This window comes from Microchirus variegatus (genome assembly GCF_963457635.1).
Source record: "Microchirus variegatus genome assembly, chromosome: 20".
Taxonomy (NCBI): Eukaryota; Metazoa; Chordata; class Actinopteri; order Pleuronectiformes; family Soleidae; genus Microchirus; species Microchirus variegatus.
In genome coordinates, this window is record NC_139821.1 from 14,417,295 (window position 1) to 14,489,383 (window position 72,089).

At 39.3% G+C, this 72,089-nt stretch overlaps 2 protein-coding genes across 3 annotated transcripts; one reads left to right on the forward strand and one right to left on the reverse strand.

Moving 5' to 3' along the window:
* Positions 1-8,587: 8,587 nt before the first annotated feature.
* LOC310941652 (cAMP-regulated D2 protein) lies at positions 8,588-18,582 on the reverse strand (the record flags this gene model as incomplete). The annotated part of the gene is made up of 8 exons (XM_083906850.1): positions 8,588-9,040; positions 12,487-12,659; positions 13,930-14,070; positions 14,568-14,686; positions 15,136-15,263; positions 17,018-17,151; positions 17,394-17,595; positions 18,097-18,582. 8 exons carry the CDS (start codon positions 18,580-18,582, stop codon positions 8,588-8,590), a joined length of 1,836 nt encoding a protein of 611 aa, XP_083762976.1.
* A 15,013-nt stretch (positions 18,583-33,595) lies between these two features.
* On the forward strand, positions 33,596-40,896 carry pfkfb3 (6-phosphofructo-2-kinase/fructose-2,6-biphosphatase 3; the record flags this gene model as incomplete). Of its 2 annotated transcripts, XM_083906851.1 has the most annotated exons (15): positions 33,596-34,017; positions 36,130-36,258; positions 36,374-36,470; positions 36,567-36,633; positions 36,725-36,799; positions 36,893-36,949; positions 37,066-37,190; positions 37,291-37,498; positions 37,620-37,766; positions 37,852-37,956; positions 38,161-38,290; positions 38,394-38,521; positions 38,678-38,866; positions 39,066-39,088; positions 39,563-39,617. In XM_083906851.1, exons 1-15 carry the CDS (start codon positions 33,936-33,938, stop codon positions 39,615-39,617), a joined length of 1,617 nt encoding a protein of 538 aa, XP_083762977.1. In that variant the 5' UTR covers positions 33,596-33,935. The 2 variants fall into 2 exon arrangements, with proteins under 2 accessions (XP_083762977.1, XP_083762978.1); XM_083906852.1 differs by lacking the exons at positions 39,066-39,088; positions 39,563-39,617 and adding an exon at positions 40,843-40,896.
* Between the last annotated feature and the right edge of the window lie 31,193 nt (positions 40,897-72,089).

The following is a 72,089-nucleotide window of genomic DNA, read 5'->3' on the forward strand; positions in this document are numbered from 1 at the left end:
TTCAAAAAAATGGTCCGATTTTGGACGACATAGTATAGTATGTCGTTTTTGTCAAATTTTGGACCAATTTTTTTTTTCAAAAAATGGTCACATTATGGACGACATAGTATAGTAGGACGTACTACATAGTATAGTGTGACGTTTTTGTCACGTTTTGGACCAAAAAAACGTTTCTCAAAAAAATGGTCAGATTTTGGACGACATAGTATCGTATGTCGTTTGTGTCAAATTTTGGACCAATTTTTTTTTTTCAAAAAATGGTCACATTATGGACGACATAGTATAGTAGGACGTACTACATAGTATAGTGTGACGTTTTTGTCAAGTTTTGGACCAAAAAAACGTTTTTCAAAAAAATGGTCAGATTTTGGACCACATAGTATAGTATGTCGTTTTTGTCAAATTTTGGACCAACTTCTTTTTTTTCAAAAAATTGTCACATTATGGACGACATAGTATAGTAGGACATACTACAAAGTATAGTATGTCGTTTTTGTCAAATTTTGGACCATTGTTTTTTTTCAAAAAATTGGCACATTATGGACGACATAGTATAGTAGGACGTACTACATAGTATAGTGTGACGTTTTTGTCACGTTTTGGACCAAAAAAACGTTTTTCAAAAAAAATGGTCCGATTTTGGACGACATAGTATAGTATGTCCATCCATCCATCCATTATCTACCGCTTTATCCTCCACCAGAGGGTCACGGGGGGTGCTGTGCCGATCTCAGCAGACATTGGGCGACAGGCGGGGTACACCCTGGACAGTTCGCCAGTCCATCACAGGGCCACATAGAGACAAACAACCAATCACTCACACACTCACAACTACGGTCAATTTAGAGTGACCAATTCACCTAATCCCCATATCGCATGTTTTTGGACTGTGGGAGGAAGCCGGAGAACCCGGAGGAAACCCACGCACACACGGGGAGAACATGCAAACTCCTTGCAGAAAGGCCCTTGTTCCGAAGTTGATCCAAACGGGGCTCGAACCCAGGAACCCGGGTCTTCTTGCTGCAAAGGCAAGAGTGCTAACCACTACACCAACCGTGGGCCCCAGTATAGTATGTCGTTTTTGTAAAATTTTGGACCAATTTTTTTTTTCAAAAAATGGTCACATTATGGACGACATAGTATAGTAGGACGTACTACATAGTATAGTATGAGGTTTTTGTCAAGTTTTGGACCAAAAAAACATTTTTCAAAAAAATGGTCAGATTTTGGACGACATAGTATAGTATGTCGTTTTTGTCAAATTTTGGACCCATTGTTTTTTTTCAAAAAATGGTCACATTATGGACGACATAGTATAGTATGACGTACTACATAGTATAGTATGACGTTTCTGTCAAGTTTTGGACCAAAAAAACGTTTTTCAAAAAAATGGTCAGATTTTGGACGACATAGTATAGTATGTCGTTTTTGTCAAATTTTGGACCAATTTTTTTTTCAAAAAATGGTCACATTATGGACGACATAGTATAGTAGGACGTACTACATAGTATAGTGTGACGTTTTTGTCACGTTTTGGACCAAAAAAACGTTTTTCAAGAAAATGGTCCGATTTTGGACGACATAGTATAGTATGTCGTTTTTGTCAAATTTTGGACCCATTGTTTTTTTTCAAAAAATGGTCACATTATGGACGACATAGTATAGTAGGACGTACTACATAGTATAGTATGACGTTTTTGTCACGTTTTAGACCAAAAAAATGTTTTTCAAAAAAATGGTCCGATTTTGGACGACATAGTATAGTATGTCGTTTTTGTCAAATTTTGGACCCATTGTTTTTTTTCAAAAAATGGTCACATTTTGGACGACATAGTATAGTAGGACGTACTACATAGTATAGTATGACGTTTTTGTCAAGTTTTGGACCAAAAAAACGTTTTTCAAAAAAATGGTCAGATTTTGGACGACATAGTATAGTATGTCGTTTTTGTCAAATTTTGGACCAATTTTTTTTTTCAAAAAATGGTCACATTATGGACGACATAGTATAGTAGGACGTACTACATAGTATAGTGTGACGTTTTTGTCACGTTTTGGACCAAAAAAACGTTTTTCAAAAAAATGGTCAGATTTTGGACGACAAAGTATAGTATGTCGTTTTTGTCAAATTTTGGACCAACTTCTTTTTTTTCAAAAAATTGTCACATTATGGACGACATAGTATAGTAGGACATACTACAAAGTATAGTATGTCGTTTTTGTCAAATTTTGGACCATTGTTTTTTTTCAAAAAATTGGCACATTATGGACGACATAGTATAGTAGGACGTACTACATAGTATAGTGTGACGTTTTTGTCACGTTTTGGACCAAAAAAACGTTTTTCAAAAAAAATGGTCCGATTTTGGACGACATAGTATAGTATGTCGTTTTTGTAAAATTTTGGACCAATTTTTTTTTTCAAAAAATGGTCACATTATGGACGACATAGTATAGTAGGACGTACTACATAGTATAGTATGACGTTTTTGTCAAGTTTTGGACCAAAAAAACGTTTTTCAAAAAAATGGTCAGATTTTGGATGACATAGTATAGTATGTCGTTTTTGTCAAATTTTGGACCCATTGTTTTTTTTCAAAAAATGGTCACATTATGGACGACATAGTATAGTATGACGTACTACATAGTATAGTATGACGTTTTTGTCAAGTTTTGGACCAAAAAAACGTTTTTCAAAAAAATGGTCAGATTTTGGACGACATAGTATAGTATGTCGTTTTTGTCAAATTTTGGACCAATTTTTTTTTTCAAAAAATGGTCACATTATGGACGACATAGTATAGTAGGACGTACTACATAGTATAGTGTGACGTTTTTGACACGTTTTGGACCAAAAAAACGTTTTTCAAGAAAATGGTCCGATTTTGGACGACATAGTATAGTATGTCGTTTTTGTCAAATTTTGGACCCATTGTTTTTTTTCAAAAAATGGTCACATTATGGACGACATAGTATAGTAGGACGTACTACATAGTATAGTATGACTTTTTTGTCACGTTTTAGACCAAAAAAATGTTTTTCAAAAAAATGGTCCGATTTTGGACGACATAGTATAGTATGTCGTTTTTGTCAAATTTTGGACCCATTGTTTTTTTTCAAAAAATGGTCACATTTTGGACGACATAGTATAGTAGGACGTACTACATAGTATAGTATGACGTTTTTGTGAAGTTTTGGACCAATTTTTTTTTTCAAAAAATGGTCACATTATGGACGACATAGTATAGTAGGACGTACTACATAGTATAGTGTGACGTTTTTGTCACGTTTTGGACCAAAAAAACGTTTTTCAAAAAAATGGTCAGATTTTGGACGACAAAGTATAGTATGTCGTTTTTGTCAAATTTTGGACCCATTGTTTTTTTCAAAAAATGGTCACATTATGGACGACATAGTATAGTATGACGTACTACATAGTATAGTATGACGTTTTTGTCAAGTTTTGGACCAAAAAAACGTTTTTCAAAAAAATGGTCAGATTTTGGACGACATAGTCCACGACATAGTATGTCGTTTTTGTCAAATTTTGGACCAATTTTTTTTTTTCAAAAAATGGTCACATTATGGACGACATAGTATAGTAGGACGTACTACATAGTATAGTGTGACGTTTTTGTCACGTTTTGGACCAAAAAAACGTTTTTCAAAAAAAATGGTCAGATTTTGGACGACATAGTATAGTATGTCGTTTTTGTCAAATTTTGGACCAATTTCTTTTTTTCAAAAAATTGTCACATTATGGACGACATAGTATAGTAGGACGTACTACATAGTATAGTGTGACGTTTTTGTCACGTTTTGGACCAAAAAAACGTTTTTCAAAAAAATGGTCAGATTTTGGACGACATAGTATAGTATGTCGTTTTTGTCAAATTTTGGACCCATTGTTTTTTTTCAAAAAATGGTCACATTATGGACGACATAGTATAGTATGACGTACTACATAGTATAGTATGACGTTTTTGTCACGTTTTGGACCAAAAAAACGTTTTTCAAAAAAAATGGTCAGATTTTGGACGACATAGTATAGTATGTCGTTTTTGTCAAATTTTGGACCAATCTTTTTTTTCAAAAAATTGTCACATTATGGACGACATAGTATAGTAGGACGTACTACATAGTATAGTGTGACGTTTTTGTCACGTTTTGGACCAAAAAAACGTTTTTCAAAAAAATGGTCAGATTTTGGACGACATAGTATAGTATGTCGTTTTTGTCAAATTTTGGACCCATTGTTTTTTTTCAAAAAATGGTCACATTATGGACGACATAGTATAGTATGACGTACTACATAGTATAGTATGACGTTTTTGTCAAGTTTTGGACCAAAAAAACGTTTTTCAAAAAAATGGTCAGATTTTGGACGACATAGTATAGTATGTCGTTTTTGTCAAATTTTGGACCAATTTTTTTTTTCAAAAAATGGTCACATTATGGACGACATAGTATAGTAGGACGTACTACATAGTATAGTGTGACGTTTTTGACACGTTTTGGACCAAAAAAACGTTTTTCAAGAAATTGGTCCGATTTTGGACGACATAGTATAGTATGTCGTTTTTGTCAAATTTTGGACCCATTGTTTTTTTTCAAAAAATGGTCACATTATGGACGACATAGTATAGTAGGACGTACTACATAGTATAGTATGACGTTTTTGTCACGTTTTAGACCAAAAAAATGTTTTTCAAAAAAATGGTCCGATTTTGGACGACATAGTATAGTATGTCGTTTTTGTCAAATTTTGGACCCATTGTTTTTTTTCAAAAAATGGTCACATTTTGGACGACATAGTATAGTAGGACGTACTACATAGTATAGTATGACGTTTTTGTCAAGTTTTGGACCAAAAAAACGTTTTTCAAAAAAATGGTCAGATTTTGGACGACATAGTATAGTATGTCGTTTTTGTCAAATTTTGGACCAATTTTTTTTTTCAAAAAATGGTCACATTATGGACGACATAGTATAGTAGGACGTACTACATAGTATAGTGTGACGTTTTTGTCACTTTTGGACCAAAAAAACGTTTTTCAAAAAAAATGGTCAGATTTTGGACGACATAGTATAGTATGTCGTTTTTGTCAAATTTTGGACCAATTTTTTTTTTCAAAAAATTGTCACATTATGGACGACATAGTATAGTAGGACGTACTACATAGTATAGTGTGACGTTTTTGTCACTTTTGGACCAAAAAAACGTTTTTCAAAAAAAATGGTCAGATTTTGGACGACATAGTATAGTATGTCGTTTTTGTCAAATTTTGGACCAATCCTTTTTTTTCAAAAAATGGTCACATTATGGACGACATAGTATAGTAGGACGTACTACATAGTATAGTGTGACGTTTTTGTCACGTTTTGGACCAAAAAAACGTTTTTCAAAAAAATGGTCAGATTTTGGACGACATAGTATAGTATGTCGTTTTTGTCAAATTTTGGACCCATTGTTTTTTTTCAAAAAATGGTCACATTATGGACGACATAGTATAGTAGGACGTACTGCATAGTATAGTGTGACGTTTTTGTCACGTTTTGGACCAAAAAAACGTTTTTCAAAAAAATGGTCAGATTTTGGACGACATAGTATAGTATGTCGTTTTTGTCAAATTTGTACCAATTCTTTTTTTTCAAAAAATTGTCACATTATGGACGACATAGTATAGTAGGACGTACTACATAGTATAGTGTGACGTTTTTGTCACTTTTGGACCAAAAAAACTTTTTCAAAAAAAATGGTCAGATTTTGGACGACACAGTATAGTATGTCGTTTTTGTCAAATTTTGTACCAATTTTTTTTTTCAAAAAATTGTCACATTATGGACGACATAGTATAGTAGGACGTACTACATAGTATAGTGTGACGTTTTTGTCACTTTTGGACCAAAAAAACGTTTTTCAAAAAAAATGGTCAGATTTTGGACGACATAGTATAGTATGTCGTTTTTGTCAAATTTTGGACCAATCTTTTTTTTTCAAAAAATGGTCACATTATGGACGACATAGTATAGTAGGACGTACTGCATAGTATAGTGTGACGTTTTTGTCACGTTTTGGACCAAAAAAACGTTTTTCAAAAAAAATGGTCAGATTTTGGACGACATAGTATAGTATGTCGTTTTTGTCAAATTTTGGACCAATCTTTTTTTTTCAAAAAATGGTCACATTATGGACGACATAGTATAGTAGGACGTACTACATAGTATAGTGTGACGTTTTTGTCACGTTTTGGACCAAAAAAACGTTTTTCAAAAAAATGGTCAGATTTTGGACGACATAGTATAGTATGTCGTTTTTGTCAAATTTTGGACCCATTGTTTTTTTTCAAAAAATGGTCACATTATGGACGACATAGTATAGTAGGACGTACTACATAGTATAGTGTGACGTTTTTGTCACGTTTTGGACCAAAAAAACGTTTTTCAAAAAAATGGTCAGATTTTGGACGACATAGTATAGTATGTCGTTTTTGTCAAATTTTGGACCCATTGGTTTTTTTTCAAAAAATGGTCACATTATGGACGACATAGTATAGTATGACGTACTACATAGTATGGTATGTCGTTTTTGTCAAATTTTGGACCAATTATTTTTTCAAAAAATTGTCTATTACACTACCGTTCAAAAGTTTGGGGTCACCTATATGATTTTTGTGTGTTTTCCATTAAAAGTCACACTTTTATTCATCAAAAGAGTTGCAAAATGAATAGAAAATATAGTCAAGACATTGACAAGATTAGAAATAAGGATTTTTATTCAAAATAATAATGTTGCCCTTTCGTCAAAGAACCAGCAAAACTCTTTTCAGCTGTGCTAACATCATTGCACAAGGGTTTTCTAATCATCCAACAGCCTTCTGACGTGATTAGCAAACACGGTGTACCATTAGAACACTGGAAATGGGCCTCTATACACCTATGTACATATTCCATTATAGAATAGTCGTTTACAACATTAACAATGTACAGAGTGTATTTCTGGTTAATTTAATGTTAAACAGAAAACACAGGAACCATCGGCACAGAAGGAAGTGCAGCAATGTCCTCAGCATCTCACAGTCAATCTCATCCACAGCTGGTACTTTGCCTGAGGAGTTTCTGAACTACAGCTCGCAGGCTTCAGCCAGATATTTAAGTGAGTCTTCAGTCCTCGAAGTTTGAGTTTGCTCAGACTGCAGCTTGCCACCTCTCATCTCATGCCTGGGCAGCAAGTTCACAAGGTCAAAATATGAATTTGCGAAAAGAACGTTTATGAGGCTTTTATTGCAATTCGTTTCCAAATATTTCAACTCTCAAAATAATCATTTTTCCCCTCCATAACAAGACATGTATCCAGAGTATCCCCCAACACTGAGTCACAGCCAGGCAGTTCCTCCTCAGTTCAATGTACTGGAGCATTGGCACATACACACACAAGAGAAGCAGCAGTGCCATGAGACAAGAGGTTCCATAGGCGATTATTGATTTATCTTGTAAACTAGAAGCTCGGGGGGTGTGGATTCATTGCGCCAAGCGAGAGGGCACGGGACGAGAGGTTTCAAGCTGCAGCCATACACTCTTGCAAAGTTTTGAGGCTCATACATTGAGAGTTACATCAGTTATTACATTTTATTTTCATGTTTTTGCCCCCAGTTTAAAGTCAGGTAGAAATGACACAAATGATTACCGATTATCTTTTGTCATCTTATTTTCTTTGTCACGTTTACAAATGTGCATCAGTGCCTCTTTCTATTCTACATATATAGACCATTGACAGTGAGAAGTTACACAGATTGAGGAAACAATACCTGATAACATTCTTAATAAAAACCAGTATGACAACGAATGGTGATTTTCCATGTTATACTTTAATGACTTTATCACCAGTACAGTATTGTATATTTCATGTAGTACATGGTTGCTGGAATGCTGAGTAACCATCAAAAACTTCACTAAGCTGCTGCAGCTAAAACTTCACACAATCATTAATATCAATCACACAGGGGTAAACACTGCACTGTCTATTCTATAAATGACCATCTTGGTGTTTTTTTTCTTTCTCTAGACAACCAGGACACTGACATCTGCTTTCACAAAATGTATATTTTATATATATTGCGTAGCTGCTTGTTGAAGTATTTAATAGAGACAATAACCATAAATCACATCATTAGCTGTAGCCTCGCATAACATCTGACAAACAGTACTGAATTACGACTCAATTCTTTCTTGTATTATGTGGTACATACAGTAGAATTGATCTACTTTGTTTTCATTTACCTCACACAGAAAGTACCTTTTTTTTTTACGTCCATTTCCTCAATACCTTCTCTTTTGTTCTCTTGTCTGTGTTTAGGACATATATTCATTAACTTTTGTGAACTACTGATGTTTACCTATCTTAAGTAATAAATGGAAAATGGTGGCACTATTCAACATCTTCTGGTAGCTTTGTATTTATAAGCAGATTTTTTAAAGCATGTGGCACATGGTAAGGTAAGGTTTTCTGATATGAATTTGCACGCTCAAGAACAAAGAGAAGCCTATGTTATTGATGCTATTTCAGTGGCACAGCTGTCTCTCCTCACTAGTAGGTGCCCAATTGGTCCCAAAAGTCGCATATATGGTTCCTGGTTCCCACTTGTGCATGTGAGTGCACTGTCAGGTTCATCACCAGCCAGCCACTGGTGTCAGAATAACGTGGCCAAACAGGTAGACGCTGCTCCCGGCAGAAAGATGTCTGATGGGCACGTGAGGAAGGGTCACCAGTGTGAGCGAAAGCCCCCCAGTAGCAGAGCATGCGATTGGACAGCAGCTTCTCTTGTGGCAACATAGTGAAGTTGGCCACTGTGGCCGAATCGAAGAGGAAGGGCAGCTCGGCACCGTGGCAGGCATGCTGGTAGCAGAAAGTCAGACCTGACCAAACGCGAGGGTCTGATGCTACGTGGTCAAACACGTACATCCACACTTCACTGCCGACTGATATGCCAGCACGTGCCGACCTCCTGGACGGACACAGGAAGACATAGTCGGTGACGATCTGTGGACGGAAAATGAAGAGAAAGTCAGAAAAGGGAACAGTGTTTTTAATGGCTGCAATCCCTCTCAGTCAGTCAGTAACTGGTTGGATTGCCGTGACATTTTGTATTTCTTTTTATGTTCCTTGAATTTAGCGATTGCCCGTACTTTTCCTTTTATGGTCGATTTTGTTTTTTCTGTGAAATAGCTCAACGTATGTTCAATAAAATGCCATATACACTAGTTCATGTTCCACAAAGACAAACACAACTGACTTTGGTGACCCCATGACTTTTCCACTCAAGCAAAAATCATTAATGTCTCTACGTGTCATCACATCCAAGAGGCATGAAATTGCCTCTTTGAAGCTGAATTTCTCAAATATGTTTGCTGACCTTGCCGACGAGCAAAGAAAAGACGTTAACATGCTGTACAAAAATGGCGAGCAGATGAAAAACTTTCAAACATCAGCATATTGCCATCATGCGTATATGTCAACATGCTAATGTCAGCAAATACTGCTCATAATGTCAGCAGATAATGCTCAAAAGCAGTGTTTTGGTGGAGAAGAAAGAAGTAAAACTAAATTGAGTCATCTACTTCGAAAAGGGCTGATAACAAGAACAGCAAATCAAGTCACAACAATGACGCTAATGATAATATTCTTCTCTCTTGTTTAGGAGGAAGCAAATGAGAGGGCAGATAGACTGTTACCTGGAAACCAGTGTGTCTCCTTCAGTAGTACACAACCTGCGCCCACACATCTGACACCTGAGCACAAACAGGCTGATGGAAGGTGATAGACACACACTGCTGCACATTTGCAGGGACATGAGTGTATTAATCCTTTAACAAGCCCACATTATACATGAACAGTGAGGACATTATGTTTGTACCAAGTGAAACACATCTTTGTAAGTTTGCTACTTCACACTTAGTCAGATTTCTCCACAGTTTCCTCAGTTGAGAGGCTTTGGCTACTTACTGACAATAAAAACTTGACTGGCTTTTAAAGGGAATGGAATATGGCTGATTAGTTTACTGTGTGTTAGATTGAAAAAAAGAAAAGAAATACACACCCATGATTAATCAAGCAACGGAATCTTAAAACTACAGCTTTAGATTTCTTGGAGCATGTGTAATCAAAGGTTGCAAATCAGTTAGAATAGAATTATTATGCTTCTATTCTGACAGAAGAATAGTAAGGAGGGAAACGAATGGAAAGAACACATGCTGCTGCCTTCATTCATTGTGTCACCAGCTGCTCCTCGTCACATTTCTGCTCTGAGCTTCACAGAGGGTCGATGCCACTGTCCCCTGCTCCAGGTTTTACTATGTCATCAGCCCAACCAACCAATAAGAGCCGCTTCAGTAGGAACAAGGACAACCCTGTCTGATTTGACAAAAGCCAGCTACTGTAAACTCTATAGCAAATACCAGTTATACTGCTGCCATCAGTGAAACTGTACCTTTCAATGCCAAGGAGGTATGGGTAAGAGTATACTATATACTGCAGATGTTAATATATCACTACAGTAATATTATATTCAAAGCACATTCCAGGTGTTATTCAAGTTATAGTTGAAACGTGAATATGAAACATGGCTCCCACACTGGCAAAAAAGATGAAATCTCATGTCCCACTAGCAGCAAAACACATGTGGCCCACTCAGTAAAAGCAGGTGATCCAGTTCATATGCATGTTCTTACTGTCAAATCTTTCTGAAATTAGGGTTAAAAATATCTATGAAAGGGCTGCAAAGAGCTCATCTTATCATTTGAAATGAATCCTGTGTCCAATTAACTGCTGAAAATCAGTGCACTGGCTTCTCTGGCCGAAACTCTTGATGTGATATATCAATTCAGTCAGCTGCGTACAAGGAGGCTTAGAGGATCCCTGTCATGTGAGCTTGTCCTTGAATCCACATCATTTGTGTTGATGCCCTGGTCCCCAGGAGAAGTGTCCTTTATGAAGACATGTCAGAGGTTGGTGTGAGGGAGGGAGAGTGTGTGAGGCAGGCAGACTTCAGTTGTGACTCTATCATCTATTTACTGCGCTGTGAACTGAGACTGAATGTTAAGCGTGTACCGGAGAGTCACCTCCTGACCCCCCGAGGCTGCCATCATCACATTAAATTGGAAATACAAGAAGGCGTTCTTCTGCCTCAGTGTCATCATGAGTCATTCTCCTCTTCCGCCTCACAGCGAAAAACAAACAAGAAGTCTGGCATTAATACTTCCTCTGCCAGCCTTCTCTGACTTGAACTTCGTTTGTTATTCCTCAGACCATCTCTCCTGTCACTGTAGATAGCGTCTCTTAGTGAGAGCAGTCAGGCTGCATCTCAAACAGACTCACTCCCTGACTCCAGGTGGGCCACATTTTTCACCCATACAAATGATGGAAGAGAAAAAAAGTGGTCTGTCACAGTCAGACTGAGAAAAGCTGGAACCATAGCTCCCTCTGTAGGTAAATCCTAGAAAATATGTTACCAGACAAGTGGCAGACAAGTTGAAAGGGTTTCAAACCAGATAGAATCCATCCATCCATCCATTATCTACCACTTCATCCTCCACCAGAGGGTCGCAGGGGGTGCTGTGCCTATCTCAGCTGACATTGGGCGATAGGCAGGGTACACCCTGGGCTGTTCGCCAGTCCATCGCAGGGCCCCAGATAGAATCATCCACACATAATAATGTGGCCAATAAACAGATGTATTTTATCAGAATGAGGAAAAAGAAAACTGATTAACATATGGGCCAAAAATTGGTATCAATTACCACCCACTGGCTACTGGGATTTTCAAGAATCGTCGTAGAAAACCCCACACTGGCAGCTCGCTCAACAAAATCCATGTGCTATTCTGAATGCTGCTTTTTAAACAAAAGATACTTTACTTTCTTTGAACACAGACAGTGTTTTGTGCCTGAAAATGTGCTTTGCACGTCGCCTACACCGCCTCTCATAAATGACAGGCATATTGTCCGCCAGCTGCAAACTGGCTGACATTTTCCTGACAGTTACTGATGAGGAGACAAAGGAGACAAAGCCACATCAAATGGAGGAATAATCATTTTATATAATTTGCCTCCGTCTGATCTGACTCGATTTGTCTTTTCACACAAACTTTACATACTACATCATCTCTAAGCTGTGAAAGAGTGTCCTGTCACAAGGGAGTTGCGACTTTGAATAACTAACCCTTATATATTTTATCTGTGAGGGTGAACTTCGATAAGGAATTTATAAAAACAATCCTTTTCATAAGTGGAACAGAAGAACACTGATTCATTCTATAGAATAAAGATGTGATGAGCATTACCTCTACATAAGTGTTTATTGGCTCCCCAATCAAATGATTAACTAACCTTGTTAGGGCCTTCTCCCCTCTACTATGACTGAAACATTTGCTTGGTTGTATCTGCAGTCGAGCATCAGCGACACTGGAAATAAAAGAGACTTGGTTTTACCTGAGCGAGCATGTCCCTGCGATCAGCATCCCTGTACAGGTGCAGGTACTTGTGCAGGACCCGCAGAGCGTGTTGTTTAAAGATAGCAGTGATGTACACGGTGGACTCCACTGCAGACACCGGCTTGGTGAAGACACCATACACAAAGAGCACCCCCTCTTCTGAGGTTGTACCTGTAGGAAAGAAAATGGAGTCAGTGCCTTCCTGTTGCCTTCCTGTCACTATTCATTCACACAACCTGTTCTGTTTCTGATTGTCTTAATGTTTTGATCCTTCCACATTGGTGCATTAAGCTGCTTAGTTCTCAAAACATCATACATCAAACATCAACATCATATTCACTGAAGTCCTTTACAAGAAGAGACAGAGCCGCCTCTATTTTCTGAGGAGGCTCCGCTCCTTTAACATCTGCCGGACAATGCTGAGGATGTTCTATGAGTCTGTGGTGGCCAGTGCTGTTCTGTTTGCTGTTGTGTGCTGGAGCAGCAGACTGAGAGGAGCAGATGCCAACAGACTCAACAAGCTGCTCAGGAAGGCCAGTGATGTTGTGGGGATGGAGCTGGACACTTTGACAGCAGTGTCAGACAGAAGGATGCTGTCAAAGGTGAGGGCGATACTACAGCATGACTCTCACCCTCTCCACAACACTCTAGTCAAACAGAGGAGCACCTTCAGTCAGAGACTGATTAATCCTAAATGAACCACAGAGCGCCACAGGAAGTCATTTCTGGCTGTGGCCATAAATCTTTACAACTCCTCCCTCTGATGATTAGAAATACCGCTGTTTGCCATTGCGTATTGAACCGAACAGGGTGTACCGAATACCGTTGCATCCCTAATATATATGTATATGTGTGTGTATATATATATACACATACATATTTATATATACACATATATATATACATATATATGTGTATATATATATACATATTAGGGATGCAACAGTAGTTTTCCCACGGTTCGGTATGCATTGCGGTTTTGGGGCCACACTAACGGTTTTGATATCTTAATATAAAACTACTCAGACTAGCAAAGGCAATATAAAGCACAGATATAATCAAACCACATTTATTTAAACAATACATGTATGTATGTATGTATGTATGTATGTATATACATACAGTATATATATGTAAATTATATTTTATAAACATTGAACCAATTTGGTTTACTTTGTGTGTTGGCAAAAGGTGGAGATTGAAAGTGTGTCTGCTTTTTTGAAGAGAAGGTGACAAGGAGAAAATAACATGCTGTAAAAAATATTGTATACCTTAACTTTCTCCCACCAGAGAGATGGGTTTTGTCCTACCCCTATTTCTTGCATATATCTATAAGTAGGAGACATACTGTATTTCCCACTGAAATGTGGTTAAGTAGAAGAATAAATAAAAAAATAAATAAATTCCAGGCACACAGCCATTTTCTCTCACTGAGTCTTACCCAACAGCATTGGCTTCTCTTTTTGCCAGTGGCCCTTGAGGAATGCGGTGATGGCCTGTTCCTTTATCAACTCTCCATCGATATGTGGACCCCACGTCTCAAAAACCTCCAGGAATCTGAACGGGTTCACGATCTTAGAACCTGAGATCGAAAAGACGATCGAATTAAAAATATTTTCAACACAGAAGTAAGCTTGAGCAGAGATCTAACAGAAAGAATTAAATGGTTTTATATCAGGTAGGAGGATTAATATTAACCTTTTTATGTTTTGTGTTTACTTTCAACATCTCAAATGTTCTTTTCTTCCAGATTTTTCACACTGGCAGAAAACAGCAGCTGATGATGCAATAACAGAGGCCATAATACTGACATATAACCCTGTCAACTCTGCAGATATATTACAGTCATTTTGTGCTGTGAGAGAGTAAAATCCCTCTCAACGCCCTTTTATAGGCTCAGTGTCCCTTTGTTTTCATCATTTTGGTTTCTAGCATGCCGCGGATCAGGATGAAATAACGTCTTTCATTATCTTTTTGCAGATATACATGCTACACTTTTACTCCTTATGTAACTGCGTGGGCAGCCCTGAGAGTTGTTCCAAATTTGGAGAGTGTGAGCTGGTGTTTGCAGCATCCTACTCGTTTTCATCTGGGCAGCGAGGACGGCCTGTGAAGTGAGAGACAGCAGGCAGATGGTGTCGCTCACAGAGCAGTTGGTCTGTTTGGCAAAGTCCTTCCCCAGCTTCAGGGCATCATGTCTGAGAAGGAAGCACCGAGGAACAAATATTATAACTAAAATAGAAGGAAGTGTCCCGTGAAAAATCTGTTGTTTGGTGTGTTTGAGCGCTCATTGTTACTGTTGCACAGTCAAGCACTGCGTTCATCGTCTGGCACATTCTTTTTACCAATATATTTAACGATATCTTGTGCATTACTTATCCAAACAACATCAACTTGGCACTGCACTTACTCGTGCCCATAGCAAGACACAATGTCAAGTTTGAAATCAATCATCGGTTTGAGAGATATGCGAATAACACACACACAGACGTCCCTGGAATTGAGATAGATGTCCGTAAAGAATAAAAGCAGTGAAAACTTGTATCATTGTCTTTGACTTTAGACAAAAAGGTCAGAGTTGTAGAATTTGGCAATGACAATTACTCAATATTTTTTAAGGGATTAGAAAAGCATCAGTGATGTTTACCTGGTCTTCAGAGGGATGGAGAAAGGAAGACTCTGCAGAACAGCTTGGTGAAACAGAGGTTTACTGCTCTGTATCATCAGGTGGAGACTCACTGACTGGGCACCTGCACTTTCTCCAAATATTGTCACCTGCAAACAACATGAGTTCGTTATTCAACAAAACACAAAGGTCTGCCATGAATCAAATCAATCGAACGAAAAATCACCACCTGACCTAGAACAAGTAGTCTACGCTCTCATATTCTCCCGTTTAGATTATTGCAACTCCCTTCTAACCGGCATCAACCACAAATCCCTCTCCCACCTCCAGCTGGTTCAGAACTCAGAATTCTAAACTCCGTTTTAGAATTTATTTTAAGATTTTACTGATCACTTTTAAGGCTCTTAAAGACCCACCTTTTAAGGTGGGTCTCTATTAACTGTTCCGAGGCCAAGGCTCAAAACCAGGGGTGACCATGCCTTCTCCATCAGGGCGCCTCGGCTTTGGAACGGCCCTGCTCCTGCCCACGGAGATAAGGCTTGCTGAATCAGTGTCTTCTTTTAAATCACTTCTTAAAACAATTATTTTAGACTGGTCTTTCTTTGTAAACACTTTAAATTTGTTTTATTCATACTGTATTTATGTGTGTATCTATTGTTATGTAATGTAAAAGCACTTTGTATACTGTAAAGGTGCTATACCAATAAAGGTATTATTACTATTATTATTATGAATTAAATACCACATTAGCGACCTGCGCTTCAGCAATTAAACCTCTATAATTTGAGCAATAGCTTCACAGCACAGGTTTCTAACAAGTCAACTTTTTCTTGATTAAATAGATTCATAGACAATTATAGAAATGTCTCTGAACACTGATAACTTTGTGTCTTGGTTTTTGCTCTACATGTCATACTCACGCGGAGGACACTTTTAAAAAGTTCCAGTAAAGTGGCATAGCACTAACTCATGTCAATGTGTTTTTTTTACAGCTCTGTTTTCCCTTCACCATTACACAGGATTTCTACCTTTTAAGTATGAGGTTGTAACAATGGAAAATGTGAAAAACAATGAAAACGTCTTAATACCTTCTGATGCATTGCATAGTGCATAAAATATATAATTTATAAATTAAGTCTTTACAGAATCTTTTTACGTAATTCAGAGACACGCCAATGTGTTTGGTGTCAGCTGTAATGGATTTCAACTTGTCATTGCAAGTTGAATGCATCATGTAAGTAAAATGTATTTTCTGCTGATCAGCTTGTAGTAATATGGTTATGAATGAGCGTAACTCCTTTTTATTAGCCCAGGCTAAATGTAGCAAAGAAATTAGCAGTTTTATCTGCTATCAAGATATTTATGCCATGCAGCTGCAACTTGTATTATTCACTGATCCTCTCTCTGCTGCTGTTATTGAGCAGCCCCAAGAGTTGCAGCTGGAACTCTGCAAACTTCAGTCAGACACTTTCTTTCAAGCAAAGTGCACTGAGAGGGGAGTTTGGAGAATGCTACCCAAGTCCCATTTTCCATTCCTCTGGGAATTTACGGGAGGGTCTGGCCCTCTGGCAGTGAGGATGAAACTTTTGTGGCCCTCTTTATCATCAAAGTTGCCCATCCCTGGTCTGTAAGATGTCAAAATAAGTTGAGAAACATGTCAATCAAAATTTAACCAGGCTTTGTCTGCTCAACCTAAATATTCTATGATTTGTTCAATTCTCATATATTACATTGAGATGAGGGAAGCAAATCCTTATGGTTGTAGAAAATGGAGCTGGAAAATGTTCAGCATTTTTGCTTGAAAAGAAAGTTAATTACATATAGAGTGTTGAATCACTGTGGTCTTATCTTTATTGTGTGTGTGTGTGTGTGTGTGTGTGTGTGTGTGTGTCTGATTGCTTGCCTTGCTAGGATCACCTCCAAACACAGCAATGTTTCGCTGGACCCAAAGAAAAGCTGCCTGCTGGTCCAAGATCCCATAATTCCCTGTGGCAGAGGTGTGAGGGTCCTTGCCAGACACGAGGAATCCAAAGGCCCCTGAAGGAATCAGCTCACATGATCAGCAACACATAATTAAGTGCAGCAAGACATTGATTTTCCTCCAAGTTCTAAAATTAACGTTCAAATTACCACCAACAGGCTCAGCCATTTAAAACAATGGCAGGCCCATAATGCCTGCTTATCACCTTTACCAAAACAGCTTCAGTGCAAGAACAAAAGAACAAACACTCCATGTATTTCTTGTTAATGTGTTCTAGCTTTAGACCAAACATCCTCACCCAGTCTGTACTCCATGCTCACAACTATAGTCTGGGTGAAGTTACTGATGAAGCGTCCATCATAGAGCGGTTTGGAGGCAGAACCAGCAATAAAATCTCCACCATGGATCCAAACCATGACGGGCAGTGGTCTCAGCAGAGGGGAGCTGAAGTCCACATCCAGAGGGATGAAGATGTTCAGGTAGAGACAATCCTCACTGACCTGTAATGGTTAGTTAACATTAGTATTTTATGAAAGTAGTAGTCAAGTAGGCTGACCAGTTCCAGACACTGCTGCTCATGATTACAGTTTAAATGATCTTGAGTGAATGTAGCTTTATTGACATTGTCCCATGGGTCACCTGTGGAACTGCACCTTTTCTTTGTGATATCTTCGTACGGGATGGTAGACATTGTTTGCAGTAAGAAAATGAGTCCAGATATATTTAAATTAAATACAAAACAGATTTGTTCACAGTCATATCATTGCTTACATGTCAAGAAGCAACACTTACACCCACAAAACTTTAAACAAATATTTTTGGGGTGTATTCGAGTAGCTTCACCTCAGTGTTTCTTAACTACAGTTGTACAGGAAGATACAATAGATGACGTTGTAGATCATCATTTTGACTGGAGAGAGTAAATGCCTCAATCATTTTGACTAAAATTGCAAACACATCCTTGTGTTCTGAAACATAATGTGATTGAAATTGTTCCTTACTTTCCGAGGGCACTCCTCTGTGATAGGTCCTCTGCATGCCTGCATGCATGACGGCCGAGGGAAGGAGGCATCTTTAACCCGTGGCCATGGAGTCACAGGTCTGGGGGGCTTCCAGCGGTAAGCCCCGGTCGGGGGGTCTGCATATGGTATCCCATAGAATATATGGGCCTTATCTACTGTAATCCCCTTGATTTGCCCATCTTTGGTTAACACCACAGGTCCAGGTGTCCCATTTGTGTCCTGACTGACTGGCTTGTCCTTGGTTTCCTCGGTAACTGAGGAGACCCCCAGGAATTCCAGGTCCTTGAGGGAGTTTTTCCTAAATTGTCGGTTGATAACAAACGGCTCGTCTCTCACCAGCACCGCAGGGTGGATATTTCTCAGAAACCTCACAAGGTCAATGTCATCATCATTTTTCGTCTGCTCTCCAGAGATCAGGACTAAACCTAGGGTGCACAGCAGCAGCAAATAGTACCAGCTCTCCATGTCGCTTTAGAAACCTCTCATACTTGGTCAGACCTGACTGCTCAGATCACAATATGACTTGAGTTAAGTTGCTTGCAGTCTGAAAATCTTTCCAGAGAGTGAGCACTTGTGACTCTAATTAAGCCACTTGCTTGTTAAGATTTATCAGACAATAACATCTCTGTCTGTTAGCTGAGCAACGTCCAGAAGACCATGAACAACTGGGCACAGACTGTGATGCAGGATCGCTAATGGACAGCAAGTCGTCTTTCCTTTGCTTAATGTAGTCACAAGGTAAATGGACACAAGTCACGGAACATGTATTGTGCAAGAATAACTGTCAGTATAAAAGACTAAATTAATTATTTGTTGTTAAAATAAAATTAAAAAAAACATCACAAAAACGTTATATTAGTTTTTTCAATTTTGAAAAGGTTTAGCTTTTACCATATTAAATAATGAATACATTCACCTCTTCTAGCTGTAGGTGTCATCCATAGCAAACAATGTTAAAGAATAATGGATCAAATAAATAACACTGTATACAGAAATACAGTAAAAGTGCTTGGACAGCTGGTCCACTGCTGTGTGTGATCTCTACTATTTCATACACAATGTTCATGCATTAAACATAGATACTATAGATGGATCTAGAAAAAATGATGAACATGTGTCTGTTTGTGTTTAAATTAGGTCCCAAGAGACGGACTCAATTCTGTATGCCAACATATTCTGAAATGAAAACACTGAAACTCACCACATGTTCATCTTGAGCTGGTATTTCACCTTCTGAGGATGAAGTTGAGGACAGAGAGCTGCTGTCAATCCCACGCTGGACCAGATAGGTGGAGAGACTAGGAGTGAGAAGCTGAGAGCTGATGTTCAACACTGGAATCATCGTTGATGTCACAGAATCAATCATCTGAGTCTGCCAGAGTAGATACTGAAGGCCGAAAACTCTCCTGAAAACAATAGAGACAAAAATAAATATTTACAAAACCGAATCACAGAATCAGTTTCTACACAAATCCTTCAGAGTGAGCAGAACTCTGGTGCCACCTTCCTGCCAAACAGCTTCTCATAATTTCTCTTCACAGAGTATAAAGGCCTTTGCACAACAGATGCATTTTAACATCACTGAACACCAGCTCAAAATCACTTCCTTTCGTTTCTGATGAGGTGAGTACTTTTTCTGATTATTATAATTGATTTAATTAACTGTGTTGCCCTTGATGTGAAAAGAGAGGCTGTATCAAAATTCGCCTTTAAATTATCTGTGAATTTCGTGCAGTTAATGTGTTGCCGTTTATTTCCAAAGGCCTTAAAGCAGCTCACCTGGTTGCTGTGTAAGGCATAAGGCTACAACTACAGATTATCTGCCAATTATGTTCTTGTAAAGCGAGTACTTGTTTAGTCTGCAAAATGTCAAACAAAAGCTTGAAAAATATTGATCAGTGTTTACCAAACCTGGAAATGATGATGTTCTAAAATGTCTTGTTTTGTCCACAAACCAAAATCATTCAGTTTTACTGATTTCTTTGTTACACTGACCAAAGAAAGCAGAAAATATTTAAGCTTTAAGATGCTGAAAAATCACAATCACAAACCAATTTTGATTAATCAATTATGAAAACCATTGAAAATTCATTTATAATTCATAATTCATTCAGTTGATTCATTTAGTAGTCTATTAATAATCAATCTATTAAATAATCATTGCAGCCATAGTAAGGCACAGAGCAGCAGCATCACGATCCTGGATACATCCATGAAGATTGACACACAAGCTCATCTGAGTCTGACAATAGGAATCATGAAAATGACTGGACTACATTTTCTAATGGGGAAAAATAAACATCAACAGATATATTATGGATTATGGAAACATGTTTTACTTGCAGTACTTCCAAACACACACACACACACATTTACAACAACAGGCAACAAGCAACACAGTCCAACAGTTAATAACATGGTAGCAGACAGTCATGGGCAATTATCTCATTCTCTCAAGTAAATGGAGAAATCAGATGGCCTTAAAAAACATCTATGTAGCATCAACAGTATCATTATGACAAAACATGTAAAAAGTTCTGTTAAATATACAAATATAAATGATTTCATATAGAAAATAAATGGCAGATATAGATACATAAATACAGCAGGTTAACGATATTATGCATAGAAGGTTATGCAGTGAGATTAGGAAGGAGCCCTCGGTGTGGCACTCTTCCTCCTGATCCTCTTCTGTCTTTTCCCGTAGTTGTCTGAATGTGACCACTCAGGATAAAGCTGTGCATGGCAGCGCCTCTGCCTGTCTGCCTCCTCATAATATTGATCTTTTTCTTGCTCAGGCAGAGCCGTCCACCTCCTCCCAAGTTCCCTGTTCACGACAGCACAGTCTCTGGTGTTTAGCTCCGTGATGACCTTGCACCTCTGCTCCTGTCTGTAGACCATGAATGCATTAGGCGGCTTCTTAATGTACGACTGCCCACTGTCGTCGTTCCGATTGGACATTCTTCTTTTCCGAGATGTGGATGTGTTCAGAGGAGGTGCAGTGGGAAAGAAAGCTGGGGAAAAGGCCTGCGGTGGCAGAGCATAAACCACCTCGCCGTTGAACATTCCAATGGGAACCAAGTTCTCTTGTGCAAACGGAGGATACGCTACAAGAGGCACATCCTTGTACAGCTGAGGGTCAAACACTGGCTCTGCATGGACAGTGCAAAGAGTTGGAGGAGGAGGGAAAGAGTGGGGATCAAATTGTGGATCTTGAGCTACAGGTGTTGGCTCTGCCGTCTCTCCCAGCAAAAACTCCACAATCTCCCGTAAAGATTCTGTTCTGCTGTGGTCACAAAAGTCATCAATGGCAACAATGTGGCCAGTTGTCTCTGTTAGCAGAGCATCCAGATTTTCCAGGAGAGAGTCTGGTGTAATGGCGTCCAAATCCTCCTCACTGACGGACAGCAAGTTGTCAGTATCTCCCAGCATTGTCAGGAAAGAGTCTGCAATGTTGGCACCAAACTCCACAGCAGCAGGAACAGGTCCCTGTGTCTCTCCACTCAGGTCCTCAGGAACAATATCCTGGAGAAAGTCAGGGGAGTTGGAATCACAGTCCACAGCAGAGACAGGTGCAGGATCAGTGTTATCACTCAGCATTGCCTCCATCATCAGCTGCAGAGGGTCTTCTCCTTGGTCCAGAGCCTTCTCAAACTGCTCTAATTCAGCAAGCAAGTCCATGGTGAAGGTCTCCCTTCTCTCGTCTCTTCGATGTTACAGCTCAGAAGTGAGGACTGAAGTCCAAATGAGCTCACCTGCTGCTTATATAGTCTCCCGTCCATAATACGTGACTTTGTTTTGCCTTTGATGTGCGCAAACGACCGTTAATCACCATAGCAACCAAAATTAAATAGCTCAATGCGTCAAATGCAGTTATCAAAAAACAACAACAACAACGCGAGAGTCTCCGTTTTCTGTGGGTTTCTGACGTCTTCTTAAGTTGAATGTTGGGGGAAATATTGAGACGAGCTTGAATTACAACTTGGAGTCAACTTCGTGTTACGTGCGCAACGAAACACTTCGTAAAGTTAGCTTCGCTAGCTAGCTAGCTAGCTAGCTAGCATGCTAATATGTGACACCACAGTCAGTTTTGTCTGCCAAAAGCGCTCTTCTCCTCAGAGAACTCATTTCATCTGCTTTTACACGAGTCTTACACCAATACACCATTTGAATACTGATTGTAATTAGAAACAGGCTTCTGTGATGAATGAATGAACGAATGGCGAGTAAAAGTCGTGTCTCCACGTACCTGTGAGCTGTGAGAGCTGCCTCGGTTCTTCACTCTCTACTTCTCGTGGCGTCGCAGCGCAAACTAGTGCAAATAACTATTCGTGTACTTATGACAAGGGTTATTGAGTTACTGTTGTCTTTCTGTCATCTCAAAGTCTGGCATCAACCAACACTTTTGTCCAGAAAACTGCAGCTCACTGGACCGTTCTCCATAAACCACACACACACGCACGCACACACACACACACACACACACACACACACACACACACACACACACACACACACACACACACACACACACACACACACACACACACACACACACACACACACACACACACACACACACACACACACACACACACACACACACACACACACACACACACACACACACACACACCCATCTGCCGATAATTCCTCCTAAATGTGAAAACTTAAGTGAAACTTATGAACTCCCCGCGACTTTCACTTCACACCAGAGAACATTCTCTCTCTTTGAACAGTTGACTAAAGACATCGGCTCATCTGATGCATCTTTTATTCCCTTAATTGCAGAGTTGTAGGGGTAATATTGCGTGTAGAGAAATGATCCAGACGGATACGGAGAAGCGCACGGCGCAGGAGAGGGAGAACAGTACAGCGCAGGGGCGGTGCGCGTAAATCAGTTCGGACCTGAATTCCGGGCTGGAAGAATAACATTATTCTCTATGCGCAGCGACAGCGAGACGAGTGTGAGGCGAGTGCCCAGGGACCGTCTACAAATTGCAACACAAGAGCAAGATGCTGCAAACAAAAATCAATAACTCTGCTGTTATACATTGCAGAGACTCCAAAATAACTACACACACCAAGGGTCTCCTCATGGTCATACTACAACAGCTTTTTTGTCAAAATGTGCATTTTTAAAATTTTAGTGATTTTTTATTGGTATAAATCAGTAATATCTAACAATATTAATCAATAGCTCCACTGTTATACAGTACAGATACTCCAAAATCACTACACAAACCAAGGGTCTTCCCATAGTCATACTACAACAGCTGTTTTGTCAAAATGTGCCTTTTTAGAATTTTAGTGATTTTTTATTGTTATATATTGTTAATATCTACCAATATTAATCAATAACGCCACGGTTATACAGTACAGAGACTCCAAAATCACTACACAAGCCAAGGGTCTTCCCATGGTCATACTACAACAGCTGTTTTGTCAAAATGTGCCTTTTTTAAATTTAAGTGATTTTTTATTTGTATAAATCATTAATATATCCTAATATTAATCAATAACTCCACTGTTATACAGTACAGAGACTCCAAAATCACTACACACACCAAGGGTCTCCTCATGGTCATACTACAACAGTTGTTTTGTCAAAATGTGCCTTTTTTGAATATTGATGATTTTTTATTTGATATAAATCAGTAATATCTTCCTATAATAATCAATAACTCCACTGTTATACAGACTCCAAAATCACTACACACATCTATGGCCTCCCTATCAACATACTACACCTGCTAATTATGGAAATGATGACTTGACCTATTTACAATATATATTTTATTGGGGGAAAAAATCAATAGGTTAACTCCTCTTAATCGTAGTGTTTTAAAAATCAGCACAGACAAAATATGTACTCACCATGCACTACACCTCTTATCTTGGACAAAATTGTTTTTAAACAATTTTGCTGAATTTTTCTGTGAAATAATTTTCAATAACTTTGCCACTGTACATTGTAGAGTCATCAAACTCACCTCGGTCAAAGATGACCTTCCCATGGTCACACTACACCTCTTATTTTGGACAAAATTAATTCAAAACAATTTAGGTGAATTTTTATGTATGAACTAATATAACCAAATTACATTGAACGAGCAGTCATCATATCACATCAAAAAACTGTAAATGGCTTTTTAGGGATGGGGTGGTCAATATTCAGGTTGTTAAAAGAGGACCATTACAAATTACCAGTGGAGTGGCAACATGTTATCATTACAGGGTTGACAGTCAGCTTAACCAGCTTTGTAATTAACAGTTTATGACTGTACTAAGTTAAATGCATATACAAATATAGTTCTGTGCTTATAGATACAAAATGACCCATGGTGGCAACTACATTATATGTACTTACAGTATATTACACCAACAACCACACTGAACTTGGATAGAGACAAAAACACTTTTATAGACTAATAATGGTTTTGGCAATGCATTTCATGATTTTTAATGCATGGGAATGCAAGTCCAAAAGGCTGTAATAGTTTGGGGCACAACCTCTGCCATCTCTTCACTGCATTATTTACGCAGGACCCATGCATGCTGCCCAGACCACAGGCCAAATTTTAAACAAAATTGTTTTGAATTAATTTTGTCCAAAATAAGAGGTGTAGTGTGACCATGGGAAGGTCATCTTTGACCGAGGTGAGTTTGGTGACTCTACAATGTACAGTGGAAAAGTTATTGAAAATTATTTCACAGAAAAATTCAGCAAAATTGTTTAAAAACAATTTTGTGCAAGATAAGAGATGTAGTGAGACCATGGTGAGGACATATTTTGTCTGTGCTGATTTTTAAAACACTACGATTAAGAGGAGTTAACCTATTGATTTTTTCCCCCAAATAAAATATATATTGTAAATAGGCCAAGTCATCATTTCCATAATTAGCAGGTGTAGTATGTTGATAGGGAGGCCATAGATGTGTGTAGTGATTTTGGAGTCTGTATAAGAGTGGAGTTATTGATTATTATTGGTAGATATTACTGATTTATACCAATAAAAAATCACCAATATTCAAAAAAGGCACATTTTGACAAAACAGCTCTTGGAGTATGACCAGGAAGAGACCCTTGGTGTGTGTAGTGATTTTGGAGTCCCTGTACTGTATAACAGTGGAGTTATTGATTAATATTGGTAGATATTACTGATTCATACCAATAAAAAATCACCAATATTCAAAAAAGGCACATTTTTACAAACCAACTGTTGTAGTATGACCATGGGGAGACCCTTGGTGTGTGCAGTGACTTTGGAGTCCCTGTAATGTATGACAATGGAGTTATTGATTAATATTGGTAGATATTACTGATTAATACCAATAAAAAATCACTCAAATTTTAAAAAGGCACATTTTGACAAAACAGCTCTTGTAGTATGACCATGGGGAGACCCTTGGTGTGTGTAGTGATTTTGGAGTCTCTGTACTGTATAACAGTAGAGGTATTGATTTTTGTTTGCAGCTCTTGTGTTGCAATTTGTAGACGGTCCCTGGGCACTCGCCTCACACCCGTCTCGCTGTCGTTGCGCATAGAGAATAATGTTATTCTTCCAGCCCGGAATTCAGGTCTGTTGGATGAAAATGTTACTGTAGCTCATTAAGTACACAATTCTGATTGAGAAGAGACTACGCTTGTGTTTATAGAACGTTTCGTTTACAAGCTATTGAAGCCGAAAGTCTGAATCTGTGAATATCTTTCCAACTTTACCGAAGTAGTTGTTGATTGTTACAATGTCTGATTTTAGTGAATTCAGCTTTTAAAATATTTACTATAGACTTAACTCAGTGACACAAAGTGACCAAACGAGGCAGCAGAGGACCAGCAGCTCCTGTGTCCCTGTGAGCTAAAATCACTGGTTTTCTCTATGGACTTTGGTGTGGGAGAGTGAGTGGTTTACAGACTCTGACCTGTAGAAATAATGAAGCATGAAGGTGCAGAGCAGCAGCGTCCTCCCGGTCCCGGTCCCGGTCCTGGTCCTGATCTGGTCCTGATCCTGGTCTGATCCAGATCCTCCTCCTCCTGCAGGAGCAGCAGCGGCAGCAGCAGAGACGGAACCTCCTGCAGGAACCAGCCCAGTTTGGCTGAACAGCAGCGAACACCTTCACACGTGTAACGACCTTACGCCGTGTGTTCACGCCGCTGATGACACAGGTAGGCCACGCCCCCAACCACCAGAGACCAGCTGAGGTAAAAGACGGGAGACTGACATCATCCATCTGAGAGAGGAGGAGAGAAGGACAGAGGAGGAGAGAGGAGGAGAGGAGGACAGAGGAGGAGAGAGGAGAGGAGGAGAGAGGAGGAGAGAGGGAGGAGGAGGAGGAGAGGAGGAGAGAGAGGACAGAGGAGGAGAGAGGAGAGGAGGAGAGAGGAGAAGAGAGGAGAGGAGGAGAGAGGAGAAGAGGAGAGAGGGAGGAGAGAGAGGAGGAGAGAGGGAGGAGAGAGGAGGAGGAGGAGAGGAGGAGAGAGGGAGGAGAGAGGAGGAGAGTGGAGGAGGAGAGGAGAGAGGGAGGAGAGAGAGGAGAGAGAGAGGAGAAAGGGAGGAGAGAGGAGAGGAGGAGGAGAGGTGGAGAGAGGAGGGGAGAGGGAGGAGAGAGAGGAGGAGAGAGGGAGGAGAGAGGAGGAGAGGAGAGAGAGGGGAGAGGGAGGAGAGAGGAGGAGAGAGGGAGGAGAGAAAGTTGACTGTTTATCGACTTTATTTTCTAGTGGTGCAAAGGATCATCATTGATCCGTGATCCGTTCGGATCAATTATTTCGGTTCGGCACGCGTATGATCTGCGGATTGATTTATGAAAAAACAAACTTGTGCGCATGTGGGTTAGGGTTAGGGTTTCTAACCCTAACCCTAACCCTAACCCTAACCATTCCAACATACTTGGAATGTCCAAGTGCATGGATCGCTTTCTGGATTTTCAAAAATTCATTAAAAATATTCTTCAAGAGATATGCAAATATATTCAACGGATTCTTGTTCAGGGCATGCTTGACTATGACTGTGTACAATTTCAAGACATTCCAAGATACTTTTGGGGTCTTTTTTGAATAAAACGTTAAGTCACTGCCTGAGTGCACAGACTTTCCTCATTTTCAAAAATTCATTAAAAATATTCTTCAAGAGATATGCAAATATATCCAACGGATTCTTGTTCAGGGCATGCTTGACTATGACTGTGTACAATTTCAAGACATTCCAAGATACTTTTGGGGTCTTTTTTGACGAAAAAGTTAAGTCACTGCCTAAGTGCATGGATCGCTTTCCTGATTTTCAAAAATTCATTAAAAATATACTTCAAGAGATATGCAAATATATTCAACGGATTCTTGTTCAGGGCATGCTTGACTATGACTGTGTACAATTTCAAGGCATTCCAAGATATTTTGGGGTCTTTTTTGAATAAAACGTTAAGTCACTGCCCAAGTGCATGGATCGCTTTCCTGATTTTCAAAAATTCATTCAAAATATTCCTTAAGAGATATGGAAATATTTTCAATGGATTCTTGTTCAGGGCGTCGTTGACTATGACTGAGTACAATTTCAAGACATTCCAACATACTTGGAATGTCCAAGTGCATGGATCGCTTTCCGGATTTTCAAAAATTCATTAAAAATATTTTTCAAGAGATATGCAAATATATTCAACGGATTCTTGTTCAGGGCATGCTTGACTATGACTGTGTACAATTTCAAGACATTCCAAGATACTTTTGGGGTCTTTTTTGAATAAAAAGTTAAGTCACTGCCTAAGTGCACAGACTTTCCTATAGTATGTCTTCCTTAAAGGTACAATATGTAGTATTTATGGGTTTATATAACCCAAAATCCACTTTTTTATACATATTATGTGCTCCTGCATTGTCTAGTCGCTGTATAATAGTTTTTGTTTCATTTTCGTAGTGTTTCAAAAAGTCATGTAAAATAACATGACCGCGGACCGCGGTTGCATAGCCAATGTTAGCAGCGAGACACCATGTTTCTACCGGAGCCTTTAAGGACAAACGCGAGAGAACAAAACAAGCGTCTCTTTACTTGTAGCGGAAGTCCCGCCTCCTCTCTCTCCGCTTCGTCTGCTACGGCCGCGGTAGCTCGCCCTCTCCCTCACCTCACGAACCTCATCTGCTGACACGGAGAAAGACAACGAGGACGACATTTGACCAGCTGCGGATACCGTAGCGCTCAGGGAAGGGAGGGGGTGAGCAGAGCAGCAGGTCTTTGTTGTAAATTTCAGCCTCTCCTCTAGATGGCACTATAAACTACTTATTTCCCCTTTAAATTGTCAAAATTGGTCAAAAACGTCATAGTATAGTATGTTGTCCAAAAATGGTCAAAAACACCATAGTATAGTATGTCGTCCTAAAAATGTCAAAATTGGTCAAAAACGTCATAGTATATTATGTCGTCCAAAAATGGTCAAAAACGTCATAATATAGTATGTCGTCCAAAAATGGTCAAAAACATTATAGTATGTCGTCCTAAAAAGGTTAAAATTGGTGGAAAACGTCATAGTATAGTATGTCGTCAAAAATGGTCAAGAACGTCATAGTATAGTATGTCGTCCAAAAATTGTAAAAAACATCATAGTATAGTATGTCGTCCAAAAATGGCCAAAAACGTCATAGTATAGTATGGCATCCAAAAATGGTCAAAAGCGTCATACTATAGTATGTCGTCCAAAAATGGTCAAAAACGTCATAGTATAGTATGTCATCCTAAAATGGTCAAAATTGTTAAAAAACCTCATAGTATAGTATGTTGTCCTAAAATGGTCAAAATTGGTCAAAAACGTCATAGTATAGTATGTCGTCCAAAAATGGTCAAAAACGTCATAGTATAGTATGTCGTCCAAAAATGGTCAAAAACATCATAGTATAGTATGTCGTCCAAAAATGGTCAACATTGGTAAAAAACATCATAGTATAGTATGTCGTCCAAAAATGGTCAAAAACGTCATAGTACATTATGTTGTCCAAAATTGGTCAAAAACGTCATAGTATAGTATGTCGTCCAAACATGGTAAAAAACGTCATAGTATAGTATGTCATCCAAAAATGGTCAAAAGCATCATAGTATAGTATGATGTCCAAAAATGGTCAAAAACACCATAGTATAGTATGTCGTCCTAAAAATGTCAAAATTGGTCAAAAACGTCATAGTATATTATGTCGTCCAAAAATGGTCAAAAACGTCATAATATAGTATGTCGTCCAAAAATGGTCAAAAACATTATAGTATGTCGTCCTAAAAAGGTTAAAATTGGTGGAAAACGTCATAGTATAGTATGTCGTCCAAAAATGGTCAAGAACGTCATAGTATAGTATGTCGTCCAAAAATTGTAAAAAACATCATAGTATAGTATGTCGTCCAAAAATGGCCAAAAACGTCATAGTATAGTATGGCATCCAAAAATGGTCAAAAGCGTCATACTATAGTATGTCGTCCAAAAATGGTCAAAAACGTCATAGTATAGTATGTCATCCTAAAATGGTCAAAATTGTTAAAAAACCTCATAGTATAGTATGTTGTCCAAAAATGGTCAAAAATGGTAAATAACGTCATAGTATAGTATGTTGTCCAAAAATGGTGAAAAACGTCATAGTATAATATGTTGTTAAAAAATGGTCAAAAACGTCATTATAGTATGTCGTCCTAAAATGGTCAAAATTGGTCAAAAACGTCATAGTATAGTATGTCGTCCAAAAATGGTCAAAAACGTCATAGTATAGTATGTCGTCCAAAAATGGTCAAAATTGGTAAAAAACATCATAGTATAGTATGTCGTCCAAAAATGGTCAAAAACGTCATAGTACATTATGTTGTCCAAAATTGGTCAAAAACGTCATAGTATAGTATGTCGTCCAAACATGGTAAAAAACGTCATAGTATAGTATGTCATCCAAAAATGGTTAAAAACGTCATACTATAGTATGCCGTTCCAAAAATGGTCAAAAACATCATAGTATAGTATGTCGTCCTAAAAAGGTCAAAATTGGACAAAATCTTCATAGTATAGTATGTCGTCCAAAAATGGTCAAAAACGTCATAGTATAGTGTCATCCAAAAATGGTAAAAAATGGTCAATAACGTCATAGTATAGTATGTCGTCCAAAAATGGTCAAAAACGTCATAGTATAGTATGTTGTCCAAAAATGGTCAAAAACGTCATTATAGTGTCATCCTAAAATGGTCAAAATTGGTCAAAAACATCATAGTATAGTATGTTGTCCAAAAATTGTAAAAATTGTTCAAAAACCTCATAGTATAGTATGTCGTCCAAAAATGGTCAAAAACGTCATAGTATAGTGTCATCCAAAAATGGTAAAAAATGGTCAATAACGTCATAGTATAGTATGTCGTCCAAAAATGGTCAAAAACGTCATTATAGTATGTCATCCTAAAATGGTCAAAATTGGTCAAAAACGTCATAGTATAGTATGTTGTCCAAAAATGGTCAAAAAAACCATAGTATAGTATGTGTTCCTAAAAAGGTCAAAATTTGTCAAAAACATCATAGTATAGTATGTCGTCCAAGAATGCAGACAGTGTCTGGTCTGAATCATTTCACTGTATAGAACATGTATTCTGACGGAGCGAGGTGAAAAGACGATGTGTGTGAATCCACACACTCATTCCATTTAATGAGTATCATCACTGAGTTCCATAAACATAAAAAGTGAGTGAAGTAATGAAGAGGAAATGCCTGCTAACTTCTACACGGACTTATATTGTGTATGCAAATGTCTGTCTGTGACTTCTGTTTCACTACCTCCTCTGTGTATTCTATCCCTCACTTGTAAACCAGACGCCCATCTGCGTCCAAAAATAAGTAAATAACAGTGCATTTCACACAGTGTTACGACTTAATCCACTGTTCTCTCACAGATATTGTTTTTATTCCCTTACACCTGGCAAGGCGAGATATAACAGCCTGACTGCGAAGTGCAAGGGAGATAACCTTATCCTCCAAAGACCTAGAAACTGCATCCATGTTCCCAAACTTTATCTTCTCACTGTCTCACTATCAGAACAAATAAGGCACACAAACCCAGTTTACTTTTTCAAAAACCAATGTGTTATTATAATGAGAGAAAGGGTCACAACCTGACCTTGTCCAAATTCAAGTTTCTCCTCAGTTCAGTTGCACTCATGGAGGAGATTGCAAGAACAAAAGGACGCGTGACACAGCTGCTCTCCTTTGTCTCACAGCAGCTCCTTGTCCTGTTGGGTTTGTCACTCTGATTAATTAACTCCATTAGGTAAACAGAGAGAGGTGAACTTAGAGAGAGTTCAGTGTGTTTTCACAGTGTAAATCCAGACTGAGGCAACACAGGAATCTCAGTCCACTGTAAAAAAAAAAGAAGAAGGTTGAAAGAACAACCGTGGTAATTGGTAATTGGTAATTGGTAAGTGGTTGTCAAGACTGCATCGATACATGTAATCCTTACAAATGTAATATTAGAGACAAGAAAAGTCATCGTTTTTCACATCGTGCCAAAAAAAGGAGGTAATTAAAGGCAGACTTTTAAAAGACATTATAAAAAATAATAAAACAAATGATCTCCATTATAATCTCCAAATAATAATAATCTCCAAAATAAAATGCTGAACTTAGATTTAAATGTATTTTGTATTTCCGAAAACCGGAAGTCTGCGAAAAAGTTCTATTCTTGGCTCCACAGTGCAGCACAGAGTCCTACACAAACTTCCCGCCTCAGAGGATTTATCTGTCCATTGGATACATGTTATATATGACAGCAATGTGCCTGCTAGAGCCTGCAAATGATCACTTTTCCAAATGCTAACTGCTGTTAGCTCCCAGTAGCCTATGTGGCTGATGTCATTTCCTGTCCCTAAAGTTTTGTTTTACTTTTTTTTTTTTAAGGTTGACCTAAAAAGATACTACTAAACAGAGTGTTCTGAACAGGGCTGTTTTGGCAGGGTGATTGAACTGCTGTGGTGCTTCGTCTGTATGGTATTTTGACCAAAGCATGTCACAGACATGTTCATTAGGACACTAGGGAACTAGGTTAACTTGGATAAATAGGGTATAATATGAGTCCTTTAAAGCAGTACTTTGTAACTTTTGGTGATTGTTGTTGCTGTTTAATCTGCCTCTATTTTGGTGTTTGTGTACATCGTCTGCAGCTGATTGTCTTAACCAGCACAATTTATACTCATTTGACTAAGGTTGGAATGTAACGCGACCTTTGCACATAATTATAAGTTGCGTACTGCGACTTTATTTGAAAATTAGGTACAATTGAAAGCATTAGTGACAAGGGAGTCTTTGGTAACTAAGGACATGTTTGGCCTTTCATCAACCACATCACAGCATTGTTGTGTATAATTTTACCCACTGTGACTCAATGGGACAGCCCAGAGAGAGAGAGGGGATGTGAGGATCTGCACGTTCCAACTCTGTCTGAAGAAACCACAGCTGATCCTCCTTTGATGTTGCAACAAGAACATGCCACTACTGCTAATGAAGCTGAAACTACACCACACAGCACTCTCTCTCTCTCTCTATGTTTAAACACCACATTTCTGCAAGATTACTTTTTATTACTGTTTATTTAGCAGGTATTTATTTCATAGTAAACATGGCAATAACATAAACAGTCCGTTCATCTTGTATGTTTTATAAGAGGGAAAAAAAGAGCACAAATGGGTGTAAAACGAGCTCAGACATATTTCTTTCACTTTTCACTTTCAGAACGTGCACATTTCTCTATTTTAAAAAACATGCAATTGGGAATGGTGGATGTCCTCGCGCCATGTGCATTCATTGTGCAATCAATGACGCCTTCTTCTAGATCACATGTGTCAAACTCAAGGTCCGGGGGCCAGATGTGGCCCGCCACTTCATTTTATGTGGCCCGCGAGTGACGGCACCGGCCACTAGATCGCAGTATATTATTGTATATGCATCATGCGACGAGTGAAATTGAATAAGTAATAAATACAGAAAGTTATTTAGCAATATGTTACAGAGTAGTTACCTTTATTTTACATTATATTCGGTTACATTTAGTTACATTTATTCTGTATGACAGTTGCATCTGGCCCTTTGAGTGTAACCGTTATGCTGATGTTTGACTCCCCTGTTTTAGATCAAAGATATGTCCGTTGTTTTCCGATGAGAGAAGAAAAAAAAATGCTGAGAAAAGTTTCACTTTCCAATAAATAAAAAAATTAAAATCCAAACATTTGGAAATGTGCCCTAAACGAGCCAAACTTTTTGATGTATGAATACTTAATATAACAATAATAATAATAATAATGATAATGATAATAATTATGATAATGATAATAATAATAATAATAATAAAATAAAAGCGGGGACATTTTTATGAGTTGGAACTTTCCAACTCGTAAAAGACAAAGATCCCCTAAAACTCACGTGATGCCTAATTCCTGTAATAATAATAATCACAAAATGAAACTGTACAACTGTAAATGATTAACTGAGCTTGCCACAGAGCGGCGCTGTCTCCGCTTCAGCGTGACTGTGAGTACTGAGCGTGTGTTCTGTCACTGCAGTCACGTGGGTTCCAGGCCGGGCGGTGTGCTGTGGTTAAATAGCGGATGTGTGTGCTTCAGACCCGGTAGATTATCAGCTCAACGTGCTCTACGGACGCCCCTGAACGGACAGACTATTTGCCCTTGAACGAACGAGACTCTCATACTTCCACCTGCGACAGAACAGACTCCTCGTCAAACGTCTCTTTTCTTTTTTTTTTTTTTTTAAAAACCTTTATTCACTTCATTTTAATAAAAGCGTGTTCTGCGCAGCTCTCGAGTCCCCGAGGAATGCCCAGAGAGCTGACACAGAACAGGATCCAAAAGATCTGGATTCCCACCAAGGATGACAGGCCGGCGGCGCCCCGGAGAGGTACGCACCATTATTTCATTCATTTTCCTTTAATTATTTCTCTGCAGACTCACTTTTAACACGTCGTTATTTTTGACAAAGACAAAGAATGTGGGTCGTTCCTATGGCTAACATGACCGGTGCAACTGTTTTAAGCTAGCATTTCAACACGTCGCTCGTAATAACGGTTAAACAGGAGATGTTGCTTTTATCATTTATATATTTCCTGTATCGCAGTGTTCGCCGCACATGTTCTACACCGGTCTTTTTTTTTTGGACTCACTGGTGGTGTTCATTAGCATGTACGACACGTTCCGACTCTCCTCCGAGGGAGCGTGACGACACCCGGCTCACCATGGTAACCACGATTCCCCGCAACCTGCGCGAGATGCTATTGTACCGGCGCCCGTTTCTTATTGGTCAGCCGGCAGCGCGTGGGCATGGGGCGACTCGTGACAGGGGAGAGAGAGATATGACATATTCAACACTAAAATAACAGATTTTGTACTGAATCATAGTACAAAATCTGTTATATATTATATAAAAAGGTGGTTTCAGTTCAATGATCGAAATATTTTTTTTCACCACTCACATTGGTCATTTTATTCTGAGCTGCTGCTCATCTATTATTGATGGAATACTGATCAATGAGGAAGAAAAAGCACAAGTTCCATGATGCTTTAACATCACTCAGGCTTTTTGTAGCATTCATTTCTGATTCAGTAGTTTGAGTTTGTTGAATGTAAATTAAATTAAATATTTGCAGATGTACCCTTCATTCTTATTTTCCTGATGAGAATATGAATGAATGAATGAATGAATGAATGAATGTTTTTCTTATTTCGCACTAATATACATTGAGACATTTACATAATACACAAATAATGGTAAATAAAAATGTCAGAAAAAGGAGTAGGCTGAAGCCAAGGGCTTATTATAGCATATCCTTTGCTGTATCCTGAATTTTATTCAAACAATATGGCATCCGGTGGATGATAATACACAAATAAGAAAATAAATATATAAAAAGGAAACAAAGATAAATGTATTGCATTATATTATATAACAATAATAATACTATATTATATACTAATATGGGGTCTATTGTGGTCCTATTTTAATGTTAATATAGGCTACCAACATAATTACTAAATATCTTTATAACTGTTTATCATTTTATATGTAAACATTTTTTTGAAAACGTAGATTGAGCTACACATTCTTAAATCCTTATCACAGCAATTCCACAGTTTGACACCTTTCACAGAAACAGTTTTCTTTACTTTTGGTTGTTCCCCATGTCTTTTTAAACATGCCTGTGTTCCTTAGTTCATATTTACTCTCATGAATTTCGAACAGCCTCTGAAAACATCTTGGGAGGAGATTATGATGTGCTTTGTTTATAATCACTAAGGTTTGAAGGTTGACTATATCCCAGAATTTTAATGTATTTAAATTTATAAATAAAGCATTGGTTGGCTCCAGGTACTCTGCTCCCATAATTATATGTATTATTCTTTTTTGTAGTAGGAAAATATGAATGCTACGAGGTATGAATTTTAACGGCACATATGTGAAAGAAAGGTGGATGATAGGAGAGCAAAGATGTTGGGGAAATGTATGAGCATCGACTTACAGTTTGATCTGTTTTTGTGTTATGGAAACGAGTAGCAATTGTGAGGGAAAAGGCAACATTAGGTCCAGTAAACGAACACTGACGGCTGTGAAGTGTAAAAAAAAAACAACCTCGGTACAGTTTGTATTTACTGCTCCAGCCACAAACCCAGTGACCTACAACACGTGCCATGATTCATGCATATTCAACAGCCGGCATTTCCCTGCCCACTGTAGCAGCCTCATGCAGTGACGTAGTGTGTGATGGGAAAACCTCCATGGGCCTCAGGGCTACTACAGTTTATCTGGTGAGCTGAATACAACAATGCAGAGAAGTGGGTCAGACGTGCAGTGTAGTGAAAGGAAAGTCTGCCAGTTTGTGCCAGGTTAGTGGTTCAGGAGGGTTACTTCTCTGTGTGGCCAGTTAGTAGTAGAGTTACAAATTGTAGGATGGTAAATCTCCATTTGCTCTTTAACATACAAATTTGCTTAGAAACAATATATTTTCCCTCTCCACAGCAACGGGTGCCCCCCATTTTGCCAACCCCCAGACCGTCATTGTGATGGTTGGCCTGCCAGCTCGGGGTAAGACGTACATCTCCAAGAAGCTCACTCGCTACCTCAACTGGATTGGCTTACCCACCAAAGGTACATACAAACACACACATTTTGCTCATAGCTTATCAAAATGTTCTTCCTGAAAACGGCAGCTCGTTTTTCGTTCTCCAGGAGATCAGGTTTCATGTTTGTCTTCCTTTTGCAGTATTCAACGTGGGAGAGTATCGCAGGGAGGCAGTCAGGAACTACAGTTCCTTTGACTTCTTTAAGCCTGATAATGAATGTGCCGTGAAAATCAGGCAGTAAGTCCCACACTCACTTATATCACTTATATCTGTAATGTCATTTTTTAAAATAATTGAGAGATTAAGATCCCAACACCTTTTTGTTTTTTTCAGGCAATGTGCCTTAGCAGCCCTGAGGGATGTCAAGTCCTATTTGAAGGACGAGGGAGGTCATGTAGCGGTGAGTTTTCCTTCACTCATCATGTTTTCTAACATCCGCAGTGATAATGACAAACCCTTTGTCTTACAAATGCCTGTCTGATGCACTTTAGGTCTTTGATGCTACAAACACAACAAGAGAAAGGCGAGACATGATCCTCACGTTTGGCAGTGAGAATGGCTTCAAGGTAAGCGTCGCCGCGGTGACACAAAGAGTCGAGTTCTATACGGCATCAGAGCTAAGACGGTGAATTCAAACTGCTTTCCCTTTTTGTGCCCAGATCTTTTTCATCGAGTCTGTGTGCGATGATCCCAGCGTCATTGCGTCAAACATTATGGTGAGTCACCACATGACATGACTATGAAACACCGTTGCACTCTATGTTAAACAACTTTAAACTGCTCACAACACTCTGGTCTCATGCTGCCTGTCAATCCTCATCTTTGTGTGCAGGAAGTGAAGGTGTCGTGTCCGGACTACCGGGACTGCAACAAGACAGAAGCCATGCTGGATTTCCAGAGGAGAATTGAATGCTACAAAACCAGCTACCAGCCTCTGGACCCTGATCGGCACGACAAGTAAATCCTCCACGTTAGCTCTGACAGTACATCCCCGCTGTCACATGCAACCTTTTACGTGAATCACTGAGCGTGTCCTGTTGCATGTCTTTTCCTTCAGGGATCTCTCCTTCATCAAGGTGATTGACGTAGGTCGACGGTTCCTTGTGAACCGAATCCAGGATCACATCCAGAGTAAGATCGTCTACTACCTGATGAACATCCACATCCAGCCTCGGACCATTTATCTGTGCCGGCACGGCGAGAGCACCGACAACCTGGAGGGACGTCTCGGTGGTGACTCCGGCCTCTCACCGCGGGGAAAACAGGTATGAACAACAGGACAGGGGCCGTGAAAGAGATTTACAAAAATGTGTGGTTAACAAGGTCAGAAACATTGTAATCTGTAAGAGTATTTAAGGGTTTAATACATTCTCCTCCCTGCTGCAGTTTTCTGTTGCGCTGGCTCGGTTTGTGGAGGAGCAACAGCAGCAGGATCTGAAGGTCTGGACCAGTCAGCTGTGTCGCAGCATCCAGACCGCCGAGCACCTGGGAGTTCCGTATGAACAGTGGAAGGCGCTCAATGAGATCGATGCTGTGAGTGTCACACAAACACACTATTGAAACCTTGTCATGCAGCAACAATCATTGTTCACAAAACAAAATATTGTCTTCCTTTTAGGGGATCTGTGAGGAGATGACGTACGATGAAATGAAGGAGAAGTTCCCAGAAGAGTTTGCTTTGAGAGATGAAGATAAATACTACTATCGCTATCCTGCTGGAGAGGTACACGTACAAACCAAACACCTACACTTACCTTCTGCATTCCCAAAACACAAAGCATTTCGTTAACAATCATTGTCACATTACTTTTTTTTAATCTCCACAAGGAACTCATATCCAGATTCTGGTTATAAGCATTAATCAGCATCCAGAGCTATTTTCAAATTAACAAACATTAACAAACAAAAACCTCTTTCCTGACTGCAGTCCTACCAGGACCTGGTCCAGCGAGTGGAGCCCGTCATTATGGAGCTTGAGAGGCAGGCTAATGTTCTGGTTATTTGCCACCAGGCCGTCATGCGCTGCCTGCTCGCCTACTTCCTGGACAAGAGCGCAGGTGCTTACCACAAATCCCAGTAAATCCCATGGTTTAAATCAAAAATGATCTTCATGACTATTTATATTCACAAGTACGTTTTCCTGCCTTTTCATTGCACCAGATGAGATGGCGTACCTGAAGTGTCCACTCCACACCGTGCTGAAGCTCACCCCTGTTGCTTATGGCTGCAAAGTGGAGTCCATCTCTTTGAATGTGGACGCAGTGAACACCCACAGAGACAGACCCGAGGTAACGTGATGACCGGGCTTTCTGGTTTACTTTCACTTCCCATAGAAAGTTTGTGGTTGACAGATCCAGTTCATGACAGGCCATTACACCAGGGTTTTGCTGTAAATTGAAAAAAAAACAAAAAACTGAATGTTTAACCATTGTGCCATCCTGCAGGAGGTCAAAAGAGGTCCTGGCACTTTGATCAGGAGGAACAGCGTGACTCCTCTGACCAGCCCCGAGTCAATCATCAAGAAACCTCGCATCGATGACCTGGACGAACCTCCTATCCAGGAGATGCCACCGTCTGTTTCCTCTCTGGCCCTCTGCAGCCCCTCACACCTCCCTCTCACCCTGACTGGAAAGGTGGGTTTATACAAACTCTTAATTCATTTCAAGTCACGAGAAGCTCATGCTTCAAGCCTGACATTTTCTACAGGAGAATCCTCCCATGGCTTCTTTCCGACTGACTTTCTGTGTATTCTCACTCGCTTGTGTCACATCTTTTTTTTTTTTTATCTTTCTTTGCTGCCTCTTCCTCTTCCTCCTCCTCATCATCTCACAGCACTGGCTGGGCAAAGTTTGCCTGTAAGTATCTGCTCAGTGTCTGTCTTCACTTTGTCTATCTCTATCATCCTTCCTGTTGCTGTATCTTTTGTTTACATCGTGTTTAATTTCCCCTTATTTCTACAGTATGTAACTGAACTCCATTCATCAGAAAAATTTAACAGGAAACATGTAATCGTAAGCCATAGAAACAACATAAATGATGTTTTCAATAACACAGCTTACAGTAAGTCTGCACTTCCCCAGACTTGTTACATGGGAAATTACATCTTGCATAGCGCAGCACTGTTTCCTGGCTGTGAGGGGAAAAAAAAGAAACACATCCCCGCTCCATATTTGTACACGGGGAAGTCGCCGCCCAATTTACATTCCTGTGATTCCTGTGTGCTGACGTCACCACTGTCTGCTTGTTACTTTACTCCGCTGATTCATGCTTGACTTGTTTTTGTCCCTGTGTTTGATCTATTTTTGGCCCCCGTCATGTGCTGCTTAAAGACGAACCACACTCCACTATCTGAGATTGGTTTTGCTCTTAGTCTTCCAAAGGTAAACAAGCTGTAGCTGAGGATATGCCGCGGCTTCATAGTAGCTTCATAGCAGCTTCATAGTAGCTATGTCTCTTACAAATAAATAATCTGCCAACGCAGAACCAGGCTGGTGACTCAAAAGTTAACCAGACTGTGGTCAGCAGGCTCATTTTGGCCAAAACACAATGTAACAAGCTGCATTTCTTTTCCACTACTACTGCTCTTGTTTTGTGTTGGCTGGGCAATATGGTCAAAAACGTAATCACAATAAAAGTTATTGAATCAGTTGGTATGAAGCTGTCAGAGGAGCTGATGACAACAAAACCACTGAATATTATATGAAATATGAAAGTAATTTTAAAAGCTACCATTTTATCTTCTACTTAATCCATTATATAATCTTTTAAATCACTTTAAACTACTTGATTTACCAGATTATTGGTAAATTTAATTACAGTATTTTTGAATTTAGTATTCATACAGGATATGAATAATGTCTGATTGATTGTTAGACACATGAGATAATTAACAGCTGTTGAACAATTTCCAAAATGGCCTCCAACCTTTGACTTGTGTCTGCAGTGATGCAGAAATGACTTAAGACGTGACTTTTCCCATTTCTATGTTGTTTTTAGTGCTGCATCTAACGATTGTTTTCATAGTTGATTCATTTGTCTGATTAATCTAGTACTTGTTTGGTCTACAAAATGTTGAAAAATGTTGATCAGTGTTTCCCAAACCTCAAAAATTGTTAAATTATAACTATTTCTCATGCTTGGAGCAAAGAATCCAGAAAAAAAAAGCTGAACAGTCAACAGTTCTTAAGTTTAACATCATACAAAAACGAAGCTCTCAGCTGTGCAGTTAATAAGATGACGAGCAACAGTTTTCCTGCTGTCACAGTGGAAAGGTGTGTAATGTACAGAAGCTTGTCAGCTTCATTTATAATCTCCTGAGGATTAACTTGTGCACAGAAACACGCAGGCAGAAGAAAGTCCCTGCGACCTGCTCACACACTCATGATGCCACTGCTAGTCTTCTAAAAATGTCATGGAGGTCACGTAACCTGTGGTTTAGAGATTACCTTACATGATGCATGGGGAAAAAAAACATGATTTGAGGAAGTTTACAAGAGCACTGCTGTAGTTGTGTAGTTGCTGGTTGGTGTACGTGCGCTACGTCTTAGTTAGCCTCAGTACAGAAGGCGTCGCAAGTCTTTTAAAAAAAAAATTATTTCTGTGTTTGCAGAACTTGAGGAGGAGCTCGTCTGGTCGCCATGACGTCCTGCAGCTCTGCCAATGAAATTGCACCGGTCTGTCACGAGGCTCCAGAGGCCAGCGAGAGTATCACTAATGAACACAACAAAAACAGCATCTCAGTCATGGACATCACCTATTATTGTTTATGGTTTTCCCGCCATGTTACTTCCTGGTAATGTTTTATAATCTGGGGTGTGTACACTTAATTCAGTTTGAAGGAAGTAAACAAGCACTTGAAATGGCTTTCAGGGAAACCGGTTAAAAACCTGACCCTTGCACCCAGATCAAATTGTCTTTTCTTTTCTTTATTCTAACCAGGTATTCATGTTTGTATTGTTAATGAGCAGAGGGAAATCAGATTATGTTTCCTCTGTAAACTTTCTGTCCATGTTTTTTCCAAAATATGTCAGATTATGAATTAATTGACACTACAAAATAAGATAATTTTGCACAGATCTCTATTTTAAACCATTTGTTTGGTTTATGCGTCACTGTCTTTTTTTTTCATGATGAAGGGGCTGATTTGTCTTTTTCTTTTTTTTGCCATAGAGTGCCTGTAGTGCATGTTTTTCCAAGCCTGTCACTGCTTCTCTTGCTGTTTCTCTTGACTTGATTGCTTGAGGAGAGGCACCACATTTCACCTAATATTATTTATTTTTTATCCAGTGTAGTTTCAGTGCTAAATTACGTGTCAATTATTTAACAAAGTTCTCTCTGAGTTTCTTTTGCTGTCGTTGTCCACAGTGCTCACTTATTTTTCGTCGACAACAATGCGTGCTGTTAATAATATCCTTGTAAATGTTAGTGTACATACAGGAAAGGACTCTGAAGTGTCTTTTAATGACTGAAGTGTTAGTTTTTGTACTAATGTGTTGCGACTGAACTCAGAACGTCTGCAGAGGTCAAAGCTTCTGTAAACTCTTTTGCTCGAGATACTTGAATTTTTTTTTTTTTGTAAAAACTATTTTATTATTCTCTTAATTTATTTGTATGTAGTTTTTGAGTCTGAGTACTATGCATGAAAGAGAGAGAGAGAGAGAGAGAGAGGATGAGATGTTGTTCACTTGACTTTGCTGGACCAATAAATTCACTCCAGAAAAAACAAACAAGTTTTTTGTTTTGCTTATTGGCACAAATCCAACACCAATATCCTGTTTTCCTCATATAGAGCTAATCTGCAGCGAACACAGCGTGCTCTGGCACTCCTGCCTTTATTATCTTACCGTTTACAATAGTCATGAGTCACACTGTGCACTTGCACATGCGGCTTATCAGGATAAGTGACAGTATGTGTCTGGGAGTTTGCATCAGTACAGTAAAAAAAAAAAAAAAACCCCAGCCCTTTACAACATGACTGAAGTGGACAGGTCACAAGACAGGTTGTTATAGCAACACATATCAGGACTAGGACTATACTATACACAGACACCCAGTTGTATGGTTGAAAATGTATTTAACATACATTACATTGATACCAAGATTCATATTTTACTAGCACAGTGATTCCAAAGGTGTAGGCAGTGATCCCCTAGTGGGACAATAAGGTACTGCATTATATATTTCTTTTTTTTACATTCGCAGCTGCAGATGTTGGAGCGCACACAAAAATAAAGGGATGAAATGCTCTTTGCCCATTAAACTTCAGTCAAACTGGAATATAATTAGTTTTGTGGTCATTCGATGGAGCAGCACCTCATGATGTGAAAAATGTGCGAGTTGATTAGAGTTGTAATACATTTTGTTTTGGATTTCCCTCTTCAATATAATAATATCAGTGCTTAGCTGACTTTTATTTTGATAATTATGGATTTTTAATTGATTATTTGTTCTTTTGCTCCAAATACACACTACTTTTCCAAGGATTTTTGGGTGTTTTTCTGTGTTGTAATCTTAACTCATTTCTAACATGAACTGGTCTTTTTAGTGCCAGATGGTGCGTTCTGTGGCATGCCATGTATTTCTCTCACTCACTTATTTGCTGATTTGCTAATAACATAATTATGCTGTGCAGTCCGGATTTGCCAGGCAAATGTGGTATTTCCTCCGGTCTGAATCGAGCAGACAGAGCATCTTGGCTCAGCCTGTGGCTATGTGACTACTGTCAGCACCGCCACTTACTGCTCCATCTAACGCACGCACACACACAAACACACAAACACACACACACACACATACACACACACACACACAGACTTGCCTATGTGACTCCAGACAGGTTTGCCTGCCCTGAATTGTACGCCGTCACACAAATCCTGACACCTTTGCGAAAGCTTTTAGCTCACACTGACTCACTTCCTCCATGTGCAGTAAGTGTTTGATGGCATCACATATTCTATCAGGGTGTCACGATGGAGACATTTACAACATCTACGCAACTCTCCTTCAAAGAAATGTGTCGTCATCGCCAGGTGAGCAGTGACCATGCGCTATCTTCCTTCCTCTTCCTCTCTAATCATGACTCAGCGTGTTGCTCCCATTCGACCCGATTAGCTCATCCTGTTCCTGTCCCGTGTCAGCTTAACATAATCTTGTTTACATGCACCAATCACAAACACACAGTCGCGTAAAGCATGGGGCACACGCATGCAGACAACAACACAACAAACTCTTTGACCCATGATGTGATTCACAAATATACACATACACACAGCAGCCGGATGCTCAGGAAGTGAATCCTAGGCAAACAACTATGACCATAAAGAGTTAAAATGATGGCTTTTTTAAAATACATTTGTAAAATAATAAAATGTTCAATGGCAGTTGCACAAAAAGTGATTGCGACAGTAATATGTCATAAAATGTATTGTTTAATTATTAATTCAAGGTCAGTGTGGCACTACAAAAGACCTGGAACCACTGACATAAATACCGTAGATATCAGCCGACTTGCATTGCATCAGTGAGGTCAATAAAGTGGTGTTTATGCCTTTATGACTGCCCCGCATCAGTAATCACATGGTTGTAGGTAAACGTTCCCGTTTCCTGTAAAAACACCCGTTCAGGTCAGGCGTGCGTGTGTGGAAGTTTACTGGTTTACACCATAGACGCCACATCCACCACTGGAGAACGAGTCAGCGTCGCCACCGTCGCCACCGTCTTATGAGTGTAATTAAGCGGTAGAGAGAGGGCAGCATGTATTACTCCTGTGCTGCACACACATCATTGCACTTTTCAAAACAACATCCCTTTACCATAAACTTTTAGTGGAATCATTGTTTTCTGTCCTAAAATGCATCACAATCTTTTTTTTTATTTATTTAACTTTTTCAGATCTTTTACTCATTAAACTTGTTATAATTGACAGATACACAGTGAAGAGCAGTGCAGGGCTTTTACTTTCTTTGAAGGAAGTGACTTTGACGTCGACTTTTTGTCAATTTTATCAATCTCAGCATCCTCCGTTATATATAATAATAAGACGTGTATCTCAGATCCACGGTCTGATGATCAAACAACACATTTATCTCTGGGAATTTAGATAAAGAAGTGGCCCTTTGATGCAAGTAATGCAATCTACTTCCCCTGGTTTACAGGGTTATCTTGCATATAGTGTCCTAATCCTAATCCTAATGAACCAAAGCATGGAGTGTTTGTGCCTCTGATGCTGTTCCTTTGGGTTTGTTGAAATGTTGTCAAATACCTCTGATGCAAACCAAGGAACTGGACTCTGAACTGTATGAAAGACATGCTCTTGGACCACTTTCAATCAACTCTGGAGCGGTTCCTAAATGGTATAAACTCTATACACGTGCCTACAGCCATCACTGGTGCAGACCACTGAAGCAGACAAGTTTAAACACATCACAAAAACTGAATTAATCAAGTGATCCTAGAACTCATTGGAGTTACCTGTCCTGTAATGGGAGGAACTGACCAATCACAGGACAGTTCAGAGAGTGAAATTGCGCCTGTGTATTCATGTCACACTGTAAACTTCCCCATTGCGGGACAAATAAGGTACTATCTTATCTGAGTGGAAATATCACAAGTAAGCATTGAAAACAACTGCCAATGTGCTGCAAAGCAAGAATCTAAAAGAAATTCCAACAGCAAACACAAAGCACGTCACATCCGATGGAAGGAGCTCTTAACAGAGAGACTCCATCGCTCATTCGAGACTCAGCAATCAAGGTTTGTTTTTTGTCTACTGGAGTGGAAACTGTGATCATACTGTGAACGTTCCTCTTTTCCATTAAAGACACATCAACATGATACAGTTCGTTTCTGTCCAGCTCATACATGGAAGTTTGCTGGTTCAAACCCCCTGGAAACTAAAAGCCAGCAGCAGACACAGCAGTCTTTACTAACTATCACTAACACGAACACTATTATCCTCAGAGGAGGAAAGTAACGAAATACATTTACTCAAGTTACTGTATTGAATAGTTTTTTTTGTTTATTTTGTATTTTTTAAGTACAATATAAAATGAGGATTTTGTATTTTTACTTCAGTACGTATTGACTCAAGTATTGTACTCAGTTACTTTATAAATCATATCCGTTACTGAGTAAAAATAAAAATTCAGCACAATGAAGACCTACAGGGGGAAAATATACACCAGAACCAGACGAATGATGATGTGATTAGCACCAGCACTGGCGCGTGAACATAGAGGGCGTGGCCAAAAGTGACGTAATATCCTGTGTCGCGCCGGGCGTGAGCTCCAAAATAGTTTTGGATTTCTGACCCCTTGTCATATTTCTACTACCCTCACACCCCACGTAAAGTAACTAAGTAAATTTAACTTAAAGTACATTTCAAATGAACTACTTTTTACTTCTACTTGAGTAATATTTCATCAAAGTATCGGTACTTTTACTTGAGTACAATGTTTTAGTACTTTTATTACTTTTAGTAATACCTTCACATGAAAATGTGCCAAAATGTATAATTACATATTTTAAAGTAAATGATTCATCCTCTTATGTCCCACACACATTTGTCCATTGTTATTACCGCGAAGTGATTTGGTGACTTCCATACAAATAAGCTGTGTGTGTATTACTACAATACTACTTACCTTTAACAAAAGTATTGCTATACTACATCATCACATTGTTACTATGAAATGCAAGAGATTTAATTATTGTTTCCTCACCATCATTAGTATTTATACTTAAATACAGTATATCCCTACTTTTTCGACAGCTTTTTTATTTACTAATTGCTAATTTGCACCTCTTTTACCACGTCTAATCTTCTTAAGCATTTAAGTTTAGTTTAAGTTATTATTTGTTAATAATTTGTTATTGGATTGTAATTTTTTTGCCATTCATTTCTCACATTTTTAAACATGTTGTTTCTGAATGTTCCCGTGCAGCACCTTGCACATCTGTTTGTGCGTGAAAAGTGCTCTATAAATAAAACTGCCGCGCCTTTGAGCGAAGCAAACACACCGTCGCTCAGCTGACGACAGGTGACAGATATGAAGGTGTCGGCTGAACGTCAACCGGCTACTCATCACTCGAAAATGAAGCAGTGCTTGGCGACGAAAGAGTTTATGTACACACATACACGCTCAAGTTGACCGAATGGATTTAGTTTCTGTTGTGTGAGGAATGCTTTATGTGTGACGTGGAGTGGACTGAAAACTAACCCCTTTCTCTTTGTGCAAAAGTCATTGATGGGGAGATTTTGCACTCAATGGACAGGATAAGTCATCGAGCAGTGGGCCTTGAATGGAGTGGAGCAGATTAAAGAGACTGTGTTTTATCCCTGATTAAACTGGCACTAACAGTAAAGCTCTTCTACGTGATGCTGTGCACATGCTCCATCACCGTATCTTCAACTAGTGTTCTTGTGTGTGCTACTTCTATTACCAGAATGCACTGGGGGAAGAAAATAAAAAGACTTAAGCTGAGTTGGCAAAATCGAAATAAGTAAATTGAAAGTTAACAAGTCATACCTAGACAATTTCATATAACTTACTCATTTAATTTTGGCTGAACTTAACTCATATGGATGTTACCAACAAGTCTCATATCATACCCTATTTCTCCAAGTTAACCTAGTTCCCTGGTGTCCTAATGAACATGCTTTGGTCAAAATACCATAAGAATGAAGCACCACAGCAGTTCAATCACCCTGACAAAACATCCCTGTTCAGAACGCTCTGTTTAGTAGAATGTCTTTAAAAAAAAATAAAAAAAATTGAAAAATTAAAAGTAAAACAAAACTTAAGGGACAGGAAATGACATCAGCCACAGAGGCTACTAGGAGCTAACAGCAGTTAGCATTTAGAGGCCCTAGCAGGCACATTGTCGCCATATATAACATGAATCCATTGGACAGATAAATCCTCTGAGGCTGGAAGTTTGTGTAGGACTGTGGAGCCAAGAATAGAACTTTTCACGGACTTCCAGTTTTCGGATACCGTCGCCCTCCCCAGCACTCTCGCGTGTTTTACGAACAAAGCGGAGCTCCAGGAGACAACAATTCCAGGAATTTAGCGCATTGTGACGTCCCAGTGAACGCGGAAGTCAACATTGCGTATTTTATCTCCTGTACTTAGACTGAGGAGGACCACAAAAACATGAGTGAGTCATCTTTTTTCACACTTTGCATACTGATAGGACCTCCAGAGTCCCAAATACAAGGATATACATGATTAAAGTTGATTTTGCATAATATGGGACCTTTAAAAAACTAAAAAACAACTTTTGTTGCATTAGTAGAGAAGAGATGTAAGAAAAAGCAAAACTAATTGTTGAAATAAACATAAACTGAACACTCTTCAGTAAAGGACATGAGAACTAGAACAGTCTACGCCAGTGAATGTGTTATGATGCGAAAGAAGGCAATGAAGAAGTATGAGGAGGAACTATAGCATCAAAAGTAAAGGGCTGTCTGAAAATATTGTAAATATTAGATACAGTTAGACAAGTTATTGAGCTTTTTTTTTTTTTAGTCTTGCCTTTGTTTACTACTATTTATTGGTACTGTGGTGATCACAGATGATCACAGGACACTAGGATGAGGAGATGTTTATGCTTGGGCTAAAAACCAGGATGTTGCGGTCACATGGATTGTCCCCGACTCAGCAGGGCGCCAAGGACATGCGAGGGGAACAAACTGAAGCAAAAAGAATGCTGATTTAATAAAAAAAAACAAAGAAGAGGACTGAAAGTTCAGATGAATGAAAGTTCCCACAGATAAACGTTAGAGGTTGGAGCTGGGCCAGGAAACTTACTTTTGGTGTTATTGATCAAGAATTCCATAAGAACCTTTCAGGATTGTGTAAATCAAGTGATCTGAGACGGGACTTCTGTCTCAGATCACTTCTGTTTCCAGTCTTGGAGAAATCTGGTATCTGCGTATATTGCAAAGCAACAAAAGAGAAAATAATATAAAAGAGATGGAGATATTGCCTCGTGTTATCTTTTGGGAAGGAAACATGTGCATGTCCATGCTCATGTGGTGGGAAGGTTTCAGTACAGTGTGACTTCTTTTTTTTTTTGTCTTGGAGAAACCCTCCTTCCTATAATCAAGACCATCTGGTTTCAAACTGACGGAAAAACAGAACGCTTAAACTTGTGACTTAAACTGCATCTCGTGTATTCTCAGTAGTCGTAATTGAATAATGAAAACATGAGAAACATGAGATGATTTCTTCAAAGCAAGTTTGTCTATTATACGTATTTATGTGAGCAGACAAATTAATGAGAAAACAGGTCCTTTTTTTTGTTGATAATGTCTTATTTGTGATTGGTTTCAATCAGAAAAATAGACAAATTTTACATTTCTGGAAGATACAAAAGAATCAGTAATTGCTCAATGATCCTTTAAAAAAAAAATCAAATAAAAACAATCTCTTTTATAGTGTATTTGTTTTGGATGGTAAGCCCAGAGGAAGAAAAAGTACTAAAATATTGTACTCAAGTAAAAGTACCAATACTTTGATGAAATATTACTCAAGTAGACGTAAAAGTAGTCATCTGAAAATGTTCTCAAGTAGAAGTAAAAAGCAGTTCATTTGAAATGTACTTTAAGTAAAAGTTACTTAGTTACTTTGCGTGGAGTGTGAGGGTAGTAGAAATACAACAAGGGGTCAGAAATCCAAAACTATTTTGGAGCTCACGCGCCCGGCGCGACACAGGATATTACGTCACTTTTGGCGTGTTTGTTCACGCGCCAGTGCTGGTGCTAATCACATGATCGTTCGTCTGGTTCTGGTGTATATTTTCCCCGTATAGGTCTTCATTGTGCTGAATTTTTATTTTTACTCAGTAACGGATAGGATTAATTAAGTACAATACTTGAGTCAATACGGACTCAAGTAAAATACAAAATCCTGATTTTAAATTGTACTTAAATAATACAAAATACACACAAAAAAGTATTCAATACAGTAATTGAGTAAATGTATTTTGTTACTTTCCACCTCTAGGTAAGCTAAAGTGTATGTAAACAGTGTTTAATTTCAGAGTCTGTCAGAGTTGTATAAATAAGAGATCATGATGCACAATCATCACATAGGTGTGGATTTCGTCTGTGGAGCTCTGTTGTGCTTTCCACCCCTTCAGCACCTATATGTGTTTACTTCATTTGGCAACACCTAAAATAACCAAGTTCATTCAAAGTAAAGTTAACAAGTTAACTAAAGCCAACCACCTTGGCAGACACCAGATTAGTCCTAAATCTGTAAGCACTCATGACATCAGGAAACCGCAGCTTACTCCAAGTTATATCAGTGTCCTGACTCTTGGTAAAGCCTCGTCGAGTTAATGGGTTACAGAGGGCTGACTAACAGGATCACTGGGTACAACAGACATGACAACATTAGGAGGATGAGAGGGAGAGAAGAGGAAGACGTGAGACACGAGATGGAAAGGGGAAGGAAAGGAGTCAAGAAGGAAAACACAGAGGGCGCGGTACAATCACCATATGAGTACGTAAAGAGAAGAAGTTAGGAGAGATCACATGCTGAGGCTGAAGAGGAAAGGAAAGAAGGTTTAGAGTGATAAGTGATGAAGAGAAGCCTGAAGAATGAAGTTAAAAATGGTCAGTGTGAGCAGAGTCACGTCTACCTGAACACAACCCACTCTAATGCCTCCTCCTCTGCCAACTTCTCTCCCCATCTTTCTCCTCCTCCTCCTCCTCCTCATTTGCCTGTGCATAAATAATGCATGAATAATAGAATCAGGGGAGTGATGTGTGGAGACTCATGTAGACTCAGCGAGAGACAGTGGGGGAAAAAACTTGTCTGTGATGGCATTGCAGTGTACCACAAGTTACCAGTGATGTGTGAGTGTATGAAGGCAGCGCTTACAGTATAGGATGAAAGAGGCGTTGACCTACGCTACATGGTGATGCATCTGTTTCATCTTATAGTCAGGGACATTGAGGCAACATGATGTAAACAACCCCCCCCCCACCCCTCCCACACACGTACCCAGATATCAAAGTTCAAAGTCGTTTATAATCACACTGTCGCTCTTCTTCCCTGCCCACTAATATATTCCTATTCAAAGTAGTTCACAAATTACTTTCCATAGTAGATGGAAATTCACTGGGAAATGTTGCAGGTAAAGCTGCAGTGCATAGCCTTCAGTGAGTTGTTCTTGTTGTTCATCTATTTTGTATTTTGATCTATAACACTTTTTTTTTTTTATATGAAGGAACAAATATTATTCACCATTAAATAGGTGCTTACTAACATGCATTTAAGTTGCATACTAGCCCTTTATTAGTAAATATTAAGCAAGTTTTAACACCTTATTTAGGAAAACTTAATTCATGTCGCAATAGAGGTAGAATAAGGTGTTAATACGTGCTTGACAATTACTAATAAAGGGCTAGTATGCTACTTATATAGCATACGTATACAAAAACTTGATATTATAAAGTGTTACATATACACTGTCAAATAGTGAAAAAGAAAAAGTGGATGGAAATAAGTACTTAAATAAATCAAAACCATGGCTTTCACCTTTTCATACAGGGCTGATTTATGTGATTTAAAGTCAGACTTTGACAGTGGTGCTAAAGAGGAATTGAACATTTCCTGTCTCGGTTGCTGCCAAACCTCTAACCCGACATGTACATCCAGGAGAGGTTGAGTGGGGTGACACACACATAATTAGCAGTCAGCTGCGTATGACAGCGTTCCAATGCACACATGCAGCCAAATGTGCCAGTTTGGACAAACAAGTGCCCTCTGTGAACACTTTGAATAAATATGATTTTAATTAAGGCTCGTAGTTAATATTTTTATGTAACTTTGGTGAGACGGGGGTTCGGGGGTTCACGCCGTAGGTGTCTCAATCGAGTAAGGGTCACTAAATCAGCCGTTAATGTGACATGCGCACAAACTGGCTACTGTACATGAAGTACATGAAACAATAGTGCGTGTTGTGTGTTCATAGATGTTCGTCTTCATACCTTGGTTGTAATGAGTGAGTATCAGAGTTACTGTATGTTTGTCTGGCATCAGCAAAGCATTAGTGGAAATAGCTGTAGATCAGCAGTTTCAGCTCAGCTCAACAACAGCCATGTTGTCATATATAAAGTTAGGGATAGACCAATTATTGGCCGACCCGATTATCGGCACCCATATTTTTTAATCAATCAATTTATTTAAAATTGTATTTAAATTTTTTATGAGATGCTGCTGAGCCTGGGAGTATGTGTATTGTCTAAGATAAAAAAAAAAACTTTAACATGTTGCAAATCTGAAAAGCTGTTGAGTAAACATATGCTTTTAAGACATTTAAACATTAAAGTTAAGCGTTGGTGTTTGTATTATTCAAAATTTTGATGCCAATATTTTCACTTTTACTGCAAAATGAATATCGGCTCCAAATATCGGTTATCGGCCTCCTTGACTACTAATTATGAGTATCGGCCCTGAAAAAAACCCATATCGGCCTATCTCTAATTAAAGTGACTTCAATCACCTTTCTTCCTCATTCCGATGATCACTTTGAACATCAGCAGGTTGTCTCGACCATGTCTGAATGTCTAAATGCAGTGAGTTGCTGCCATGTGATTGGCTGAGTAGATATTTGCATTAACAAACAGCAGTAAGTATATTGGACAGACAAATGACTATTCCTCTAGTACTGCTTTTAATTATATGGAATTAACCATATGCATATAGCTATAAAAGGTCTAATGACAATAAGATTACTTCCTTACTTATGACCTGGAGGTCATTTGTTGGTCAAAGTATGACTTGAGACAATCAGGAAGTTTCGGATGAACTTCTTGATTTCAAAAATGCTGTAATTAGATTTTGAAACACCAATTACTACATGTGTTTTCCACAAAAGATGGTGGGAGTTGAAGACCTCCCTGACAGGTCATTCCGCCAGGCGTTCCCAGCAGACCCTCACAACACGCTTGGGCCTGCCATGTCTGTCCAGCTTCCTCCCCCGCCAGCGGATCCAACTCACCACCAGGTGGTGATCGGTTGACAGCCTAGCCCCTCTCTTCACCCGAGTGTCCAAGACATGCGGTCGGAGGCCAGATGACACGACCACAAAGTCGATCATTGACCTCCGGCCTAGGGTGTCCTGGTGCCACGTGCACTGATGGACACCCTTATGCTTGAACCACCACTCGGGTTCAGATCGGGGAGGCCATTCCTCCCAATCACGCCCCTCCAGGTCACACTGTCATTACCCACGTGAGCATTGAAGTCTCCCAACAGAACTACGGAGTCCCCGGTTGGAGCACTTTCCAGTACGCCTTCCAGGGACTCCAAAAAGGCCGGGTACTCCGCACTGCCGTTCGGCCCGTAAGCCGAAACAACAGTGAGAGACCTACCCCCCTCCCGAAGGCGGAGGGACGCGACCCTTTCGCTCTGCGGGGAGAACTCCAACACATGGCGGCTGAGCTGGGGAGCTATAAGCAAGCCCACACCAGCCCGCCGCCTCTCACCTTGGGCAACTCCAGAGTAGAAGAGAGTCCAGCCTCTCTCAAGGAGTTGGGTTCCAGAGCCCAGACTGTGCGTGGAGGTGAGCCCGACTATTTCTAGTTGGTATCGCTCCACCTCCTGCACAAGTTCAGGCTCCTTCCCCCCCAGCGAGGTGACATTCCATGTCCCCATAGCTAGGGTTGTTGTCCCGCGATTGGGCCGTCGGGGCCCCCACCCACGACTGCCACCCAAAATCACATTGCACCGGCCCCTTATGGCCCTTCATGTGGGTGGTGGGCCCACTTGAAAGGGCGCCCACGTCGCTCTTTCGGGCTGAGCCCGGCCGGGTCTCATAGGCAAAGACCCGGCCACCAGGCGCTCGCCTGCGAGCCCCACTCCCGGGCCTGGCTCCAGGATGGGGGTCCGGGCGACATACTCGTCTTGTTGTGTTTTCTTCTCATAAGGGGTTAAGTGAACTGCTCTTCGTCTGATCTGTCACCTAGGACCTGTTTGCCTTGGGAGACCCTACCAGGGGCATTAAGCCCCGGACAACCTAGCTCCTAGGATCATACGGATGCTCAAACCCCTCCACCACGATAAGGTGCCAGTTCAAGGAGGGGAAGGTTGTAATAGTTTGGGATTTTTCATTAGTTTTGGTTTTTATTTCATTTTGACTCTTTGTTAGAGTCAAAACGAAAATATATTCGTTAACTGAAATGAGTTCCTTAAACAATAAAACAAACAATAATTAACTTGAAACTTAATTGTGAGTTGATAAAACTAACTACAAGTGTGCTTAGTTTTTTTTGTCTTTGTAAATTAATTTCATACATAATCCTTTTGGGTTCATATGAAGTGTATTTTTTTTTTCCTCTGTCTGCAATTTTGAAAGGTTGTATTTGAGACACAATACTTGCACCTGGACTAAAACTACCACTAAAACTAATAAAAACTAAACTAAAACTAAGCATTTACAAAAATAAAAACAAATAAAAACGAGCAAACCTGCTCTAAAAACGAATTAAAACAAACCAATTTTAGAAACAAAGAGTCAAAACGAAATAAAAACCAAAACTAATGAAAAATCCCAAACTATTACAACCTTGGGCTGTTGTCACATGAAGAATGCACCGCACAAAGCTTAAATAATTACCTAAACTTTTGCACTGCAGCTCTAAATTATGTTCTCTTCATATTCCAACAATTTATGCCTCACTTATGTATAACTGTTTATCCATCAGCTGCTCATCTGTTAAAAGTTCTTTCAAACAATTTTAGTTATGTATTACATATATATTGTACATTTCACGGGTTGAATCGTGGTTGGACCAGGACCTTCCTGTTTGCATAGCTGCTTGTGTCTGTGTATGTTTTGTTCTGGTGATCTATCAAGCGGAATTAGCTCCAGATTCCCTCGTGATCCTCATCTTAAGTGGTACAGAAGATGGATGATAGAAGGAAGGCAAACTAATGTTTATGAAATTAATTAAATGTTTGTATTACTTCTGCTATAAAACAAGAAACAGAGGAGGATGTCTAGACTGGAAATGAAGTACAGCTCTGCTGATCCACGATGACACTGCACTGCCAGTCGTTCAAGACTTGCTTGGGAAGTGAGTGGATAGAAGAGTTCTCCATTAGGAACCACTCACACACACACTGGACCCTTTAAAGGGCAAAGACAGAATGAGGTCGCTGTGTGAAAACACTGAATTTAAACTGAATTTTTTGAATAGTCAGAGATATAATTATGATTTCTGTGAAGTTCTCAGTCATCCAGGTCATAGTCATCTTCTGTGGTTAGCTGCAGCCGCCTGGTTTCAAATGAACTCAAGGAAAATCCAGTCGCCTACAGACATTTTTATATTACAAATTAGAGCAGCACCATATTGGACTCTTTGCTGATATCTCATAAGCCGATATATCAGTAGTGCTTGAGCCAATAACTGACACCAATATATCAATATATCAGTGCTGGGCACGATAACGCCGTTAATGCCATGACGACTGACCGGAAAAAGACGTGTGTGACGTCATGTTTACGTGACTCACGATCGTTAAAATTAGTCTCTTTTAACGCTAAGTAACGCTAAACTTTAAAAACAGAGGCACACATACGCAGTACACAGGTACGCTGGTTATTTGTAGCGCTGCTCTTTTCATTTAATAAACAGACCGCTCCAGTTCGACTCTAGGTGCGCTAACGGCACTAAAGGAGCTAACGCAGCTAACAGAGCTAACTGGTGAATGTAGCCTAGACTCCGGTGACGCGGCACGAATAACTGCATAACTTTAGAGACTCATTTTAACAATCGGGCGTCACAAAAACTTGCTATCACGCACGTCTTTTTCTGGTCAGTCGTCTTGGAAACGCACAATGCACTAACATTGACGCCGGAGTTACCATGCTCAGCACTACAATATATATACGTTTTACTGCTCTTGTGTGTATATGTTTGTTGATATTCAATACTCCATTTTAAAGCCAGCAGATACTGATATCATGTCGAAAATGTATGTTTAAAATCTCACCTTTGTCCTTCATGATTATTCCGGGATGTGGGGACGTGTAACATAACATCATGTCCCTGGAAGAACTGTTTATCCTGATCCTACTGTAATTTGTAAAACAAATTACCGATTGTATGACATCACAATGCCTGACACCCAAGATGCCCCCTTGCCTGCGTCAGAGGTTCAAGTCCCAGAATCAGGCTGATTTATTAGAAAAGCGTATGATTGTTTCAACTTAATTCAAGCAAGTCCAGTCGCCTAAAGCTGACCAGAGACATTTTTATAAATATTACAAATTAGGGAGGCACAATATTGGACTCTTTGCCGATATCCGATAAACTGATATATCAGGTGTTTAAGCCTATAACTGATACGGAGACCAACTGCAGAGGTGATTATTCTGGGATTTGGGGACGTGTAACATAAGATCAAAGAAAATGTCCGTGGAAGAAATATTTATCCTGATCCTACTGTCATTTGTAAAACAAATTTCCCAAAGCATGACATCACAATGCCCGACACCCAAGATGACCCCGTGTTCATTGATGCCGCTTGCGTCAGAGATTCAAGTCCCAGAATGAGGCTGGTTCATTACAAAAGAGTACGATTGTTCCTCATTACAATGCCACAGTACTTTATCAGGAAGTGCAACAAGAGGTGATTTCAGGGAACACGAGTTCCCGGTGTTGCAGCTCAGTCACTTCTGCAAATTCAAGTCATTGAGAAAGACCCCAGCTTTGCAGGGCAGGATGCATTCTGAATTTATACATGATACAAAACCTAATTTTTTTCAATCATTCAAATTTGGCAAGGTGGTTACTACCACATTTTCCTGTGGGGGTGACAAATTCAAAGGAAATATATATACTGTATATGTTTTCACACACACACACACACACACACACACACACACACACACACACACACACATATATATATACAGTATATATACACACACAAGCTTTTCATTACATCCTGTTATTAGTCATGTACAGTGTATCAGATTTGTTGCTGACACTGTGTCCTGATATGATGCCTTCGTCTTTTTCTCCACAGCGTTGAGAAGACGCACATGTGCGGGCGATTTTATGATCTTACTATTTAGAGTTGATCGAATCCATCTGTCAGCTGAGATTGACACAGCGCCCCCGCTGTGACTCTCACGTGGAGGATAAAGTGGTCGAAGATGGATGGATGTTGCCAAATCAAATATGCGCATCACTGTAAACAATGACTAGGGCAAGGATGGAGGCACATGATCTGCTGTGGCGACCCCTAAAGGGAGTTAGCCAGAAGAAGAAGATGCTATGTAGGATCTATTGAATAATATAAATAATTAGATGCTCCTCATTTGAAAACGTAATGTTTAGTATATGTTCCCAATCAATTATTTTACATTATTATATTATCATATAATCATCCTCTGGACATGTGAAGATAACATCTTTAACTATAAAAGAAATACCCATAGTAAAAAATCACATAGATATATTTTAAACATACACTATGTCATCTCATTTGATCAATTTTATATTTGCATATGCGTAAAGCCCCCATAATGTCAATGTTTTTTGTTACTTGATATTGTGGATGCTCAAAACAGAAAATCCACCCCAGTGTGAGTCTAAACAATATTAATAGTGGGAAAAATTACAGGAAAAAGTGTTTGCCCTTGAAATGTCATTGTAATTATGGAAAGAGAACATGGCGATGAAGGGGACCATGAGATGCATGACTGATACCAGAAGAATGCAATGATGCAACATTACAGCTTTGTAGTAAACTAACCTGTCTCACACTGTCACAGTGCTCAAGTATCAGACGAGAGACTTTATTTTATGGCACTTCATATTGCAGAGTGAGCACAGTGTATATAAAATAAAACGACGTTATGCCATTGCATTCTTCAATCTTGTCCAATAAAATAAACCGCTGCTGTTGGAGGTCTGTACTGATTTGTAATGATATTACGTTGTATGATAATGTTTGTGTTGTGCAGTTGCCACACAGCTGGATGTTCTGTGACACATCGCACTACGGCTGGATAGACATATGAGGAGGAGGAGGAGGAGGAGGAGGAGTGTACCAGCAGATTAAAACCACGCTGGAGGTCATGGCGCACATGTTGCCAACCAGACCTCTCTCTGTTTGTGTTTGGGTGTGTGTGTGTTTGGGTGTGTGAGTGTGTGTGTGTGTGGGTAGGACCTGTAATCTGTCTGTCTGACCATGTTGTGGGCTGCCTGTGTTCAGACCAGTGTGTTCTGTTATGTTTATGTATCGCCTAATCTGAGCATTACACACTTACACACACACATCAGGCCATGTTTCCACAGCTATTCTCCATAGCACTGACTTCCATTCATGTGGACAGCCTTAGCACATTTTTATCCATAACCTTAACCATGACTAATAAATGCCCAGCCTTAACCCAACTACTATTCAAATCTTAGCCCCTAACTTAACTTCAGAAATGAGATTAGATTCTGCCTCATTAGGACCAGGCTTTGGTCCTGGTCCAGTTGTGGACAAGGTCTGGTCTGCTTATGCCAGAAAAGGTGCCTAAGAGGTAACACACACACACACACGCACGCGCACGCACACACACACACTCTCCTTTTGGAGAAATTCCACAGAATGACTGACACTTTCACTGACCGCACAGATGAGTGAGTGAGTCAGTGTCATGTGACAGTTGGAAATACAGGCCTACTCTGCTCTATTGTGGCTGTGATATGGAGTGAGAGTGTGCCCTCTGCAGGACAGAGAGTGGAACAGTTACTGTTATGAAAAAGAGACAGTGGAGACTTGAAAATTTAAGCCAAATGTGACAGTGACTGAGCTGACACTTTGGTAGAATTCAGCTTGTTGTTGATTATTGATGTTTGTGATGTAAATGGATGTTATCCAATTTTTTTTTCTGATGCTGTGAGAATGGAGTGTAGCTCAAAGTGGTCGATTGAACTGAGAAACGAAAGTGTATCTGCTGCCTTACACAACCATGAATAAACTCCACTTGACAACACATATTGTTTCTTAAACGGAGAAGATTACGTTGTTTTACTTGATAATAATGTGGCTGATATCGACTACCATTTCAAGTCAAGGTGAACATTAAGGTTTTTTCAATTGATTCTACTAAGATATTTCCTTATCGGCACTATTAATTGCAAATTAGCCAGATTTTCACATCACACTGCATGATTTCAATGACTGCGGATAACTGTAACTTAAAGGTGCATTATGTAATAAATCTAAAGCAACTGGCCATAAAATCCTCCTAATATGTTATATAGGAATAATGTTCATATAACAAACTGAACTCACCAACAACAACAGTACAGCCACAATATTTGCATCAAAAAAAATATTTTGCAGACTGCAAATCATGTTTTGGCATGTGGCGCCACTACCAATCATTACAGTCATTTTAGTCTCAGCTGCCGAGCAACCACGGGTTGCCAGTTACATCAGAAAACGAAACCTAAAAGACCTCTGTATTTTGAATTTTAATGTAGTAACTGTTTTTGGCCACATTCTTACATATGGCGCCTTTAAAGGGACACTGTGTAGTATTTACTGGTTTATATAACCCAAAATCCACTTTTTTATACATATTATGTGCTCCTGCATTGTCTAGTCACTGTATAATAGTTTTTGAATCATTTTCGTAGTGTTTCAAAAAGTCATGTAAAATAACATGGTCGCAGGCCGCGGTTGCATTGCCACTGTTAGCAGCGAGACGCCATGTTTCTACCGGAGCCTGTAAGGACAAACGCGAGAGAACAAATCAAGCGTTGCTTTACTTGTAGCGGAAGTCCCGCCTCCTCTCTCTCCGCTTCGTCTGCTACGGCCGCAGTAGCTCCACCCTCTCCCTCGCCTCACGAACCTCATCTGCTGACACGGAGAAAGACGACGAGGACGACATTTGACCAGCTGCGGACACCGTTGTGCTCAGGGAAGGGAGGGGGTGAGCAGAGGAGCAGTTCTTTGTTGTTAATTTCAGCCTCTCCTCTAGATGGCACTATAAACTACTTATTTCACCTTTAAGTTTAAGTGTTAAATGTTGCGAAATTGTCAAAATATGTGTTGTTAAAGATATGAAACTATTCATATATCTCAGTGTGGTAAACATTTAGACATATCTGCATAATCTTTCGAGGAATGTGCAGCAATGTGTTTATATTGGCTGTAAAAGAGAAGCTGCTTCTTCTTAAAAGGAAAGAAGTTTCTGATGAATGTTGCAGCTGCTCTGGTTTCTCAATAATTGAAACGCGCGTGACTCTGTGTTTGTACCTTGGCTGCAGACAGGAACATTCAAAGGTAGACAGGAAGTTTGAGGACTAATAAGATTATGGGTTGGCTATGTGAAGGACTGCAGAGTGGTGCAATGCAATGCAATGTGTGTGTGTGTGTGTGTGTTGTCCTCACGTTATCAATGTGGGTTTTTCCACTTTCAGTATGTTGGCTTTTAGCAAATCATTTCCTCAACAGGTGGATATATTCACCTTGTGCATACATTCATTTTGTTTCCTTGCTTTTGTCGTTTTCACTTCTCCAAGAACCTTCTTCAATTCTGAATAACTGGTGGAAAAATCCAGGTATTAACCTCCGCAGTGCTGGATGACCTGTCTAGAGAGTCATTATGTGAAACAGCAGTGCGGGTCGTTGACCCCCTGACCCACTTCAGTCACCTGAGTCGAGGTGTGTGAATTAATCATCAAAACACTCAAAAGAAGCAGAGCAGAGAAGGGAGAAAATAAACACTGTTGTTCCATATATCACTGGAGTCTCTGAGAGAGACGATTTTCAGCAAACGCATCCCTGTACACGATAAAATCTGAAACACTTTCATTCAAACGACAAAACTTTGAGCCACTTATCATTAACTTTACACTGAAGAAACCAAACAAACACGGAATAAACTCATGGCACAACACAGAGGAAGGCTCAGCTGTCCTCCTACATCTGAAGGACAGAGGACACTCTGAAGGAGTCTGATGACAATGTTTGCATTCTGGACAGGAAAGAAAGATGGTTTGAAAAGGGGAGTTTTCGCCCACCCCCTCTGCAATAGAATTGAAAAAGCCTCTTAGCTGAGCGGTGAAATGTGATCCACCAAACATAAGCAGGTCCAGTTACCTCCTGAAGAAAACAGTACAGCACACACTGTCACCTTTATATTGTTTATATTGTATAATTTTCAACTTGTTTATCGTTTAATTTGAGTTTTTTCTCATTGGGAGATTAAGTTAATCTTACCTTTTTTATTTTCTCTCTAGTAATTTGACGATATAATCACAGTGGCTGGCTTAAAGCCCTTAAAGCTCTCATGATGACTCTCTTGCTCAGGATTTGAAAGCACAAAGTTGAACTTTGCAGCTATGTTGCTATCTGCTGGACACAATACGTTACTACAAGTAATACAATAAACCGAGGTTGTAAGAGAAATACAGACTGCTTTGCTACATTTTAGTTTATACCCAAAGATATGGAAAATGAATCATATGATGCAAACCATGAGTTGGCCACTATTTGAAGCAACTTGCTCCTCACTCGTCTCCTTTAGGCTCAAAGTTGTGGTTAAAAAATTAAAGGTGCATTACGTAATAAATCTAAAGCAACTGGCCATAAAATCCTCCTAATATGAGACTCATGAATAATGTTCACATAACTCACCAACAACAACAGTACAGCCAAAATATTTGCATTAAAAAAAATATTTTGCAGACTGCAAATCATGTCTATGTTTTGAAATCATGTTTTGGCATCAGTGATGCCACTAACGCGCTACTTAGTAACGCGTTACTGTAGTCGGACTACTTTTTTTCAGTAACGAGTAGTCTAACGCGTTACTATTTCCAATCCAGTAATCAGATTAAAGTTACTTTTCCATGTCACTGTGAGTTGATTTCCCTTCGAAAAAACCCCAAAACATTTGCAGCTGGAAATACAGCCATTATTTTTAGTACGTGTCAGCAAAAGATGGCAACATAAAGGTTTGTTGTACACTGTGTTGGCGACAAAGTCTTATCTACATTCAAAAATACAACTTAGAATTTAAAAAAGCATTTAGAGTCTCAGCATGGCACAGCCACTCTGAAAGAGCAAGTACCTCCCGATGCGAAGCAGAGAGCTGCTAATGCAGAAGGTCTCCCACCCTCTAAACAATGAAAACTGGACTTCGGTTCAAAACCAATAAGTGTGGGAGAGTTGAATAAGTTGGTCGGGCAGTATGTTGTAGAAGAAATGCTGCCCTTAAACACCGTTGACTCGCCCTCGTTTCATGCCATTATAAACAAGATTCCGACTATCAATGCCGCCGAGCTGCCTCACAGAACATTGTTTTCTTCTTACCTGGATAAGGAGTATGCAGAGATGGAGAGAAATCTGAAGTCCGCGCTAAATGAAGTTAACTTTGTGTCAATTACCGCAGATATTTGGACAGCTAACAATAGAAGCTATATGAGTAACCCTCCACTGGATCAGTAGATCCACATTGGAGCGCAATTAGCATGTAGAAGGCACATGTATGATGTTATTGGTGTGGAAATCGAAAACATTCACTCTTCGTATGGAATACTCAACAAAGTAGTTGCAACAGTGACTGATAATGGATCCAACTTTGTCAAGGTGTTTAAAGTTTATCAGCCTGTCACAGACTCCGATGATGAGATGGAGGAGGAAGAGTCCACACCCTCACAGCAGATGATGTCACTTTTTTAGGTTAGGGTGTGTCAGCAGCTGCTGAATGTAACTAAAAAAGTAACTTGTAATCTAACTTAGTTACTTTTAAAATCAAGTAGTCAGTAACGTAACTAAGTTACTTTTTAAAGGAGTAGTCAGTAGTCACTAATCAGATTACTTTTTCAAAGTAACTGCGGCAACACTGTTTGGCATGTGGCGCCACCTACCACCATCTACCAATGGCGTGTTGTGTTACCCCCCCCCCCACCCCATATCTTTGGCTAGAAGAGGAGAAAGTTGTTCATAATCGCATAGGTTATAGAGTACATTTAGTACGTGAAGTATACATAAAATAATTAATTTGATGGTCAGGTTTCATCTGTCCAAAATACAATACAAATTATGGCAGACAGGTAAACAGTCTGAAATAATGTGTTTCCCCCCATATCTTTGGCTAGAAGATATGGGGGGATACCTACATTGGCACTACACCTGTCTCGAGACATACAACTCTACTGTACAGTGGCGATAATTATAGGTTCAGCACTTGCAGATGCAGCAGCTTGACATATAAATACTTTAATTTTAAAAACCACATTGCTTCCATTATGTTGTTATAAATTGAAGGTGACAAATAATAGAACAATAACAATTATTTGCTTCATTAGCTTCACAATTATTGAAACTATTGCAGTGTTATTATTCACATTTTCATTCACTCTCAAAATAATAATTCATTTGATATAATTAGCTTTTACATATGAATCGTATGTATGCATTACCACCTGCATGCACTAGATGGTGCTATAGGATTTACATTTAAATGCACACTTTACTCCATTCAAAATGCAAGTCAACGATCACATGACCAAAACACACATTAAACAGAGACAAACTGCCACCAAAGTATTATTAAGTTGACATATACTAACGTAATGCTCATATTAGCCAATACTAAATAATCCAAGGGCACCAATAATTTAGATTCTTATCACAAAAATGATTCAAGCACTTGCTGAATGAAAAAGCTTGCTTGCTTGCTTCGTCATGAGTTGTAATGTGTGCTTAACTCTGGCTCTGGTCCCAAATGAGCACAGTGAATTGTCCTGTCAGCTTGATGCAGTGTCACCAGAAAACTGTCCCCTTTAAGATGCTGTACTGTGTCCAGGGCCACTTCATTCCATGTAAGCAAACTTTATATCAACATGACATGATCAAGAGGTTCGTTTCCAGAGGGACAATTAATGGGGAACATTACGAGCTGCAAGTGAGAGGGTCAAGAGTCTGACTGTCACAAGAAGAAATGTGTTTTTGTCTCATAAGTGATGCGTTTTGTGTTCATATAGTCTCCAGGTGCAGGCTGGTCATTTCCCAGGGCTATACTGTATGAGGGCGCTGCAGGCTCTTTGCCCTGAAGTTACTTACTGTGTGTAAGTATGACTTACTTACAGGGTCCTCAACCCTGTCACCATGATCACAATGTGGCATTTTAGGGTTCCTCAAAACAGATAGTTGGGAGTTCATGTTTCTGAGCATAATTAACAATATATAGACCTGAATATCAACAGATAGTGTCTTAGTGTCGTGGCGCTTTAATTGTTATGAATGTGGTTAGGTTTAGGCACAAAAACACCTGATTAGGGCAAGGGTTAAGATCATGATTGTACCTCATAGTGTCAACATCCTTCCCATGCAAAACACAATGCACTGTATAGGGTTGAAACACAGAGGGACAGTGTCCTTACAACACTGTAAAATCCACAAAAACACACCCACACTTGTTGATTATAGTTGTCATTGACCACTGGCCCTCTGCCACCAGATTTGTTTGGAACACTTTAGAACTATGTCACTTTAAAAATGTTAAAGCATCACATAAAACTATTTACTTTTTGTTAAAGAATGTACAAATGTATAATTTCCCATGATTTGGAAAACAAAATCAACAAAAATATCTAACCCCGCCCCCCCAAAAAGCCCTTAGCTGTATTGTGGTAACACTCATGTAACTAGTATCTTGGTTCCACCAATTTCAAAAGTACTTTTGCAGCCTTGGAATCCATTAATAATCGATTACTAAATGAATCGTCAACTATTTTGAAAATCGAGTAATTGGTTTGAAGCTTTTTTTCATGATTAAAACAAGACTTTGCTGGTGATAACAAAGAAATCACTCAAAGTGAATCCTTTGGGTTTATGGACAAAACAAGACATTTGAGAACATCATCATTTACAGGTTTGACAAACACTGATCAACATTTTTTTTTTTTTCTGACATTTTATGGACCAAACGATTACTTGATGAATCGAGAAAATCGATTATGAAAATAATCGTTAGTTGTAGCTCTACTTAAAAACGTAAAACTGTACCAAACACCAGCTACGGTAGTAGAACATGGTCAGTATATCACCTCATTAGTGCTGAGATGCCTGCACACAGGCCACGTGGACAACTAAGGTAAACTGTAGAGGAGTAAAAAGTGCAAAATTAGATTGGGCACATAAAAATATGAGAGTTGGACTGTAATATCGATGAAACCTGACACACAAATCGTCACTTGACTGCTGCTCCAGTGGTTCTGACCCTTCACCTGTCATTCACTTCCCCTCAGCCGCAGCAGGAGCCTAAGACGATAAAGTATTTAACGTCACTGTTACAATGGAATTTTCACATCATGATAAATTTTGGGTTTGAACTTTATGGCCGATTATAAAACTGCCACTGCTCACTGCTCAGTGAGTATCGTGTTCAGGTCTGCACAGCTGATGGAACGCTGGGGATTTGTGGAGTCTGTCTCGGATCACCTCACACTGTAAAGCTGTGGTGGTTCAGCTGAATCACACAGCTAAAAGTCAGTGTTTTAAATCACCATATGCTGGTAGGAAGTGAGGGGCCTCTTCAGCAACACGAGTGTCTGAAGGACATGCACTTTATTTGGTAGACTGTCTCTTTTGGTTTTGGGATGCTCCAATAAGATGTCTATTTATCTTTCACAGTCAGCTGGATAGAAAGTTAGTCATAAAAGTAAATAACAGGGATTTTAATTTGCTTTTTAAAAGGGCTGAGGCTATAAGAGTGTGTGAGCTTTTAGGGGAAAGATGCTTATTCTTTGTGTGGAAATGCCAGACACAGAACTGTATGGACAGGACTGTTATGTGTTAGTGCAGGTGGCGCTCTTTTCATAGTTTACCAAGCCAAAAATATTTGGAATTCCATGCCCTGCATTCTGCCCAATATGAGCACTTTCCTGTCAAGCCTGGAGTCCTCTCTACACAGATGCGATTCTGGAGTCTGTAGGGGCCCTAAGCAAAAATTCCCAGGGGGCCCTTCCTTCCAACCAGTGTTCATCACCATCATGTTATAAATAATCTGACACCAACGAAAAATGTATGAGTTCAAAATATTTTTTTTTTTTTAACATGGAAAAACCTTGTAATTAAAAGGTATGTAAAAATATAAATGTAAAGAACAATAAAATACTGTAAATTATTTTTAAAAAATGATATAAACTGAGTAAAAAAAAATACATTACACTGCAAATAACCCACATTATAAATCAATATAAATATATCGAACAATAACTTACTGTAAATAACTGAAAAAAACATATATGAACTGAGTAAAAAAGATATGCATTACACTGTAAATAATCCTCTTCATTTTCCAACTTGTAGAACGATAACTTCACACAGGTTAGAGTGAGGTGGGGCCCCTTTAGGGAGGTTTCCTACTGAGATGTCATTGCCCATTGTTGTTTAAGGGGGACGGGGAGGCGGCTGGTCACTGCCCATTTAATAGCCCTCAGGCTCCGAGTGACAGGGGCCCCCTAGTTGCCTGTTTTGCCTGTTCACAAGCTGCGCCTCTGTCTCTAACGTAATCCTAACCAGTGCTGAAACCTTTACTGTGGACATCTCAAAGGCCCATATGCATATCTTTGCTGTGTAATCCACAATAAACAGTGACTTTTTTTTCATTATTTTGGTAAAACTATCATATGATATTTGCCTGCAAAACCGAGGTCATGTCTCCTACAAGACTCCTACTGACATTCTGAACATTTAAGCTCATGCTGGAGACCTAGATATTTTTGTTGGAAGGACAGATTCGGCTGACAGGTATGCTTACCAACAGCTGACCTTAATTTTGCTTAGACTAGCTGCACTCTGGGACTAAGTCACAGACAAGACGATGTTTATGGAACAGATCTGATCGGAAAAGTCTGATGGTTTTTCTGTCTGAACTTTCTGTTGTTTTCCTCTTCTTCCTCTTGATTAGTTGCCTCCAGACTGAGCGTTTATTTCATTTTTAAATCCTTCTATTGATGGTCCGATTCTACTCTAGTGTGTGCCATTGTAAAATCTTGCATTCTCTTATTCTTGTGTTTTTCACCCTTAATGTGTACAATCGACCGTTTAAAGGTGCCATATGTAAGAATGTGGCCAAAAACGGTTACTACATTCAAATTCAAAACACAGATGCCCGTGGTTGCTCGGCAGCTGAAACTCTTACTGACTGCAATGATTAGTAGACGGCGGTAGGTGGCGCCACATGCCAAAACATGATTTCAAAACATAAACCCAGCTAAAAGGAGAGCTCTGTCTTTTGCCTCTCTCCTGGCTAGGCGTGCAATATTGTTGAGGTGGAAAGATGCTGTCCCGCCCACCCACGCTCAGTGGCTGAGCGATGTTATGTCGTGTTTAAACCTTGAAAAAATACATTTTTCAATCCGTAACTCCAAAGAAAAGTTTCAAAAAGTGTGGGGACCTTTTCTGGAATACTTTAATCATTTTAAAACTTGCTAGGGGTTGGATACCTCACATTTTGCTTTTCTGCTTTTTTTTTTAAAAATTGATTTATTTTATCAACAATACCAAGTGTAAAAATGTGCCCGATGCTTGCCTTTGGCCCGTCTGTGGGTTCATGATTTGTGTATATTTACTTCTCCATCTTGTTTTACTTTATTATACTTTATCAGACTAGAACCCAACTTCCAGCTGCTAGCTGTATTACTCCAGGAATTAAGCACAATTTGTTTACTTTTTCTGTTTATTTGTTTGTGAATGTGTCTGGCTAGGTAAGGATATGTTTGGGGGTGGGGTTAGGGCTAGATAAGTTCTCTCACTGTGTGCTTTTGTCATGTACTGTACTGTATTTTCTCTCGCTTTTATGGATGTTTATGATAATTTCTCTTGTCCTATGTGTCGATTGTACACTTTATAAGCTCCTGTCAACATTTTACAATTTTATATTTGTGTGAAAATTCAATAAAAATATCTTTGAGAAAAAAAAAACATAAACATGATTTGCAGCCTGCAAAATATTTCTTTTAATGCAAATATTTTGTATGTACTGTTGTTGTTGTTGGTGAGTTCAGTTTGTTATATGAACATTATTCTTCAGTCAGTTGCTTTAGATTTATTACATAATGGACCTTTAAGTAACGTCTTTCTTATCATTATACTCATAATCATGGCAATTATGTAATCATTTCCTCACATTCCCCACTTCCTTCTACAACGACATGAACAAGCATCTTGATAATGACCATTACTCCTGGCAGGCACCGTGTCTCTTTAAAGTGAAACAACAATGACCCAAGAGATATATTTCCTCATGTAATCCTGGACATGAGGAACAAGTGGCAAAATGAGCCCGTGCTACTGACAGATGTAAAACGTTTGGCTATGAGCCCACAGCTTCTTACTGCAGTATGTTCCCAGTTGGTAGTAATCACTCAGAAATAGCTGGATATCTTCCAGTAGAAATAGTTGAAGGAATATCTCACTGCTCTTCTCTCCAAATAAGTTCCAAGGACACTGACCCAAACAGTTTTGGGAAAATAAAACAGTATCTGTTATTTGCATTGTTTATCTCCGAGTATCAAGCAACCAAAAAAGATATTTTCCATAACTGGGCCTGTAGGACAAAAATGTTGTGAACATGGCAGGAGCTAAAGCTAAATAAAGAGACAGTGCACTAAAATTGAAAAAAAAAAAAAAAAAGGGTTTAGTTTATGTTTATTTTATCAGAGAGGTCAAAGGCTGTTGTGTTCACATGATGTGCAAAGACGTTTTCATCCAGTGAAAGCGAGCGTGCGCGCGTTACAATTACGACCACAAAGCTACTGCTCGAGTGCTTATGTGTATAGTTGTCATGGGAAAATGAAAGTGGCACAGTGCAGCGAGATAGCGAAAAGGATAAAGGATCAGCTGGAGTGGACACATGGACACAACACTGGAGTTTGCATTGACAACATCATCGTAAACCCACTGAATGTAAGGGACTCTGGTGAATTGTGTCATCTGCATTATTATGATTAGAGACGCTATAAATATTACATTTTCTGAAAAAGAAGAGGTACATAGATGTTAAATAATAGACGCCCTAAACTTGAACTAAGAGGAACACTGTGTACTATTTCTGTGCAGACAGATTTACAACTACCAAGTGACAAAATGTTCCTTTTAAATTTGATTTGAACCAGTGTGCCATAAAGTCCCATCCCCTTTCCGGTCTGTCGAGCAGTGTCTTGTGGTCACCTGTGTTGGATGCACCACTGAGATTCTGGTAAGGATTTATTGCTGAGGCATTTGGACAAGATTTTTTTTGAAACACACAAAGGTTTAACAACCGTGTTGATCAATGCTCTTGGAAAAAAAAGGCCTGACCAAAGGAAACTATTGTGTTTCTGTTGTACATCTGATGCTATCGTCTTAAAAAGCGATGTTGTAAGACACGTCAGTGCAGCAAGTAGTGGGTAAGTTTTGGTATGACAAAATGTGCCCGATACACTAAGGCTACAGCCATACTTCACAGTTTTAATTTAAAGCTCACATAGAGTGGTCCTGTTGCACATATATGTTAGTTATGGAGGTCTACTTACATACATAAAAAACCTCCATGTTGCTCTAAACGAGCTGATAGAAATCTGTCTTTTCTGACGCTGTGCTGAGCCGCGATATTTCAGACTGAAATCTCACCCCCAGAAGACAGAATGTGTTGTGATTGGCCAGCTAGCGTAGAGCCTTCCCAACTGTCTTGTGATTGGCCAATACCCAGAAGTGACATATCAGCACACTATCCGCTCTCAGAAGCACAGCTCCCCCCTCTGGAACGGTGGATGCACTGCTACTTATTATCAAAACATTGTTTTAACAATGTCTAAAAATAGCTTCTTCACGACTCCCGCCGCAGTCCCTTTTATGACTTTGACCCAGAGTCAGACCCAGAGTCAGAAGACACTGTCGCTCGTGAAACACCTCCACAATGGACGTTATTCTTCTTCTGCGGTTCAATGTACGCAACCGGATGTGCCCGGACTAGTGCCAGGACCAGGAGGATTTGCTGTTCAGGAGAACCGGAGTTTACGTAACCAGACCGGGTTTTTTCAGAGATCTCGCTGAGCCCGAGATTACAATAAAACACAGCGTTCTCAGCAATGGCTGAACTGTTTGTTTAGAACCTTCAGGGCTTCGTAAACAAAGTAATGACGCAGATACACAATAAAAAATTGGAACTTCCGGTCTAGGTCCGCTTTAAAAAGGCATAAATATTGCTGAAGCTATGCCTGACGTCCCCAAAATGGAATGGGAGTTGGTTGGCGTCACCGAGAGGATTAGTCACTTAATCAGGTCATTCTTTTCTTGCACCCCTGGTTTGGAAGTTTGCGATACATCATCTGGGCAGAACATTGTCCGACAACTATTGTGCAATTGATTGGTCAGAAATTTGAAGTGGGCGTGGTTAAGGCGGGAAAAGATGAAATGTTGTCATTCCCCACAATGCTTATCACAGGTGATGTATTCTGTAGTTCAGGGGTGTCAAACTCAAATACAGAGTGGGCCAAAATTTAAAACTGAACAAAGCCGTGGGCCAAGGTTGAACAATTTAACCTTTTAATAGGGACCCAAACAAGTTTTGCATTGAATATTGAACAAGCAAGGCTTATATAACTTTATAGTGACATGCAAAATCGAGTTTCAAATAATACTAATAATAATTAAAAAATATCAATGGCATATCAAATAAAATTTAAATAAAAAATTGAATGCCTCTTTTCTATTTGCAGCCTTCTGCGGTAAATATCAACATTAACTTTTTCCACAAGCTAATAAATTTGAAAATACCACTATACTGACCATCAAAGTCGCCAAATCGCAGACTAAACTCAGCGTGATTGCCGCTGTATAATACTGGCAGGCCAGCTCTAATTTTAATTTGATATTGCCTCAAGGGCCAAATGAAATTACACGGCGGGCCAAATTTGGCCCGCGGGCCAGAGTTTGACACCCATGCTGTAGTTGAAGGGTCCTATGTGGACTTCCCAGGAGTTCTGCACTGAGTCAGAACTAACTTTGTTCTTATTTTTGCCAGCCCTGACTTTTCCCGCAATTTTGGAAATCGGCCAATCGCAATTGCGTGAGAGTTGGCAGCCCTGTGTTCAGGCCTTTATATGTTGCTTTCTCCATTTGTGTTTGAAAGCTTTAAAGATTTAACCACATATGGGAAAAAATCAGCAACATAGTGGGAAAAAAAAGTCAGTTAATGCTGACCTCAAGCTTCAGTTTCACCTGATTGTGAGTCCGATAAAAAAATTCATGTTCTTACTTTTCACCATTGTTGTGAAAATACTCATCTTAATGCAGATCTTTTTTTTTTTATTGTAGTATGGATGTGGCCTATTAACAGTCTCACGCAAAAGGCGTGGGGTGAACATGTGGTTTCAACATGGGATTTTTAATGGGAAATATTTTAGTCATATTTCATACTTAATCCATCCAGGAACAGGAAAATGAGCAGCAATGTGGGGCTTTGGTGAATACTTAATGTGAGCACGGAAATGAGGATAAAAAAAAAGGATAAAGGCCTTTGACCACCTGACATTAGCCACACGGCAATGTTTTTTTTTTTTGGAAAATTAAAAGGATATTAACAGGGGAGAAACACTAACAAAGTTAGCAATGATGTGATGCTTTGTAGTATGAAATGTCACTAAATTTGGTTGTAAATTGCAATTACATGTTATGTAACTGCAGTAAATATAATATTTCAATGATAACTTGATTGTAAGAACAGATAGCAGGCTTAGTCTGTTTACATAATGTCCTACAGTAACATGGAATTCCCCGATGGACAAAGGCAGACTTTCTGTTCAACTCAGCTTTACCCAGGGACCAAGTCTGTCTCCAAAAGGATACCATTGTAATATTTTCCACAACTAAAAGCAGTGTGAAGAGTCTTTCCATAAATCAGTTATTCTTTTTCATCAGCCATTATAACCACCAAGCCTCAGTCAGAATTCTACAGATCATCCTTTATCAAATGCAACCTTTATTATATAACTTTATCCTACGTGGTGTCCTCTGCTTGCCTTGCAGCTTTCGAGAAAAACAAAGATCGTTGATTGATGGCATTGAAAATTGATGACATTTTGAAAGTCTAGCTAATGATCTGTTGGATGATTGTGCTTTTATCCGTCACTGATTTGCACATGAGCAACACATTACAATCTATAGCAATGATATTCATACTTGAACAAAGACCTGATACATTTTTTCTTTGATGATCAATTCCACCAATGGCCACCAAACAACATCTAATGGGTTCCTTTCAGTACACACGCAACACAAATTCCAGAATTATCTTTTTTTTTGCTCAAATCCATGATAAAATACCTACAGTGTATCAGTGTAGCAGTCAGAATTTTGACATAGTGTGAATATTCCCAAAAATGCCCTCCCTGTCAATGCTACAATTGTTTTTCTGACCAACACTGAACAGAAAATATCAAGATGTGCTCCAAAAAAAATAAACACAATCCCAAACTACATTATAATAATTTTTGAGTTTGATGGCATTCATGGGAAAATTGTAAAGCCGAGGTTGTGTGCTTAGCCTCTAAAATGCTTTTATCTCAGAATATTGTTGGCAGAGGAGGCAGAGGTGGATGAATGTAACATCAATGAAATCAAATTTAGGCAACATTTTTCACTCCAATTTTACCATGTCCCCTACCCCTTACACCACTAAATGGTGGTTGTGTGGTTTCCTGCGAAAACGGTGTTGTTTTGGTTCCAATAGTTGCATGATGGGATAGTGTGATGTTAGCTACCGGAGCTCTATATCTTAAGCCAAAATGGGGTCAGGTCAGAAAATGTCTTCAAGATCTAGGAATAGCCT